Source organism: Anomalospiza imberbis, chromosome 17 (assembly GCF_031753505.1).
Source record: "Anomalospiza imberbis isolate Cuckoo-Finch-1a 21T00152 chromosome 17, ASM3175350v1, whole genome shotgun sequence".
Classification (NCBI taxonomy): Eukaryota; Metazoa; Chordata; class Aves; order Passeriformes; family Viduidae; genus Anomalospiza; species Anomalospiza imberbis.
This window is the reverse complement of record NC_089697.1, coordinates 5,419,400-5,487,104: the sequence shown is the minus strand read 5'-3', so window position 1 is coordinate 5,487,104 and position 67,705 is coordinate 5,419,400. Positions and strand designations below refer to the sequence as shown.

The 67,705-nt window shown below is 55.1% G+C and overlaps 5 protein-coding genes across 8 annotated transcripts in view; 3 read left to right on the top strand and 2 right to left on the bottom strand.

The window, feature by feature from the left end:
* The window catches only part of DBNDD2 (dysbindin domain containing 2), a 7,473-nt gene extending 468 nt beyond the window's left edge, over positions 1–7,005 (top strand). The window contains exons 1-4 of one of the 2 annotated variants that reach the window (XM_068207546.1): positions 31–259; positions 4,896–5,051; positions 5,487–5,630; positions 6,411–7,005. In XM_068207546.1, coding sequence (XP_068063647.1) covers positions 217–259; positions 4,896–5,051; positions 5,487–5,630; positions 6,411–6,619 — 552 coding nt within the window. In that variant the 5' untranslated portion in view covers positions 31–216 and the 3' untranslated portion in view covers positions 6,620–7,005. Of the gene's footprint in view, positions 1–30; positions 260–4,895; positions 5,052–5,486; positions 5,631–6,410 lie in introns of those variants that run through there. The other variant, XM_068207548.1, reaches the window with a different exon arrangement.
* Positions 7,006–8,879: 1,874 nt separating this feature from the next.
* PIGT (phosphatidylinositol glycan anchor biosynthesis class T) lies at positions 8,880–14,339 on the top strand. Its single transcript, XM_068207545.1, has 12 exons — positions 8,880–9,069; positions 9,458–9,635; positions 10,573–10,700; positions 11,174–11,274; positions 11,432–11,518; positions 11,771–11,858; positions 11,933–12,030; positions 12,306–12,471; positions 12,561–12,761; positions 13,300–13,465; positions 13,581–13,664; positions 13,794–14,339. Exons 1-12 carry the CDS (start codon positions 8,880–8,882, stop codon positions 14,044–14,046), a joined length of 1,740 nt encoding a protein of 579 aa, XP_068063646.1. The 3' UTR covers positions 14,047–14,339.
* A 2,752-nt stretch (positions 14,340–17,091) lies between these two features.
* Positions 17,092–24,799, top strand: BLCAP (BLCAP apoptosis inducing factor). 2 transcript variants are annotated; one of them, XM_068207544.1, is made up of 2 exons: positions 17,092–17,217; positions 23,203–24,799. In XM_068207544.1, exon 2 carries the CDS (start codon positions 23,275–23,277, stop codon positions 23,536–23,538), a length of 264 nt encoding a protein of 87 aa, XP_068063645.1. In that variant the 5' UTR covers positions 17,092–17,217; positions 23,203–23,274; the 3' UTR covers positions 23,539–24,799. The 2 variants fall into 2 exon arrangements, with proteins under 2 accessions (XP_068063645.1, XP_068063644.1); XM_068207543.1 differs by lacking the exon at positions 17,092–17,217 and adding an exon at positions 20,103–20,540.
* Positions 24,800–28,924: 4,125 nt separating this feature from the next.
* On the bottom strand, positions 28,925–56,882 carry SRC (SRC proto-oncogene, non-receptor tyrosine kinase). Of its 2 annotated transcripts, XM_068207541.1 has the most exons (13): positions 56,641–56,882; positions 40,547–40,796; positions 40,251–40,350; positions 39,785–39,802; positions 36,382–36,480; positions 35,548–35,651; positions 34,239–34,388; positions 33,812–33,967; positions 33,470–33,649; positions 33,313–33,389; positions 32,785–32,938; positions 32,522–32,653; positions 28,925–32,174 (listed from the first exon to the last, which is right to left on the bottom strand). In XM_068207541.1, the coding sequence occupies exons 2-13, from the start codon at positions 40,785–40,787 to the stop codon at positions 31,966–31,968; spliced, it is 1,620 nt and encodes a 539-aa protein (XP_068063642.1). In that variant the 5' UTR covers positions 40,788–40,796; positions 56,641–56,882; the 3' UTR covers positions 28,925–31,965. The 2 variants fall into 2 exon arrangements, with proteins under 2 accessions (XP_068063642.1, XP_068063643.1); XM_068207542.1 differs by lacking the exon at positions 39,785–39,802 and having other exon boundaries at positions 56,641–56,881.
* Positions 56,883–66,999: 10,117 nt separating this feature from the next.
* The window catches only part of MANBAL (mannosidase beta like), a 5,990-nt gene continuing 5,284 nt past the window's right edge, over positions 67,000–67,705 (bottom strand). The window contains exon 4 of the mRNA XM_068207540.1: positions 67,000–67,196. Coding sequence (XP_068063641.1) covers positions 67,089–67,196 — 108 coding nt within the window. The 3' untranslated portion in view covers positions 67,000–67,088. The remainder of the gene's footprint in view (positions 67,197–67,705) is intronic.

Below are 67,705 nucleotides of genomic sequence, written 5' to 3'. Positions count from 1 at the left end.
ACTCCCGGCGGCCCCGGCAGCGGCGGAGCGGGACCCCGGCGGGGCGGCAGGCGGGAGGCGCGGCCGCGGTGCCGCGGTGATGGGCGCGCCGGTACCGCCCCGTGCCGCGCCGAGCGCCGCCCCGCAGCGCGGCTGGGGAGAGCGGCGGCGGCGGGGGGGCCCGCACTGATCCCCGTCCCCCCGCCCGGCCCGGCCCGGTCCGGTCGCAGCAGCCGCATGTCGGGGCCCGGGGCGCAGAGCCGCAGCCGGCGGCTGCCCGGTAAGTGCCATCCCGCGGGCTCGGCGGGATGGGAGAGGGGCACCGCACCGGGCGGGCGGGCAGGGCTCGGGTGCCACATCCCCTCCGTCCTCCCCGCAGCGCCCACCTGATGCCCCTGGCAAAGCGGCTGTGCCCCACTTGCCGCCCCAAGAGCCTCCAGTCCCGGTCGCCCCCGAGCCCCTCGCTGCACCAACCTGCTGCCGGCCTCGCTGCTTTAGGGCAGGGGCTGCGCGGGGAGCTCCGTGCCTGGGACGGGGATGCTCGGAGAGCGGGGGGATTTGAGGGACACCCGCTTGGGAAGTGGCAGAGCTCGGGAACCTGTTGGGTGACGGGCTTGTTTTGGAGTGGCATCGGCAGCCCTCAGAGCCCCGTGGCTCCCGGAAGGAGCGGATCCCCCCGTACCCGCAGGGCTGAGGATGCTGGGCAGAGCAAACTCCGTGGCGAGCGGCGGGGCGAGCGGCAGCCGGGGGAGCGGGGCTCGTAGAAGGGCAGCCTGCCAGGCACCGTGCCCGGGTCGTGCCTGCCGTGCCTCGGGCACCGCGCTGCTCCGTTCTCATGCTTCTCCTCGCATGAAAGGAAGCAGGGCCCCGCAAATAGCAGGGTCTTATGACACAGCCTCTGCCGGGGAAGAGCTCCGAGCGGGCAGGGAAGGATATTTTTAGTGCTGAGACGCAGGGGATTTGGAGATCGCTCGGAGGAGTGCAGGCGATGAAACCACGGCACACACAGGGGTTAGGAGGTGCCGTGTCCTCTCTCCATTTCTCCCCGCTCCTGCTTTTCCCAGCAAGCAGCCCTGCCAAAACCACTGCCTCCCTCGCACTCGCCCGGTGCATTTCCTCTCATCAGGACTATGGTTATTTTTTGCTGTGCTGCTGCAACACGAGGTCAGTCGTGCCGATGGAGAACTGTGCAGGGCATTAACACTCAGGCAGCCGGCGTCTGAGCATCCCATCTCTGCATGGCCTGACCCTTTTGTGATTGTCTGGGCATTCCCAGCTCTCCTCTCCAGCCGCTTCTCCCAAGGCTGAAGGAGCTGAAAGCCCTTGGGAGTTATCCTTGTTCTGCAGGGGTTGTGCTGGGGCAGGGTGACAGGGAAAGGCTTGCCATCTCTGCACAGCCTCCCAGAAGATGCTGAGGCAGTTGAGCAGCTGCACTGTCCCCCACCTACCTCCTTGCAAACCTGGTGGGGAGAAGGTGCATTCTGGCAAGTTGGGGGCAGTGGGGCATACCGGACTTCTCTGGAGGAGCAGAGTCGGGGGTTTGGTCTCCAGGAAGGCTCAGGGAGAAGGGCAAAAGCCAGCTTACTCCAGCCCTTTCATTCATCACAGAACTGACCCTTGTTTGGAGCAACCTCCCACTTAAACTCTGCTCACTTTGCCAGCACCTGCTGCTCCTTTCCACAGCCCATATTACTTTTCAGGACCTTCTTTAAATCCCTCGAAATCTCTGCAAGATATTGAAGAGCTGTGGCCTCAAGAAAAGGCCATTCCCATCCTCTCTTGGCCTTGTGCCTTCACTAACAATCCTTCTCCCAACCCAAACACACCCCTCCTATTTACCGGCACAGAGGGGGTGTGCCAGGATCCCAATGGCCATGAGGGATGAAAAACACATTCCCTCCCAGAGCAAAGGCAGCTGGGTCTGAGTACACCCTGAGCTGGTACTCCCAGCACCCTCCAGCCCTGTCTGGCCCCTGCCCCATCCAAACTGCATCCCAGGAGCTGCTCCTCTCCCAAGCTTGCTTTGGCGAAGGTGTGGATGGGAGTGCTGACAGAGCTTTACATCCCAAGTCTCCCACGCCTTTCCCCACCACAGCGTGGCCACAAGCCCACACAACGCGAGGGGTGGTGGCTCCTTGATGTGCCCTGGCAGGGCAGAAGGACCACTGGGGCCATCGTACTCGCCCACAGCCACCCTGTGGCCATCTGCCTAGCAGCAGGTGAGGAGGAAATCCCTGCCTGCCCTTCCTGCGGGGAATCCTGCCCTGTCCTGCCCGCCCAAACTCTGCAGGAGTGCTTGGCCCCAGGTCCTGTCCAAGCAGCGCTGGCGAATAAGCCGTGAGAGCCGGAAGGATCTGAAGGCAGCGGGGCGCTCGGAGCCGCCGCAGCCGCGCTGGGCGGTTCAGCCAGCGGGGCAGAGCCTGGCTCTGAATGCTGATCAGCCTCCAGCCCCTTGGCTGAGCGGGCTGTAGTAATAACCATGACAATAGTAATAAAAGCCAGGCCACCAGCAGGTACCGACAGATCCCCCACGGTGCACAGGGGCCGCATTGTGTGTGCTAACGTGTCCCGCGGTGGGAACATGCCAGCGGGATGAGACAATCCCCGCGACTGACAGCCACGGAGTGTGACCGGCCGTCACATGGGAAGGGCCGCGGCAGGGAACGCCGCGCTCCTTTATTTCCCCGGCGAGGCTTGCCGAGGGGCAGCCACACTGGCAGGGCTGTTCGTTCCTCCTGGGCCCGGAAGAGCCGTGCGAGGGGGGAAGGCTCCATCCCCGACTCTCACCGCGGTCACGGGTCAGGCAGGGCCAAGCACAGCCCCAGCTGCTGTCTCCCGCTGCCGGCGTTCCTTACATAATGGGATCTCAGTGCTCGTGCCCAACTCCCCGAGCAGAGCTCGAAAACAAGTTCATAAACAGGTCCTGCTAATTTCTCCCTCAAGAGAAACCCTGGCGCCCACAGGAATGCTGCCACCAGCAGCCGTCATCGCTCTCCCCAAGCACACTTACTCCCAGTATCGGTCACGTGCTGGGCAGAGAGTTAACAGCCCAGATCAGCCATATTCATGGCACTCAGAACAGAAACCAAGAGCATTCTGGTTTACTGTGTATTTGCGCTGCAGAAGGATTTAGACACTGGTCCTTACCTCCACACTGAGGGCCCTTTGGCAGGACATCCCGTGGAGAGCTGGTCTGTCACCCTGAATCCCAGAGCCAGCGCAGCCTCTGCCCTGAGCCCAGCCTCCCTACAGCTGGAGCCCGATGGGCTCTCCTCGGTGAGGTGAATTGCGGCAGTTTGCCATGGATTCAGCACAGCTGGGCTGGGGAGCACAGCCCTGCCTGGGACAGCCAGCTGCTGAAGAAAAACACCTCCATAATCAGTGCCTTGATCACCCCCTCGTTGGCCCTGGCTTCATTCTGTTCTGCAGATAGCACAGGGAGGCCAGAGGTTTTTGCTGTACCCCAGCGGCACCAGGCTGCAGGGCTTTCCCAGGAGGAAAGGTTCACTGGCACCACCATCCTGGGCCCTGCACTGAGCCTCGGCGCAGAGCAGGCACCAGTGCTTTGGTCAGACATACCAAGGCAACGACCCCTTCAGGCAGCCTGGATTGCTGCCCCAGGCATTGCAGGAAGACGCTGAGCAGCCAGAAGAGGACCAGAGAGTGAGTGGTGAGTCGCCCTGAGTCACGGTACATCCCCACGTGGTGCTGCCAGCACAGCCCAGCCCGCAGGGGCAGGCACCTGCAGATGATGGGGTTTCACTGAAGGATGCCCCAGAAACAGAATGCAGAGAAGCCCTGGAAGAGCTCTCAGGAAGATGTGACATTGATCTCCATGACATCTCACCAGGCTCAGCACCTTTCTTCTACATGGTTCCTGTGCTGCTCCATGCTACTGTCCTTGCCCCTGTTCCTGCCAGACAGGGTGGGGATGCTGCTCCCTCTGTTCCCTCCTCCTCAGCCTGGAGGAGCAGAGGGTTTGGGTTTGTGCTCAGGCAGAGCACAGGATGTTTGTTTGGTTTCCTTGGTTATTACACCGCCTGCTCCAATAATCACATTTTCCTCATGCTGGTTGGGCCAAGTGCAGCAGAAAGGAAATGTGGAATGGTTGAGGTCAAACACCAGCCTGGGAACAGCTGGGGCCACCAGCCACAGCCTCTCTGTGCCACTTGGATCCTTGCTATTTTGGGTACCCAGCCCAAAAGGAAGTTACCAAGACCAGGAATGCAGCAACAAGCTCCTTCAACAACAGCCCAAGGGCTCCCATCACTCCCTCCCGTGAGCTGGGGACACAAGCACCGGCAGTGAACTGCTTGAGGAATTACAGGAATGAAAATGTTTGTGCAGGCAGAAGCCAAGCTGGCTGTGAGCGGGGATGTGAGCAGGAGCCTGGAGCGTGGGTGCAGCTGCATTTATAGTGACGGTGGTGGCGGGGGTGTGCACAGGCAGGGCTGTGCACGGGTAGGGGTGACAGGGTGCCAGTTCCTTTCATTCCTTATACATCCTTCAGCCCAGAAAGCCTGGAGCACTAAGGCCAGCTCTTGACCCTGGGAGTTCCCCTGCTCGTTAGCATTCACCAACACCCTCTGTTTGGTAGCAGGGAAACTGAAACTTGAAAGTGTGCAAACCGTGGCTGATCTCACACCAGCTTCCCTTCCCCCTTGATAATTCTCTTCTGTTGTGAGCACAGCTCCCCATTCCTGGCTGCCCTGCACCTCAGGGGAGGGATCTGAGGCTCCAGCACAGCAAGTGCTGGTGACGCTGCTGTTCTGGTGTGTAACATCTATCCACGGTGACTAAATCAATGTGTGCTGGTAAAGCAGAGCAGAAGGGAACCACCAACCATGCAGCACAGCCATGCAGTGTGAGCTGGGACAGTCCTGCCTGCTCCAACTCTCCTCACCTTTTCTCCTCAGCTGACATGGAGCAGGCCCAGAGGAACCTGGATGCAGAGCAAATGCAGCAGCAGCAGCTGAAACTGCGGGACCGGCAGAAGTTCTTTGAGGAGGTTTTCCAGCATGATGTGGATTTCTTCTTCCCAATGTCTCACCTGCAGATAGAGCACCGGAGACGTACGTGCTGTGGGCACCAGCATGGGGCTGGGGGTGTTTCAGGGGACAGTGATACACGGGGTGGAGATTGGTGGGACATCCCCAGTCTAAACAGGACATGCACGTCCTGAGCCAAGACGGGACCACAGTGGCTGTGTGTGGGTGTGCTGTGGATTACTCACAACCCTTGACTGAAGGCACATGGGTACCCAGGCTGGTGCCCTGTAGAGTCTGGCTGCATTTTGGAGCAGGGACAAGGACTGCAGTGTCACAGCAGGGGCTTCAAGGGGATTGTTTTAAGGAAACATGATTTTCCTGGGACCTCTTACCAGCAAGTAGAATTCAGTTCCTTGTGGCAAGATTGGTCTCCCACCTCAGGGTCCTGCCTGCACAGAGCTGATGGTGCCCTTTGCCTGGCTCTATCACTCACCTTTTCACTGGCCTCTGTCTCTGCAGCCCCCTTAGGCAGCATTTCCTCCATGGAGGTGAACGTGGACATGCTGGAGCAGATGGATGTGCTGGACCTGTCAGACCAGGACACTGTGGATGTGTTTCTGGGCTGTGGGACAGAGGAGAGCAGCATTTCTGGGTCTCTGCCAGGTATGTGCAGTCCCAAGCCCTTTGTGGGCCAGGCTGGAAGCCCTTCCTGCCCCCAATGCCCACACTGACTCATTCCTCAGCCCCAGCCACCCTGTGGGCAGATCCATGCCCACCCAAAGGCAGACATTGGTGCCGGGTCTGTGAAGTTGGAGGAACCTCATACTGGGCTGTTCCACATCAGTATGCACCTCCACAGCCCAGACATACAGACCCCTGTAAATTCCTTGTGCTGCAGAAGACAGAAGAGCCCAGGCACTTTCCAAAGTCTGTGAGTCCAATTCCCTTGTCCTGAAGCTTCTCTGGAGCAGCCAGTGCCTTGTCACAACTCCCAAGGTCCCCTCCATGCTGCAGAGCTCATTGTGCTGAGCAGGAAGGCTGCAGAACCTCTCCACCTCCCAGCCAGACCCCAGGGAGCTGGGCCGGGGTCTGCAGGAAAAGCAAGGGGTGCCAGCACATTCCTCCCCACTCACACACTGTAGTGAGGTCAAACCAAGTGTCTCCTCGCCTGCTGCAGCCAACAGCCTCACACAGCATGGCTCTGAGCCGTGTTTCAGGCAAGATGGAAGAGGCTCCACTGCCAAAAACGGGGAAGGAATGTGCAGCAACTGCCCTGAGCCAAGCCGGGGGTGTGAGGTGGGGAATGACTGCAGCAGCCACATGGGGAGCAGTCAGGAGTGCACAGCCCACTGAGGAGTGAGTCTTGGAGGGGCTATCCAGGAAGCTCAGGCAGCAATAAACCTCCAAAAGCCTTTTTCGTTCTCATACTGCTCTCTCCTCCAGGGGCAGATGCTAGCCAGTGCCCAGAGGAGATCACCCTGCAAGTGCCCAAGGCAGCTGAGAGCAAGTCCCGCATTTCCTCCACGTCCTCTGCCTCCACGGATTTGAACAGCCTGGACACCAGCGAGGAGGGGGCCGAGACTCCCGTGGTGCAGTCGGATGAGGAGGACCTGCAGGAGGACAGTCCTAAAGAGCAGGTGGTGAGAAGCTAGCAGGCAGCTCTGCCCTGCTCCCTGCCTCCTCTGTACGGACTCACCAGCCCAGAAAGAAAGCTGCTGGTGCCCAGCAAACCCCATCCTGGACTGCTGCCCTGCCAGAGGGCAGAGATGGTTTTCCCCCCCTCTCCCTCCACGTGTTCTCCTGGCAGCTAAAAGAGAAGGAAAGGGGTGTTGTAAGCTCCCAAAATTAACTCTTCAGGCTTTGCTGCTAACACTCCCTGCTTCAACCCCCCACCCCTCAACATGCTAAGCATTCCACAGCCCCACCACCTCCAGAAAGCCATCCCTTAGAACCCAGTTCCCCCTGCCCTACAGACAAAGGTTCTGTCCAGACAAGCACTTAACGATGGCACAGAGAGAAATAACACTGATCTAACCAAGCAGCAGGTGTGTGTGTCATTGGGGGAAAACAGCCTGGGGGATGAGGGCTCAGAGGGGATTGCAGGATGGAGAGCAGTGCAAAGCCAGTGTGCTCGCTGTGCCTCCTGTTGCACAGCCCAGGGATGGCTCCTGTGCCCAGGGCAGGAACAGACAGCACAGGCCTTGGCAGAGAAGGGCTGTTGGTACATCAGGGCACGATGGGGAGCGACTTGGGCTCTGCAGAGAGAGCCAGCACAGACACAGCTGGCCTGAGCAGGGCTGGGGTGCTCGTGACCTGGAACCGCCAGCCGTGAGCACAGTGGGGACCTCCCACGCAAATGGGCTGAGCAGAGAACAGCAGCAGCTGCTCCCCCAGTGCTGCACTCACCAACATGAGGCCACTTTACAGCCCACAGTGCTTGGTCCCTGCAGGCCAGGCCAAGAGGAGTTGGGCACAAAGCTGGCCACAGGCCCCTTGCCACCACCAGTGGCTACAGGCCAGGAAAGCGCCGTCCCTGCCCCTGCATCTGCACAGCTGTGGTCACCATGGGGAGGGAGCCTGGGAGATAAGCAACAGAAGCCAGGGAATGCTCCTCATCCTGCCTGCTTCCCAGGGGGTGTTGAGACATTACTGCAGTGTTCCTGTGTCAACCAACACTGTGTGGGACCAGCTGGAGTGCCCCGTATCCAAGTGCAGCATGAATGTGTTGCATGCGCTGCCTTAAGCTGGGAAATTGATCAAGAAAAAAGGGCCAGGCTTCATGACTTTTCAGGTTGTAGCACAGGGACTTCCCTACCTAGGTATAGGGTACTTAACAGCTCTGGATGGATGTTTTTACCTTTAATTTGGCTGATCACTTCCAAAATGCATCTAAACCTTTATTACCTACCAGTATCCTGTTGCAAGGAGTTGCCCAGTGTAAAAAAAACCCAACAAAACCAACAATATTATGTAAATATGACCTTTTTTTTTTTTTCTGGGCATGCTGACTTTCTGGTTTTATGTGATGTCACTAATTAGCAAGAGGAGAAAAAAAGAGATATAAAGTAACTTCTTATTCTTCACAAATACTGAATCACATTGTCAGTTCCAAGTTAACGTTGCATGAGGACCTTAGATCTCAGCAAGTGGGTAATCAACAAGGTATAGCAGCTGGTAAGTGGCAACCACACGTTGCTATAATTTCTATGCTTATTTCCTACTGGAGCAAATCATCACCACACTCAAATGGTCACCGGGAGAACAGGAGATGCCGCGAGCTCCATCGGACCGTCACCGCCAGCGCTGCCTTGTGTGGCTGCCGCTCCCTTCCCCCGGGGGCGGCCCGGGCTGGCGGGTGTGGAAGCTCCCGGGTGGCCCTGCAGCCGGAGATAGGCGCTGCCCTCCGGAAGGAGACGAGGAGCGAGGGAGAGGCGCCAGCCGCGGGAAGAGCTGACAAGTGGAAGTCACCTGGGGACAGGCACAGGCCTCGCAGCGTGCTGGGGCACAGCCAGGCTCCGCAGGGAACCACCCAAGCTGAGACGGCGCCAAGGCTTCCCCTGCAGCACCAATTTCAAAGTGGCGGAAGGGAGCCCTCGGAGAGCCGCTTAAGCCCCTCTCAAACCACCAGAGCTGGCCGCGATCATCCCTGCGGCTCCTTTCCCACGCAGGATGTTCTGCGGTTCTGTGAAAGCGCTGGCGCTCGCTCCTGGGCTGGGGGCTGGGGCAGGCGCAGCCAGGCTGGCGCTTCTCCCCGCGGAGGCTCCAGGCTCGCTCCGTTCAGCAGCTCCCGGGGCCGGGCCGGGACAGTCCCGCGGCCCGGGCGCACACGGCGTCTCCATGGCACCCCCGGAAGCGGCGCCATTGGCGGCGCGGGCGGAAGCGGAAGCGGCGCGGGGCGGGGCGGGCGGTGGGATGGCGGCGGCGGCGTTGCTGCTGCTGCTGCTGGCGGCGGCAGGGCCCGGGCCCGGGCGGGCGGACGCGGGGCGGGAGCGGCGGGACGCGCTGCGGGAGGAGCTGCTGCTGAGCCCGCTGCCCACCGGCGACGTGGCCGCCACCTTCCAGTTCCGCACGCGCTGGGACGCGGACCTGCAGCGGGGCGCAGGTAGGGCGGGCCCGGCTTGGGCGGACCGCGCCGCTATTGGCTGGCCCGGGGGCGCACCGCGCTGCTATTGGCTGGGGCGGTGCGCAGGGGCGGGGCTATCGCGGAGGGACCACGCGAGGTGATGGTTTGCCTCGAGCGATGACATCACGGGTGCGAGTGACGTCAGAGGCGGGGTGCGGTGAGCAGGGACAGGGCCGAGCGGGGCTGTGGGGACGGAGCGGTGCGGTGACGTCACACGAGGGGGCTCGGGGCCGTGACGCAAGCGGGCTGTGCGTGATGGCGCAAGCAGAGGCAGTGTCGGGGCGATGTCGTGTTTGGGCAGGCCCTGGTGTGATGTCAGGGGAGGGCATCGGGGGATGAGATGTGCAGGGACTAACGTTGCCCACAGTCTCTCACTACAGGCTCTTCCCGAAGGCGCTGGGGCGGCTGGTGGCAGCGCTGGGCGTGCGGGAGCTCCACCTCGCGCTCACCCAGGGCTTCTGGCGCACCCGGTACTGGGGACAGCCGCCCCTCCAGGCACCCGCTGGCGCTGAGCTCTGGGTCTGGTTCCAGCCCACGATCACCGAGTAGGTACCCCAGCCATGGATCTGTCCCTCTGGGTCCCCTCTGTGGCCACTGCTCCCAGGAGCTGTTGCTCACCTCTCCTGAGGCAGCCACGGTGTGTGAGTGGGCCTCTTGGGTTGAAAAATGTCTGCTGGAAGAAAGAACCCAGAAGTAGCTCTAAAAAACCCACAGAACGTACCCCATCTGTTCACAGGACAGGATGTGGTGCTGAGGGCAAATCCTTGTTCACTAGAGGCCCAAGTAATTCCCCTGTGGGCTCTGTGATGACAAGCACTTAGCGGTGGCAGAGAGAGAAATAACTCTGATCTAACCGAGCAGTGGGTGTGTGTGTCATTGGGAGAAAACAGCATGGGGGAGGAGGGTTCAGAGTGGATTACAGGACCCCTTGCTGCGCTAATACAGTGGGGCTATATCTTGACCTCTCATCCATGACTCACTTCCTTTGACTCCCATCCAATACCTGTCACCATCTCCCTTAGCACACCACCCCTGTTCCAGCTGCAGCAGCCCTGAGGGGACTCACAGAGCTCTCTCCTCCCTGCAAGTGTCCCATTCCTTGTCTGCCGGTCGGGTCAGCCTTTGGAGCTGCACCAAGGCATTGCTTTGGGTCTCACAGCCCCTTCCCCATTCACACATCACCTCCTGCGTGCTCCCTGTTCCCCTGGCCTCTCTCCTCTCATACCAGCTGTGCCCACCACCATGTCCCTTGGCTGTGTGATGCCTGTGAGTCTCTGCTGTGTGTCCCTCAAATCTGATGTGTCAGAATAAAATACCAAGAGAGCTGGGGAGTGCCAGCCCAGCAGTCTCTCTGCACACTCCACGCAGCTTCAGTAACCCAGTGTGGTCACCCCGCTGTATTTTCTGAATGTTACTGACTTAACACTTGTTGTTTCAAGGACTTGAGCTGCTGAGTAATCTCTGGTGTCTGTTCTCACTCAGTGTTGACAAAGCCTGGAAAGAACTGAGTAACATCCTTTCGGGAATATTCTGTGCTTCTCTCAACTTCATTGACTCGACCAACACAGTGATTCCAACAGCATCCTTCAAACCCCTGGGTTTAGCCAATGGTGAGCCTGGCTCTGCCCTCTCACTTCAGTTCTGCCCTGTGCCACTGCCAGCATTCCAGGTGCAGGTCCTGCAACAACTCTGGGTCTGGGTGTGTACAACAGCATCTGTTAGCCTCTTCCTGGAAGGACTTCCTCTCCCTACAAGCAAGGCTTGGATTTAAACAGAAGAAACCCACAAGTAGTACATGGCAGATGCTCCCAGGCCCTTATCCGTCTCTATGAAAAGTGCTTTATGAAACAGTGAGGACTACAGGATTTAAGGCACTCATGAAAAAAGATCTGCTAGGATATATCCTTACCCATTCTTTCCAGTCGCTCCAAACAGAGTGGGATCTACTTCTGGTGGAGCTCACGGCATTTCAGGCATACTGAGAGGGTGGTGGGATGTGGGGTACACTGGGGGTGGAACAGATCTGCTGCTGTGCTCATGCCTGTAGCAGTCCCAGCCTGCTGACCTCCCTCTCCCTGCCCAGGGACGGATCACCATCTCCTCCGTTACGCTGTCCTGCCCCGGGAAGTCGTCTGCACAGAGAACCTCACCCCTTGGAAGAAGCTGCTGCCATGTGGCTCAAAGGTAAAGACAAGTCCTGCTGCCTAATTGGGCCACTCCTGATGGACCTGGGCTCCCAGCAGCAATCTGGGAGTACGTACTGGGAAGTTCCCTCAGGGCCTTTCTCTCGGTGGGAGCAGAGGACAGGGCAGGGGCTGAGTTTCTCCTTTGTTCCCTGCAGGCTGGGCTCGCTGTGCTGCTGAAGGCCGAGCGCTTGTTCCACAGCAGCTACCACTCCCAGGCAGTGCACATCCGCCCCATCTGCAGGGTAAGTGCTGGGCTCAGCTCCCTCCCTGAACACCCCAAGAGAAAATCCAACCCCCCCGTGTCACATTGCAAGAATGTCACGCTGGTTTGCCCAGCTACACTGTGACGGGTTCACTGTGTCTAACACAGCTGTCATCCTTCTTCTCTGGTAACCCCAAGGGAAATCTTGCAATCCTGGTGGACTTCCAGCTCCATCCTGGTGTCCTCCCCCTCCAGAAGGTGTATCAGAGCTGCTTGTCTCTTTCTTGTCCAGGATGCCTCCTGCCTGGCTGTGTCCTGGGAGCTCAGACAGACCCTCACTGTGGTCTTTGATTTCTTTTCCAGTGGCCAAGGAAAGAAAGGTAAGCTTGGTGGCTGTGCTCGAGTGCTCCCAGCCTGCAGCACTTGACCTGCCACCTGACCTTGCTTCCCACAGACTGGTCCCTCTTTAAGATGTTCTCTCGCACACTGACTGACACGTGTCCTCTGGCATCGCAGAGCAAAGTCTACGTTGACATTTCCCCTAAGAACAAGGTAAGCTCATGGGCCAGAAAGCATGCCCTGCTCCCTCAGGTCAGCCACTTCATGTGGCTCTGAAACATCCTCACCTCCAACCTCTGCATGGCCTGGCCTCTCAGGGCTAACAAGGGAGGTGATTTCCTCCCTTGAGGAGGGCTGAGGGGATGAGTCTGGTGGTGTTAGCAAGAGCACGGAGCTGGCTGTTGGGTGGCAAAGCTCAGGGCGACCTGGAGGGACTTTGCCCAGTGCTGCCAGCTTCTTCAAGGTGACGGTCCATTTGCTTTCCTCAGGAAAAGGAGCTACTGGAAGTGTCCCCTCCTCCAACATCAGTACACGAAGCTATTGTCCAGGGAGACAAGAAAACCTATGCTGTCTATGACCTGCTGAGCCCCTCGCTCTTCAATACATCTCGCAGCCTGAATGTGCAGCTGAAGTGGAAGCGGCCCCAAGACAGCTGTGAGTGAGCAGAACTTCACTTCATCTGCACCACTGGCCAGGGCTCCAGGGCTGAAAATCACCCCACTCCTGTCCTTCCTCTTCCACAGCGGAAATGCCCATTCCCACACTCCATGCTCAGCGTTACGTGGGGGGGTACGGGCTGCAGACCGGGGAGATCTGCACCCTCATCTACAACACTCACCCCTACCGAGCCTTCCCCGTGATCCTGCTGGAGACTGTGCCCTGGTACCTGCGGCTCTACGTGCACACCCTGACTATCATCACCAAAGGGAAGGAAAACAAGCCGAGTAAGTGAACTCTCCAAGCAGCACGTGCCACCCAATTCCCTTGGCATGAGCAGCTCATTCCAAAGACGGTTTAGTCCCTCCCTCAGGCCCCAGTGATCACTGGGAAATTGGATTGTGAAACAAAACATTTTAAGGTGTTTTCCTAGCCACAAGTTCAGTGCTCACAGCAGATGAGACCATTAAGTCTGTTTTATTTATGAGAGGCACATGGATGGTGTTTCATAATCCAACAAGGCTTTAAACCAACATGAATTAATTTTTGTAGCACAGGAAGCTAAATTTAAAACTGATGATTGGATTTTATTTTGCTTTTATACCTTTCCTTATGAATACCTGACTGTCATGGGTCAGTAGCTTTAAAGACCAGCTAAATTTAGCTTTAACACATGCTTTTTGCTATGGGTACATCTTCACCTGCCCAGAAAACCTCTCTCAGGACAGTGGAAGCAGGAGCACCCACGTCATGGGAGATGTCCAGGCAATGTGAGATTGGAAAAAGGTTCCCCTGGTGCCATTGCTGAAATCTCTTTGGGGTTAGGTTACATCCACTACCAGCCAGCCCAGGACCGGAGACGGCCTCACCTCTTGGAAATGCTGATCCAGCTGCCAGCCAACTCCGTCACCAAGATCACAATCCAGTTTGAGAGGGCCTTATTGAAGTGGACAGAGTACCCACCTGACCCCAATCATGGCTTTTATGTCAGGTAATCACATTCCTCAGCTCCTCATCTCTTTCTGGGCTGCATAAGACTTACTGCCCAGGTCTCTGGAGATGTCTTTGCTGTCAGGACTGACACTGGCATGTTTTTGTGCCCTTAGTTCATCTGTGCTCAGTGCCCTGGTGCCCAGTGTCACTGCAATGAAGGACATGGATGTGGAGCAGAGCCCTCTCTTCACCTCGCTGTGAGTGTGCTGGTGCTGGGAAGTGGGGCTGTGCCACAACCTGTGGGCTGTGGCTGCTCTCATCCTCTCAGGTGAGCACAAAGCACTGGTCCTGTGCAGGCTGACCCTGCCTTTCCTTCCACTCTTCAGGTTTCCTTCCTCCGATGGCTCCAGCTATTTTGTACGCCTGTACACGGAGCCACTGCTGGTGAACCTGCCAACACCAGACTTCAGCATGCCCTACAATGTCATCTGCCTCACCTGCACCGTGGTGGCCGTGTGCTATGGCTCTTTCTACAACCTGCTGACCAGAACGTTCCATGTGGAGGAGCCCAGCCGGGGCAGGCTGGCCAAGCGGCTGGCCAACGTCATCCGAAAATTCAGGGGGGTACCCCCACTGTGAGAGGAGCCAGGGCAGCCAGCACTGCCTGCTGGGCTCTGCGGGGAGACAGACAGCAGAGCACTGCTGCCTCTTGTCTTGCTGGAAGCAGCTTGTTCTGTTTTGCTGCCAGGAACTCTCTTTGGGATCCAATAAGCTGAGAGATCACTTCCATTGCTAAGATGGGAAATGGCTCTAAGCCCATTGACTACTGAACTGCACTGCTGTGGGACTGGGAAAAGTAAAAGACTTCTGTTTGGGAGAGGTGTAACTTACATGCTGGGAATGGTGCTGGAAGTAAACTGGAGTGTTTTGTATGTTTGTGGTGCTCCTGGTTGGTTTTGCTTTCTCAGCTCATGGGCAGACTTGACCCTCTAAGACTGTGAGCTGCCAAGTCTGTAGCACACTGCCTGGATCAGCTGAGATTTGATGCAGGCAGGACCAGGCAAGGGGGTTTGATCTGCAGAAAAGAGAGGGATTCATCTGCTCTAACATCTCACCTTTCACAGTTGCCTTGTTTCACATATATGTGTCCTGTCACACTTGGCGACATTGGAGCCAGTTTGCAAATTAATTGTTGGGCACAATGTATGTCTGCCCCCTCACCAACAGCAAGGGTTTATTTTCTTTCACAGGAAAAACCTTCTCTTGCTCACAGCTTCTATTTGGAGGATTTTGAAACCCTCTACCTGCTCACCCCTCTGCCACAGCACAAGATTCTCCTGTGCACCCACAGTGTCCCTGGAGCTTTGGGGAGCCTTGGCTCAGCAGACCCCAAGTGCTGAGCTGCAGCCAGCCATGGGCTGGGAATGCAGGAACACTGGCACACTGTGCTCCTCAGTTATTTTCTCAAAATACAAATTACCACCTTGTGGTTCACACAGAGCAGCGGGAGGTCAGTGGTGGTGCTGCTTGGCCTCTGACAGTGCTGCTTTCAGGGGTTCGCCCTTTCCATCTCAGATGTGGCTTTTGTGATTGCAACAGACACTGCTTACAACCAGCTAAACAAAGGACAGGGAAATCACTGGAAGAAATACTCTCCAGAACCAAAGCAGAGCACAGCCAGAGGTCCTTTAAAAGCTTCTGCTTGAACAGAAAGGCCATAAAAACCCCATGGCCTCCTGTCCTGCACAGAAGAAGCTGTTCCCACTAGCCTGGGATTACCTTTCCCTTCCATGCCAGAGATGCTTTTTACTCTGCAGCTCCTTACAGATGCACTCCACTGGATGGCTCCATGCAGCCTGCAGAGCCTGCTGAAATACCAGTTTTGGATGATCCCTCTCTGTTCCTGCCTGCTGAAAAAGGTGCCACGGGGCTGGGAGCTCACAGCCCTGCCAGCCAGGCTTCAAGTGCAAAATGGAATTTCTTTATAGAAAGCCGGAACTACAACCAAAACTCAAGTGAGCAGACAGCTCCCACAGCAGTTCTAGGCACGAGGGTTCACATTGCAGTTTGCAAAAGGATTTGGAGACCTCAAGTTGTGTCAGGTTGGATCCAGTATCAATCCTGCAGACTGAACCAGCAGCATGTGCTCGAGCAGCTCAGAGCAGCCCAGTTCCCCGGGTGAAGCCTGCTTGCTGCTGGTGTTGGGTGGGATCCTGAAAGTCCCCTGAGTACCATGGGAATCATCAGCTGGCATCTAGTAGTTATTTTTACTATGAACCATCAGAGCTGGCATCAGCCAAAGGCTTTAGGGCCATTCCTATGCAGTGCCATAAACCAGGAATTTTAAACACCCCATAAAGAGGTCAGCCCAGAATAATGACAGAGCAGAGGGAAACTATCCTGGGCTGGATACATGCTTGTTGGGCCATTGGGAGAGCAGGTCTTATCATAACTATCAAAAATGCAAAGGCCAGCCAAGTGGAAAACTGTGGGAAATGTGGGTGGCCCTGCAACTGTGGCTGGGTGGGTTTTAAATGGTTGTGAGAATGCCAGATCCTGGTCTTTGGGGTTTTTGTTTTTCCTGGTCTATTTTTCTTCTTTCCCTTGGGCTCCCTTGGGTTACTTAGTGCAGGAGAGACATGGAGCTCCCCGAGGCGACTCCAGGGGAGGGCTGTGAAGATGACATCTCTCTTACAAGGAGAAGCTGAGGGAGCTGGGGCTGTTTAGGCTGGAGGAGAGACGACTGCGAGGGGAGTTTATCAATGCCTGTGAGCAGCTGCAGGGAGGGTGTTCTGAGCATGGAGCCAGGCTCTCCCCGGTGGTGCTGAACAGTGGGATGAGGTAACAGTCCCACCCGAACATGAAGACCTTTGCTGCATGGGTGACTGGAACAGGCTGCCACTGAGATGTTCCCGTGCCCCTGGACACGATCCAGAGCACTGTGCTCGAGGGGACCCAGCGGAGCAGGGCGGCGGAGGGATGGCCTGCACTGCTCCCCGCCTGCCCAGCCCCGCTGTCCTCCGTGGCTCGGAGGCAGCACAGCACAAGGTACAATGGAGCGTGCAAACACAATTTAATAATAACCACAGAATGTGCTGGGTTGGAAGGGACCCCTCAGGATCCCCGAGTCCAGCTCCCGGCCCTGCCCAGGACACCCCAGCAGTCCCACCCTGAGCCTGAGAGCGGTGTCCAAACGCTTCTGGAGCTCAGACAGGCTCGGGGCCGTGACCACTGCCCTGGGGAGCCTGTTCCAGTGCCCCACCACCCTCTGGGTGAAAATCCTTTTCTAACATCCAGCCTAACCCTCCCCTGACAGCTTCAGGCCATTCCCTCGGGTCCTGTCACTGGTCATGAGAGCCTGCGATCGGAGCTGCCCCCCGTGAGGAAGCTGTAAGCAGCGCGCTGAGGTCTCCCCCTTAGTCTCCTCTTCTCCAGGCTGAACGGCCCAAGCGTGGCTCATTACAAGAACCCAGAAACACAAAAATCTTTCCACAGAACCAGACCGCGGCCGAGGCCGGCTCCCCGCGCCGCCCTCCCGCGCGCAGGCGCAGGCGCAGCGCCGTCCGCGCAGGCGCAGCGGCCGCCGCGCTCCGCTCCCGCCGCGCGGGGCTGCCCGGACCCCGCTGAGGAGCGGCCGCTCCCCGCGCCCCCGCCCCGCCGGCCGAGCAGCGGCGCACCGGGGCCGGCAGCGCTCCCGGGGACAGCCGGCCGGCCGCCTGGGCAGCGGGGCGTCCCCCGGCTCCCGGGAGGCCTCTCCCTCCTTCCTCAGGGCGGCCCCGGGATGGCGGCGTGAGGCGGCGGCACCGCGCGGTGAGTACGGGCCGGAGAGCGGCCGGGGCCCAGCCGGCGGAGCGGGGGAACGCTGCGAGCTTCGGAGGTCGGGGGGGAAAAGGGGGAAGGTTTCCCTGCCGCCGGAGAGCCCCGCGCTCGTAGCCCTGCGTGCGCCGGGGTGGAAAAGGCTTCAACCGACGCTGAGCTCGGTGCCAGCATGGAAATAACAGCGCTGTGCGTGCCCTCCCCTCCCTTCCTTCTGCTCTCGGCCGCGAACCTCTCGTAGCTCTCGTTAACGCCTTCTGAAAGGAAACTCGGGCCCGTTTCTCCCCAGGGCAGCACAATGCTCTGGCAGGCTTTTGTCCAGGCGGCTGGACGGGGATGGGCCTTGTGGGTCCCTTCCAGCCCGGGATATTGTGGGATAGTTTATGAATGCAGCGCTGTGCAGCGCTGTTGTGCCCGGCCAGGCACCCTCCCCGAGCACCCGTACATGCTTTGAGCCAGCTACAAAGTGAGTTTAAAAGCTGTTCTGTCATACAAACGTTGCTCATGATATCCCAAACACGCAAGTGCAAGAGAAGAGGAAAAACAAGCTCTTAAACGCAGTCCACAACATGCTCATGCTGAACTCTCCCATGCTTCCCTGCTACTGAAACATTTCAATGGACCTTGCAAGTACTGTCATACTGTAGTAACCTTTGTCTTTCCAAACTGTAGGTCATAACTCCTCACAGCTGCTCAAACAGCATTTTTGCCTTTCCTGATCTGAGATGCAGAAAACTCACCCTTATCAGGCTGTATTTGGACCTCTGAAGCCTGCTGAAGGCACAAAAGATAGAGAAGATGTCCAAATTAAAACTACGTTTGTCAGGGAACTTGGAATGGGATCTGGAAGTTGTGATCTTTGGCAGTTAAAGGTAGAAGGTGGGAATGAGGACCTCTGAAAATTAATGAATTAGTACAAATGAAAGTAGCAATACTTCAGATGGCAACTGTGACTGCTGACATCTCTTCCCATTACAGAGCTGGCTGACTTCTGATTCCTGATGATTTCCAGGCCCATTCCAAGCACTCTGAGAAAAACAATTAGTTTTAGTTTGGATCTCTCCTCTGCCCTCCTGTTCATGGGTGGAGAAGGATTCACTCTGGTGCTGTGAGGGCATTGCAGTCCAAATGGAGTGGACATGCCTCTGGACAAATGCTCATCCATCCCTCATCAGGGATGAAGCTCAGAGGGCAGCTTTGGAAGTGGTGAAAAGAGTGGCTCAACAGAGAGCCTCCACTTTTCACCAAGTGAATTGCTTTGGCTTGTGTGTAGCTTGAGAAATCAGAGCACTAACCCCAAGTCTTGGTTAGGAAAGGATTTGTTGCTCTTTTTGGAAACTGTTGTGATTACATTGCACCATTTCTGAGTTTACATCAAGTGTCCAAGGCATGATCCAAGACTAGGGTAAGGCCTTTGCCAAAAAGTATAGACTCACTCTTTCCAGCTGAGTCATACCAGCAGATAAAGCTCTTAAAAAATTGAAATAATAATGGCAAGGCTAAAAAAAAAAACCGCTAGAGAAGTTAATCCCTGCTGCAAATAGGTCTTAAAGTTTGAGCAGTTATGGTTCTTGGGTTTACGACAGAGGGTTGGCATCTGGAAAGCTGGTCTGCTGTTGCTTTTCTTAGCTGAACTCTTCAAACTTGTCACTTGATAGTTCTTCACCTCTCTTTTTGTCCCAGTGCTTTAGATGTGTATCTTTCAGCAGCTGTTTTGGGTGCTGTGTGATATTTGAGTTGGTTTTGAACACACGCTGGCAGTGTGAAGCACTGCCCAAACGCATCAGTTAGTATTTGTGGCAGGGTTTTTGATTAAAACAATTTTAAGCAGACAGGTGAGCACTGTAGGTAAGAAACACATCCCTGAGGCTTCCTCTTCAGTGTATGTACACTGGATAACTTGAGAGACTTTTATCTCACCAGTGTGGCTTTTCATCACAAGCGGAGACCTCAGCTTTTGGGAAAGGGGGAGGATGATACCAGCACGCCCCAATAAAAAGGTTACTCAGTGTTTTATTGCAGACCTTTCAGCTCTCAGCCTGGGAAAGTCTTTCTGTAGCATCTGCTGGGGCAGTTCTTTGTGGACAGCACTGGCTTAAAGGCTGCCTTTGTAAGGTCTGAACAAGCTTACCCTTGAAGTGCTTGGGGAAAGCTGGCTGATTATTCTTCCCTTCCAGGGTAAATGGACTGTTAAAGAATTCAAATGTTCTTGAGAAAGATACAGAGTTACTATTGACATACTGATGTGCCAAACCTATGGTGTAGGAACACCTCTCAGTGTGTTAATTACTGAGTTAGTTTGTAGAATATGAAGGAACAGCTTGCTAGCTCCTCTCAGATGGATTTATTCCAAAACGTGACTGATCTTTGCAAAGCAGTACACTGTGCTACTCACTCTAGACCTGTCATAACTGAAATTTTGTTTCTGCTTGGGAAAGGTCTGCTGCTGCCTTTGCACTGGAATTCCAAAATCCTTGGCACAAACATACACCAGTAGGACCTGGATGTTTTTGGGAGGGAAGATGACAGCAGGGAGGGCTGGGAATGCAGTGGAAGCCAGCTAATAAGCATGTGGAAAAGTATTGGTGCTTGCTTATTAAGGAGGTGTGCAGGGAACCTCCCCTGGCTCCTCCTCTGCCTGCAGGAACTGGCAGGAGGAGTCTCTGGCAGCACGTGGTGATCAGACTGGGCCACAGTGGGAGCATCACCAGCTCTGCTGCTGAGGGGTCTGAAGTGAGTTCAAGTGGCTCCAAGAGCTGTGGAGAGCTGAAAGGAGGAAGTGGGAAGGAGCTGTCAGGTAAACATGAGTGGCCACCAAATCAGGTGACATGAGGAGCCGCACAGGAGCAGGTTTGGGGATAGCAGGACACTGGGCTGTCTGAGGCAAGAGGTGAGTCAGGCAGGGGAGAACACGAGCAACTGGTTGAGGTAAAACAGGATGCATTGTGAAACCAGTCCTGTTGGGTGACAGGTTATGATTTGCTCTGGAACATGGTAATCTTTGGCTTGGATTGTGAGGAGGGGACAAAGACAGCAAGGTAGGAATCTTTAATTTGTAGATTTCACCTTGCTTGAGAAATCAGGCAAAACCAAATATTGTTGTGGCTTTCAGAAAGATCTGCCTGTCCTGGGCATGAAGGAGAATGTTCCCTGCTCAGTAAAGAGCTGTTAGCAGGAGGTGCTGTTTCTCTTGGATCAATAGAGTGTAAAGAGAACTCAGTCTCAATGCCAGCTGTACAGAGAGTCTCTAGGGAAGAGCACGTATCCTACTGGAGGAAAGTCCCTTGAGGGAGACAGAGCTGTAGCAGCCTCCAGTAGTAAGTACTTGGTCTAGGATCAGCTGTGGGATACAGCAAAGGGTCCTCAGCCTTTAACTGGTTGGTACTGAAGGGAGACGTGAGAATAAAATAAGCTGACTACAGATATACAAAGAGCAGCTGTTTGAATGGCTGCATTTGGCAGAAATCCAAGAGGTTTGCAGGTTGAAGGGCACTGGCATTGAAACTTCATAGTAAAAATAACTACTATTAAATGGTTCTTTATTCTGCAGTGGTTGTATTGATTGCTACAAACAACTGGTTCTTGCAGGAAATACTAATATTTAAAAATGAGTAACTTGTGAGATGGCTTTGTGTTTGTAGGAACTGCACAAGTAAAGCTTAGACACTTAAAATCAACTCAGTATTTAGTGTTATTCTTAAGAGCATTGTAGGAGCGAGGAGGCCAGACTATGAAATACAAAGTGTAGCTAAAACACAAATTAAAATTATTTTCTAACTCTAGTCAGTTGTAAAGTTTGGGGTTAAAGGCTCAACAGTGACATATGACCCTATTAAAGCTGAGAGATTTGTGACATTAGTTCTGAAAAATTCTAGTTCTTTGTTTCAGCCTTGTGCTACTTAACAAACACATTCTTTACCCATTTCTTTACTCTAGAGACAGAAAACACAAAGCAAAGTAGGCACTTTAAACTAACGTTTCGAGAACAGGTGACACAAATTGCCACAGAAGTGAAGCTGATGCAACTTAGGGCTGGATCTAGCAAAAACAGAACATGGCATTTAGGGAGTGATTTTTAATGCTCGGTGTTTGGAGCACTTGTGAGAAAAAAAATTGCAGGAAACTTCAAGAAGGGAACATTTCAGGAGGATTAAGGCAGCTGCAGATCATTGATTTAGTAAAACTTTGCTGCATTCAGTGCAATCTGAACTGAAAATTTGGGTGATGGGGTTTAATTACCTCCCTATTCAAATATTTGTTGTTAGATCTTTTTCTCTCCATTCTTCCCCTTGGAAAAAAAGTTCTCTAGTACTTCTGTGGTATTGTTTACTCCAGAGACATCTGAGCAATTCACAAAGGCAAGCAGACAGCATGTTTTGTTATGAAATGAGTAATAGCTAATTCCAGTTTACAGATGGGAGGAAAAGGCTTGGGACTAGACTTGCCCTTAAAGATGCAAGTGAGTGACCTACCTAAAACAGGACTAACACTGGGGGCTTTATTCCTGTGACTTGGCTTTATCTGTATTGCAGCATAAAATAACTTTTTCCTTACTCTTTGGCTACTGAGCTGTAGCTTGGTTTTACTAATTGAACTCCAGCTGCTCTCTCTGCTGGAGAACACTCCCTTGCAGGAGCACCAGCACAATGTACTTTCCCCACATAATGTTTGTGCTGGTGGGGATGTTTGCCTGCATTTTCCTACTAACATTAAAGTAAAATAGATTGTGCTGCTCAGGATGGCAGCATTTCCTGCTGCTGACAGCAGAGCCCATTGCTACCTGCGAGACAAGTCTGACCTCAGTGTTCTTTTGCAAGAGAACCTCGTGTGGTTTTCTCTTGGCTTTTCTCTGCAATCCCTCATTCTCCCTCCCTTTGCCAGGAAATCCCTTCTGCCAACAGGAGCCAGTGGAATGTGCTGTTTGTTTACATTCTCACTCCTTCATCCTACTAACCTTCCCACCCCCCCAGCTATAATCCTAACAGGCTCGGCTGAGCCCTTCATCCTTCTGAGGGAGCACTGCTCCATTGAGTAATTGCAGATACAAGGCTTTCTGCAAGGAGCTGTCCCCACCAGACTCTTCTTGGGGGTGAGGCATGTATTGTTTTTAAAGCCATTTGAAATTCTTGAAGGGGTTTGTAGTGCTTCAAAGGAAAAAAATGAAGCACACACTTTATGCCATTGCTAAAGGTAGGAGCAAGTTTTCTGGACTTATAGTGAGCTGCCATCTCTGCCTAGGAAAGCCCTTAAAGCTCAGTTTCCACAGGGTTTTATAATAATCCAAGTGAGGAAATCCTGTGTTTACAGCACTTATGGAAATTGCCATTTTGAGCCTGTCCCCCCGTTTGATCTATTCACATACTTTATCATCTGACTTTAGCTGTTTGGCAGGATTATAAATCTTTAAGCTGGGACTGTCCTCCCCTTTGTTTTACAGCCTGGACGCTGCTAGGGCTTTCCTGGGTAGCTTGATGTGTAGCTGCTCTGGTGCTGTCCTGCTGGAAGCCTTTTTGTTTGTGTGCAGAACAATTCCTTACACTAATGCTTCCTTAGCACTCCTCTGTAGCACCAAATAATGATTACCCTTCAATTGCATTTCTTTGTATCATCTCTCAAGGCTTTGGACTGTCTTGGATTGATGTGTGTAGGGAAGGCTGTGGCAGCTTGTTTCCCATTTCCACCTCTCCCTTTCTGTTCCTGCACTGTGCTAAAAGGGTCTCACTTGTTAGCGTGGATGAAGGCCTGAGGAACAGAGGACACAGGATACACTTCTCTAACAGCATTAGCTGATCCTGTCCCCAGCTGGGTGGTTCAGAAAGCAGGGAGCTTTCCACCAGCTCCAAGACACACTAGAATTTAGTACTGGGAGTTCAACCATCAGCATATGATGCTTGGGAATAAATGAGGCTTTAGAAGAATGTCAGTTGATTTTTTTTCCCTGCATTTCTCTGAGAGTCTGACATTTCCTCCTCCCTACAGAGCAGCCTGCCCTCCGGAGGAGTTGCTGGAGCACATCTGACTGCCACTGCAACGAGGCCTCAGCCAGCCACGATGTACTGCCTTCAGTGGTTGCTACCTGTCCTGCTCATACCCAAGCCCCTCAACCCAGCATTGTGGTTCAGTCACTCAATGTTTATGGGATTCTACCTGCTCAGTTTTCTCCTGGAACGGAAACCTTGCACAATTTGTGCCTTGGTCTTCCTGGCAGCTCTGTTCCTCATCTGCTACAGCTGCTGGGGGAACTGCTTCTTGTATCACTGCACAGGATCCCAGTTGCCAGAATCAGCTCATGATCCCAACATAGTGGGCACCTAGAAAATCATAATCTTCCAGTCTGCTGAGGGCTCTTATTTTGCTTTTTAAAAAAAGGGGTGGGGCTGGGGCCAGAGGGGGGTGTTGGGTGTGGGACTGGAGTAAGGACAACCTATTTCCTGTAACTGTGCGTGGACTGGAGTGGCAAATTCTTCCCACTCTGCCTGTGAAATTCAACTCGTTTACTGTGTGAACTCTGGCAGCACCACCTGCTTTTTTAGAAGCAGAAGTCTTTTTTTTCTTTCCCGTATCACCGGGAACAGACACCAGCCCTCTCAACTGAAAACTGCTGGAAGCCTGAGCTGCTGGCCCCTGCCCAGCTGGGAGTGCTGGAGTTGTGTGTCACTTGTCTGCATTGGGCCATGCTGGTCCAACTCTTGGCCCACTGATCCTGCTTGAATAGCTACAAGATTCTCTCAGTTTCTCTTTGTGGGGAGCCAGCCTTCCCACCTTGCTGATCAAGGGCAAGTGCAACAGCTCACAAATGGACTTGGCCAAAAACTGCTGGAGCCAGAGGCAATTGAGTCATCTCCTCGTGCTCAGCCTGCCAAAGAGATGTGTGCACTGCCGAAGTGCTTTCTGAACTCTTTGCTCCAAGATCCCAGCCTGAAAGCCTCAGTTATGCTGCTGCTTTTATAAAGCCTGACAGGCAGTAGAGACTCTCTCTTTCCCTCCTCCTACATGTCCCAGGTTTACCAAGGTATTGACTGTTGGGAGAAAGAACCAGCATGCTGCAAGACACAGGGTTTTGGAAGCCACTGTGAACTTTACCCTACAAAACTCATGCTAGCCTGAAAGGCTGGGTTGTGGGCAGGAGAGGATCCATGAGGTGGAGGTATGGCTTGAAGCAGTAAATGCTTCAGCCATTTTCAGAGATAATGGTTTTGGGCCAGAGGTGACAGAAGGTGCTGGTGCTACTGACTAGAGAAGGGCAGAGGCTGAAAAATGCCCGGTGTCTCCAGCTTCCCTGGCAGAAGGATGTCAAGGATCCAAGGTGCTGGTGGGTCAGGCCTACAGCCTGGGGCAGAGGTTGGTTTGTGAGAAGCCTTAGAGGTTGACACAAAACACTTACCTCTGAACTTTGAAGGTTTCCCTCCCCTTTGCCATCTGTTTGTCTTTCCTTCAGTCTTCTGGTGGAGAGCAGCAGAAGTGGCTGTTGCTGTCCTGAGGCAGTTCAAGCTATGAGGTTGTGAAACTTCCAGAGTATTGTTTGTTCATTGCACAGCTGTTCAAAATGTTTAATAAAGCTTTATAAACTTTGGTCTATGGCCTCCTGCCCAGCATGATGCATTGCTGCTTATTGTGGATGACTTAGCCCAGCAATCACGTGTCCCTGCATTGTTCTGTTCCCAGCACAGCAGCCCCCAGCAGTGTCCAGCAAGAGGCACAGCCTGTTTGCCCTGTAGCTCCCAGTACTGACTCCTCTTGACTGTTTAGGCTCACCATGGGCTGACTGGGAGCCAGACTGGCAATTCCTAAACGGCCTCATCACAACCAGAAGCACCTCCTGTGTTGTGTGTGTCTGCACTTACGTGACAGATTCCCCATTTTCTTGCTGCTTAGGAAATTAAATCCCCGAGCTGTGTCCTGGAAGCCGCTAATCCCCAGTGCCGACAGTAAAAGTGTCTGCTGAGTGCCCACGTGGTGTAAGCCCATCCCATGGCACCACATCACCCCAGCCTGTCGCTCTGCTCAGGGCAGCCCAGCTGCCACCAGCCATCCAGGAGGGCACACATGCTGGTGTGAGCCCTTCCTCAGCCTTGGCCATGCCCCTGTGTAGAATGGGAAGAGACAGACTGGGATCCAACAGTGCCCAGAAGCACCTGAGAGTGTTCAGGGGTGTGGGAGCTATGTTGCTGGAGCTGAAACTGGCTTTATCCCTTGCTCTGAAGACCAAGTCCAAGCTGGAAAGAGTTCAGGGCATATTATTGTTTACATGATTAAAGAAAAGCATGTGCCACATCAAAAATAGATGTGACAGCTCTGTCACCTGTCAGGCTGAGGGAAGTCCCAGTAGCTGTCACATCAACTGAGGCATAAATAACAAATGGAAAGGAGAGGGGAGGGCACCCATGGCCAGCTGTGCTCTGAGCAACTTCTAAGTTTTAATTTATGTAAGCTAATGCACTCTGTTCTGTCAAGAGAACACTTCTGTTGCTCACTAGCCAAGTTGCACTTCACAGCAATTTAAATAAATGCTAGCCACGAAGCCAGACTGTGCTTTGGATGAGAGCAAGCCCTGGCTTTGTATATGGGGTTCAAGACAAGGTACAGCTGCAGGCTCTTGCCTTGTATGAAACCCAGCTCAAAAAAAAGCACTTCAAAAGAGGGAGGCTGCAGGACGGCTTTCAGTGGGTAAGAAGCCTCCCACCCGTACTGCAGAGAAGGAGCACTCTTTGATGTGCACACAGCACTCTCCAGCACACTCTCTTACCCTCCTTAGGGCCCTGAGATACCATCTTCATTGTAAAGATAGAAAAGTAAAGCAACTTCGTCATGGTCAGACAGAAAGCCTCAGGCAGAAGGAGGAACCCAACCAAGTCTCACATCCCATGCTAATGCCTGGTTCATCCTTCTCCATAAAGAGACTGTGAAAAACCAGCCTGTGACTGCAGAACAGGTCAAACCCGATGGCTTCTGAAAAGCAGCATCACAGCTTCCCTGCCTGTGCACCACAGATGGGGCTGAGCCTGGACAGACACAGCCGGAGTGCTCAGCCAGGCATTTGCCAGCCACATGGAAAAATGCTCACTCGAGATGTTCTGCCCTTCTCTGCTAGAGGAACAGTGGGGTGGCTCTGTCCCTGGGTATCCTGGGAGCACCATGGAGTCTCTGTGTGGGGACCACACAGGTGGGCAGCTGCACCAGTGGCTTGAAGCAGTGGGATTTAGAGCACAACCACTGCTGTGCACGGCCCCACTGAGCCTGGACACTGCCCGCAAGTGTCACTTGACACTTTGGCACTGAGTGAGTGTCATCACCTTGCTGAACTACAGTGTCCATCTGCCTGATGCTCCCTGGATACAGGGAGCTGGAGCCTTAAGCTGTTCCTTTGTCTTTATGTATGAGGGAGAGATAATTTTCTTTTCTAGGTCACAGAACAGTGACACAGCAGAGTCAATAAAGGAAAAAAAACAAAACAAAACAAAACAAAACAAAACAAAAGCCAGCCCGGGTTCCAATCCTTAGAAACAGAGATGCAGCTTGGCTCAGGCAGTCCTTGGACTCCTCAGTACAGCTTTAGGGTCCAGGGGCTTTTCATACTCCTCCTCAACCCTTCTTAGAGAGAGTGAGCATCCCCAGGATGAGCAGCTGGAATATCACAAGGCTTGCCTTTTTTTTTTGAAGCTTTAGATCTGGCTGATATCCATGACAGTCCATCATCTTAGGATCTGATACTTGGCAGTTGAGCTGCCCAGCACTTGCTCGGGGTGCAGGTAGCAATCAGTCTGCTCTCCCAGCATCTGCCTCTCATCCAGGGATCTTGCTGGGTGATTAGTGCCTCCTGCCTGGATTCTCTTCCTGCTCACCCTGAGACAAGCCCACATTGTGGCCTTACAACAGCAGCAGCCCTGCAGCTTTTCTCTGACACCAGGTGGTTTCCCAGCCGTGGGAGGTAAGCTACAGTCAGGTAAGGACTTTAGCCCTCCCTCCAGAGCCTGAAGATTACCCCTTGGCAACAGGGTTTTGCTACTCTTCCAGCAAAGGCAAATCCTCTGGTGGTAGGGCAAGGGAGGACAGATGGCTCAGGTGCCACCCAGACCTGCTGCTGGAGGGGATGAGATCCAAGTGACAACAGGCTGTGTCCTCTGAGTGAGCACATGCTGGCAGCCTCCTGTCCACCCCTTGTTACCGATGAGTAACAGGCACTGTGGGAGCTCTGATGGCAGTGCCAGCAAAACCTGAGATCCTGACACAGGGGGACAGTCCTGCTGTGAGCCAACCCTTTAACATACAGCACCCTGCTCCTGCCCCAGGAGATCTTCTGCTGCATTTAGGCTGTGGGAGAGACCCCAGACCCTCAGCACAACTCGGGATTTGCAGTTCAGGGCTGACCCTGTATACTCAAAAGCATTTATCCTGTGGGAGCCAGGAGTCCACGTTCTTGGGGAGTGCTACCACTGAGCTTTGGGTAAATGAAGGGGATGCTCAAGTCAAACAACAACTCCTCCTCACCATTTTAGAGCCCATTGCCAACACAAACTGCACAGCACAGGACCCCTGCCTCCTCACTAGAGCTGCTCAGGGGCAGCCACAGCCCCACCCCAATACCCTCTTAAGATGCTTCAGCTGCCACTGAGGCTGAGGACAAGACAGAGCGAGGAGGAAGCAAACAGTGCCATAGGCAGGGCTTGGAAGTCCTGAATCCACTCCACTCATCCCCTGCACACAAACCACCTCAGTTCCCCTGCACCTCCCAAGGGTCAGGCTGGACAGCAGCACCCTGGCCACCCCCAGCACCCATCTCCTCATCCATTTCACCCCCATGGCCATCCCATTCTCAAACAGCAACACCAAAGGTGCAGATCTGAGGGCTGGAGGAGCCACAGCCACATTGCACAGAGACCAAGGGACCTGCACACACGAGATAATCCCTCATTCACTTAATTGTTTTAAAGACAAACAAAACATAAAGCATTAAACTTTTAAGGAGATAAGACTGAGTCACTTACCAGTCTGAGGAAGAGGGAGCAGCCAGACGGGGGGGGGGGGCTTGGGGCACTAAAGCCACGCCAGGCTGTGGTGATGATGGTAGTGGTGAAGGAGCAGCAGCAGCAGCATCCACTCTGAATTTAGAAAACCCTCTATGCCCTGCACTGTGCTGTATGTCAATTACTTAATCACCGAGTGAGGGATCCCATTCAGTACCCACTAATTACCTTAACACAGCAGGCTTGTTTCTTAGAGTTGCTGATAAAGCAGATTCTGCTGAAGGGAGGCTGCCCCTGTTCTGTCCTGGCCCCCCCCAGCCCAGCCTGGGTGGCTTCACTCAGGGACACTGTGCCCCATGCCCTGCGTTCTGGCAGCACAAGCACCACCCCTGCCCTGCCCTGTGCTTGCTTTGGACCACACAATGGCAGAGTGTCCCAGGCTGGGGGCACACAGAACACTCCTCAGGCCTGACTGCAATGATTGCGTCACTTGCTTTTCCTCCAGGACTGCTGGAGATGCCAGACATGGCCCTGATCCTGTGCTGAACCATGAACCTCTCTGGGGAATGGCTCCAGCGACACAGAAGCCCCACCAGATCCTAGAAGCATCTTCCAAAAAAACTGTCTGAAGAACCAGGAGCTTCACATGGGTGCTGCACATGCTCCAGGCAGCATCAGCTCCTCTAACAGGGATGCTAAGAGCTAACAAATCCTCTCATACACAAGCTACACGTCTGTTTTGTGAGGTCTGTTTGTATTTAATTATCAAATAGCAAAGTATTTACATCAACGTTAGAGTTTCAAAGCATCTCCACCCCACCACCACCCAAAAAGCTGGACCTTTTCAGGTTGTTTTCCAAAGTTGTATTATTATCCAAAAAAAAAAAAAAAAAGCTAAATATTTTACTTAGACACCGAAAAAGGCATGAAGAAGTGAGGGGAGCTGGGGAGAGAGACACAGATCCACACGTTCTCTGCATAGTCAGTTGGAGATCTTACAAAAGACTGTGTAAAAAATGGTAACAGCAGAGGAGAATGACTTGTAGGGTTTTATGGACCCCATGAAGCCAAAGAGCATCCTTAGTGGGGGATCCCCTCTGGAGTTCATTGGCTTAAAAAGTAAATTGGCAGACAGTGATGGAGGGGAAGCTCTGCATTCCCAGGGCCTCCAGGCCATGCTGGCTGTGGTGGCCACTCCATAGACGCTGGGTCCCACCACAAGCGCTGCACAGAAACACGGGTGGACACATGGACATGTGGACACACAGCTCCCTGGAGGAGAGCTTCTCTGGGATTGCCTTACTGCCCTCTGCCCTGAAGTGTCCCCAGCACATCTCCTTCACCAGATCTTGCTGAAAGCCTTAGGGAATCCAACCATCCCGGGGTGCTCCTTGCACCTGGCTCTGGAAAGAGCCAGAGGCTGCACTCGCCTTCCTGTCCTGCTGCACCCAAGGCCCTGCACGTGCCAGACAACCAAAGGCCAACGTGTGCTTGCCTTCTCTCTTCCCACCTTCCAGACCAAATCTGGCTTCCACACGTTACAGCTGTAAAAGGTTTCTCCCAGGGATAGGGATATGTGTAATTCAGGCAGAGCTATGGCACAAGCCACCCCTTGGAACAGCTACCATGGGACAGGGTATCTGTGGCAGCTGCCCATCCCAAGAGGCTGCAAACATGGGAAGACCCAGAACACTGAGGTTTGGGGAGTCCCTGCCCAAATGCAGAAATGCCAACACAGCAAACCTGCTAGGAAAGGAAGGGGGGGAGAAAAGGCTCCAACTCCCAAAATAATTTTTTTAAAAAAATCCATTAAACCAGCTGCTTCTCTTCAAGCTAGCATGTTCTCTCCATACTGCTGAAGAGCCTGTTCAAACTGATTTTAAAAGTTTTACTATTAAAAAAAGGAGCCACCAAACAACCAACCATGTACTTGGTTTATAAATAAGTGGCTGGGTCAGACCACACCAGGGCACTGTGGGAGTGAGTGAGTGAGAGGCAGTGGCTTGCCTGGGTCCTGCTCTGGTGGAGATCTGGGGCAGGGGTTTTGGCCACCTCCTGCCCATGCCTGGCTCCCACCCAGCTTTTGTAGGACACTGGTACCATGGCAGGGGATGGTGAGGGGTGGGTTGGGTCTGCTGCCTGCAAGGAGGCTGTGCCAGAGGCAAGCAACATCCTAAAGGAGATGGGGAGGCACAGAAAGCCTGAGGACCGAGAGGAGGACACAGCCACTGGCTCCCATCTCCAAGTCCTTCCCTCCAGCACCCCCTGCCCCACAGCATCCCCAAAGCCCCCAACCCTTTGTGCTCCAGGAGAGCATCCAAAGACCCACCAGGTCTCTCTGAGCAAGGGTCTCTGGGACCCGGGAGGTGAAGAAGTGAAGCTTTGTGAACCACCGTGGTGAAAGGTTTCCAGCAGGGTACAGCCACAGGAGAGGGAAAACCGACACATGCAATGAGTCAAGGTCTGGGACTGTGCAGGGACCACTCAAGGGTTATGTACAAGAAGATGCTGGGTGGGAGAGGGCAGGGGATGAGTGTTACCTTGCCAACAGCAGGGATCAGCCCCACGGATGTGTGTGGGACAAAGCTGGGCAGGAATAGCCACCCACAGCTGAGACATGGCTGAGGCCTTTGGGAGTGAGCAGAGGGGAGATGAGGATGCAAATGTGGCACAGCACTTCCAGATGGGGGATGTGGCTGGGGATGCTGCATGGGGACTGCTGCCTGGAAGCTGAGACACAATGGGTAGAGGGAAGGCAGCTAAAAACACACCAGGTGGACAAAACCATCTGTAAAAGTCGAGTACTTCCTCCAAAACGTTCCCACACCCAGAACACTACAAGGGCCGTGCACCCAAGCACCACAGTGGACCTGGATTTGGTGGCAGGGCCAGCCCAGGGGACTCTGCTGGGAAAGCTGGTGGCAGAGCTGGGGAGGGCGGCTGGGGGGTACTTCCCAAGGGTCTGGCTGGAAGACCTGGGAGCATGCGGTGGGACAAAGCACAGCAGTGTGAGGGCTCTGCTGGTATCCCCAGTCCTGATCCCCAGAGAGGCGAGATGTGTCCCTTGGGGGAACAGACATAGCTGGAAGATTTGATCGTGTGCTTGGCTGCTCTGATGGGACAGTGTTGGTCACCAGAGCCTGGAGCTGTCACATTTCAGAGTCCCAGAACCCACCAGCCGTTAAGGTCATGGTGAGGCCAGAGGGACCACCAGAGTTCTGCTGTTATCCCATGCCCCCACCACCACCCTAGCACATCACCCCATTCAAGCCAGCTTGGAATTGTGACATCCCTGTGGCAAAACATCTCTGCCAGCATCCTCAAGAGAGCTGGAGCCAAGAGGGAGATGGTGGGGAGGGTGAAAGGGGAGGGAAATTTGTGCTGATTTAGAAAGGGGTTGCAGGAGACTGGGACCGTGTGTCTGAGGTGGGGTGATGCTGTCCCTCAAATCCTCCTGGCTCACCCCAGAGCTGTGGAGGGAAAAGTCTCCCAAAACCCAAGTCTCTTGGCAGGAGATGCTCTGCTTGCCCTCCTGAGCTGGCTCTGTTGGTGCCCACAGGCTCCTCTCGCCAGCAGAACAGTGCCGCTTCGTTAAACACGGGCCAGAAGTCTTAATGAGCGACGGGAGAACCCAGGGGCTCCCCTGGCTGCATCTGGAGATAGTGCCCTGTCCTGCTCCAGGGCTGCTCCACAAACACAGCCCCTCGGTGGGGAGGCCAAGCCTCGGCGCCCCGCGGTGAGGACAGCAGTGTCCCTGGTGCCAGGAGGAGCCCTGCGTCTATAGGTTCTCTCCAGGCTGGTACTGGGGCTCTGTCGAGGTGAAGTAGTCCTCCAGGAAAGCCTGCAGGTACTCGAAGGTGGGTCTCTCCTCCGGGTCCTTCCGCCAGCACTGGCACATGAGGTCGTGCAGGGACTCAGGGCACTCGGGCGGGCAGGGCATGCGGTATCCCCGCTCCACCTGGTCCAGCACCTCCCGGTTCACCATCCCTGCATGCAGCCAGAGGAGACATGGCACTGATCAGAGCCAGTCCTGCACCGTGCCTGTCCCGGAGGGACACCAAGGGTGTTGTGCCAGGACCCGCCTTGGGGGCAAGCCCAGTGACCCAGGGAGAGAGGGACCCCTGGCCTAGCAGCACTTGTCCCTATCACCTTGCTCAGGGACTAGAGAGGGACAGGCTGGCTGGGTTGCCGCATCCTGGTCAATATCTGCTCACCCCAGTGGGGCAGGATCCAACCTGGGAAGCGGCAGCTCAGGGGCAAGCACTGGGCATGGACAGCTGGTGCTGGGCACCACAATGGGGACAGGGCCTCTGCCAGCAAGTGCCAGCCCTCACCTGGGTACGGCACTCTGCCCTTGGTGGTCAGCTCAGTCAAGAGGATGCCAAAGGACCAGACGTCTGACTTGATGGTAAACCTGCCGTACAGAGCTGCTTCGGGGGCCGTCCACTTGATGGGGAACTTTGCACCTGGATGGAGAGTCAGGGTGAGGGGGTGCCTCCAGGGCCCCCGTGCAACCAGAGCCACGTGCTGGCTCCAGGCACAACACGCCGTGGGACCAGTGGCCATTGTTCCCATGCCAGCAGCCCTGGGCACGCACCTTGCCGAGCCGTGTACTCGTTGTCCTCGATGAGTCGTGCCAAGCCAAAATCAGCCACTTTGCACACCAGGTTCTCCCCCACCAGGATGTTGGCTGCCCGTAGGTCCCGGTGGACATAATTCATCCTCTCCACATAGGCCATGCCGGATGCGATCTGTGGGGACCAGCACGTGGGGCACTGTGGCTGACAGGATGACACGAGGGTCCCCAGGGAGAGCCTGACACCACTGAGGGGAACAGGCCTGCAGTGGGACCCAGCTGAGGTGTGGGAAACACCAGCTGCCCAAGAAATGCCATGCAGACTTGGGTTTGCTGGCCAGGGAGAGCTGGCAGTAACAGGAATGGGCGAAATGATGGTCCCAGAGTGCAACCCCGCTCTGGGCTGAGACCCAAAAGTGACACCCACCCAAGTGAGGTGGCAGAGCATCCCACTGCCTGACCAGTGACAGCCACCACAGCCCAACGAGGGGCTCAGGCAGCCAGTGCCCCCACAAGGAATGAGGGAGGCGCAGGGATGTGCAAACCCACCTGAGCAGCCATGTCCACGAGCTGGGGCAGCCGCAGGTACTTGCCCATCTCACCCTTCAGGAAGTCCAGGAGGCTCCCTGTGAGGAAGACCATGGTGAGAGCAATCCGGAGGAGCAGGGCCCCTCGGCTGCCCCCTCGGTGTCCCTCCCGTGCTCACCCTTGCTCATGTACTCGGTGACGATGTAAATGGGCTCCTCTGACACCACAGCGTAGAGCTGAACCAGCTTCTCGTGTCGGAGCTTCTTCATGACCTGGGCTTCCTGCAGGAAGGCCTCTGGGGACATGGTGCCAGGCTTCAGTGTCTTGATGGCCACCCGGGTGGTGCCATTCCAGGTCCCTGTGGCACAGGACACGCTGCTCAGGACACATGTATGGGGCAGAGGGCTGTGTCCCTTCCCTGCTCCCCCACCCCACCACTGGCTCCAGGCATCTGCCAATGGCGGGGGACAGGATGCAGGTGGTGACACAGAGGGGACAGCAGGGTGGGAATGGTCCTTACCCATCCACACCTCTCCAAAGCAGCCCTGTCCCAGCTTGACCTCCAGCCGCAGCGATTCCCGGGGGATTTCCCAGGCATCCTTGGCAAGGCCTTGGGTCTGGGGCTTGGACGTGGGGCAGATGTTGGTGAGACGGTGGCACAGGCCGTCAGCATGTTCTGGCACGGGTAGGGACAACAGCAGGGTGACACATGGGTACTTAGGCATGCGATATCTTTACCCCACATCTTTCCTATAAACACCCTGGGTACCCATACCCAAACCCTCACCCTCTGCCCTGAACCCCAGCTTTTCACCACAGTCCCACACAGCTGCTTTCATGTCCCCCAGTGCAGCGGTGACTTCCCAGCAGCACCCGCCCTGCAGCGAGGGCAGGGACAGCACCCAGGGTGCCACCCAGACCCCAAGGGGACCCACATGGCTACCCACTGGAGTAGTAGGCCACCAGCTGCTGCAGGCTGTTGAACTGGGTGCGGGAGGTGATGTAGAAGCCGCCACTGTCCAGCTTGCGGATCTTGTAGTGCTTCACGTTGAGCCCCTTGGCGTTGTCGAAGTCGGACACAGACAGGCAGTAGGCACCTGTGGGCAGGACAGAGGGGCTGCAGATGGGCCATGGATGGGTGCTCCCCATGGGGTCCCACTGCGCGTGGGCATGGGGGAGGCAGGACTGGGCACGGAGGTGCTGCCTTCACCCAAAAGCACGGGATGGGGAGCAGCAGCTCGTGGCTGCACCAGCTGGCACCAGGTGCCAGGTACACACACCTCAGCTACAGCCATGCCACACCATCACAACCTCCAGCTGCCCTCTGCTTGCACAGCAGCTCTGCCAGCAGCCATCCTATGGGAGATGCTAACAAGGGGAGAGGAGCAGGCAGAGCCAGGCTGGGGGGAGCTGCTGACCAACAACTCCTCAGTGTCTCAGAGAGGAGCTAAGGGGCTGGTGGGCCCAGTTCCCTCCTACACAAGTCCCACCACAGGCATCGCTTCAGGAGCCTGGCTCTGCTCTGCCCACATGAGAACAATGTGGTGTTGCTGGGGTCACAGATAGCAGAGGGCAGGATTTATGCTGCTGCTTGAAGAAGCTGCTTCCATCAGAATAAAACAAATAGTGATAAGTTCAAGGCATAAAACCAGAAAGGAACATAAAGGAGCTTTTCCCAAAGGTACATTTGGAGCCAAACTAAACCAGGTAAGAAACATCCTCAGGCAGTCACACCTCAAAGATCACAACTCTCACTTTCAGAAGAGTCAGACTTGAAAGGACTAAAGTTCATCATTCCCTTGGCCTGGCTGCCCAGGAAGCACGTGCTCAAGATTTTGTCACTAAACAGGGACCAGGGGAAAACCAAAAAAACATCTAGTTGGGGATGTACAAAACCCCAGCCACATAAACCAACAACAACAAAAAAAAACAGGAAAAGAGACCATCCTGCCTGGTGGTCTTGCCAGAGTTGGTGAGACCCCTGGCTTCCACCCTGCCATGAGCTGAACCACCTCTGAGAAGGGTGCTCACTGGGTAGGCAGTGGTGGGAGAGAAGTGGCCACATCCCTCCAGCCCACGGGCTCAGTGGTGTAACAGTGCCTTTGGCACAGGCACATCACTGGTGATGTGATGGCCACATCAGCATTGGCTCCCTGGAGACCAGCACCAGCAGGAGACATTGAGGGGACTCAGGGTACCCCCACACCCCCCAGAGAGGGTCTCCTCCAGGCCAGCAACCCCCCCAGCCCTGCTCACCTTTCGTGGTCTCGCTCTCCCGGACCAGGAAGGTCCCTCGGGGGTTTTCAGGGTTGAGCAGCAGCCGCTCAGACTCCCGGCGAGTGATCTTCCCAAAATACCACCTGCAGGACAAGGGCAGTGGCTCAGCCCCTGGCACTACCCCCCTCCACTGCCTGCCCAAGCAGGGGGCTCAGGCCTGGCCCACCCACTGCAGGTTTGGGAGACCAGGGGCTGTGTCTGGGCTCGGGCACCTCACTGTGTGCCAGGTCCCCATACAGCCTGGGCTGGGCATGGCCTCCCTGCTAGAGGGGTTGGAACTTTCCTGCCACACCTTCAACTAGACCAGGTTACTCAAAGCCCCCTCCAAAGTGGCCTTGAACACTGCCAGGGATGAGGCAGCCACACTGGGCATCCACTGGGTAAAGAATTTTTCCCTAACATCGAATCTAAATCTCTCCTCTTTTATTTTAAAAACATTCCCCATTGTCCTTTCTCAGGCCTCTCTGCCCATGTAAAACATCTCTCTTTTAGAATCCCATTTAAGTTCTGGAAGGCTGCAATGAGATCTCCCTGGACCCTTCTCTTCTCCAGGCTCTCCATAAAAACCAGAGCAAAAGCATCCACAGCCCTGCTATGCCACCACTCACCCCTCCACCATGCAAGCACGCTGGAGCACTGCACTTATGGCCTTAAAGAAAGACTGGTTTGCACATTCACAGGGGAAAGCTAACAAAAAGGAAAAACCCAGAGGGCTTGGAGGCTTCTCCCAGGAGTGGGGCAGGGGTAGAGGGGGAGTGCTCGGGGTGTGTTTGCTATCACTTGTCCATAAACTGTCTAAAAGATGGCAATTACTCTTCAGCCTGGATGGAGTCTGAGGGCGCGACATAGTTACTGGGGATGTAGCCCGTCTGTCCTGTAGTGAGGGAATGAGCCAGCCACCAGTCACCTTCCCTGCAAGAGAACCAAAACACACTCAGTGTGAAGCCAGGAGCCCCCTGGCCAGCCCCTCACCCGCCCACAGGCACAGGGGGAGGATGAGCCAGCACAGAGCCCCACTGGGAAAAGGTGCAGCCCCATAGCCCCCAGCCCCACAGCCAGACCCCAGCCAGGAGAGCTCCTGCTGCCAGCCCCTGTCCATGGCTCTGTTTGGGTGAGCTCTCGCTCCTGGGGCCATCCATCCACATATGGAATGCTTTAAACCTGAATTAGGCAGGGCAGCCAGCAAGCCAAAATACCTTTAGAGCCACCTGAATGGGAAGGGTATCTGTCTGGAGGCTGGGAGGCACTGGGGGTCCTGGCAGCAGGGAGCAGCAGGCAAGGGGAGGGGCAGGAAACGTGGAGAAGCGACAGAATGACGGCAGCAATTGAAAAAGGAACCAGGAAAACCCAAGGGAGTCAGTTAAACACAGGCTGCAGAAAAGCAGCGGGACAGGGCTGAGGTTTGGGCAGGGGCTGAGCCCTGCCCATCTGTGGTGTCCAGCCTGGATGCAGCAGGATCTGTGCAGCTGTCCAGCCCGGGTGTCCCATTCACAGCCCCTGCAAGGCTGCAGCCTGACCCTGAGCCTCCTGCTGCCCCAGCGAGGGCTGTGCCTGCACAGCCACCAGTGAGGCTCCTTGTCCCTAATAACCTGTGGCTGAGCCAGCACCCAGCCCTCCTGCCACAGCGGCCCCAGGCATGTCCCCAGGAGCTGGAGGCTGCTCTGCCCTCCTTCCCACCGGCTCCTGCTCCGGATGGGGCTGGAAAGGACAACAAATAGAGAAGAACAAGAGGACGGCAGGAGGTGGCTTCCCCTTCCTGTGGACAGCAGGGCTTTTCCTCCCACCACCTGCATCTTCTTGCCCATCAAAGACAGCCACTGAATTCATCCTGACCACAAGGGAGACGAGGCTACGGGAAAAGTGCAGATTCGTGGGAACAGCCCCGTAAGGATACAAGAACTTGGCAGGACAACCTCCACAAACAAGCTACAGAAAAACACCAATAACCTCAGTCACCACTACAAGAATCACCAGACCACATCCAGACCCATCCCTGACCCTGCAGACGTGGAAACCTCCATCCTTGCTTCAGACTCACCAGCTGCTTGTGACTCGTGCTTTTCCCAGCTAAACCAGTGATGCTTCAAAGCACTGGGATAACCCAGAAATGGCCCCCAGCTCCCCGTGATGGTGTCACTTGGTGGAGATGGAGGGGACCTTCCAGGCATCTCTTCCTACTCATAGAGCTGGGCTCTGCCCCTGGAGCAGCCTCACAGCAGCCCTGGATGACATTTTAGCTTCTTCCAGACCCAGCACATCTCGTGGCAGGCAGCTTGTGCTCCTCAGGCAGGGCTGTTACCCCAGTCACCTTTACTGAGGTGGCTCTGAAGGGGACAGGAGGCTGGTTGGGCTCCTTTCCCACAGGACCATAGTAAACATGTGCTTGAAAAATGCCCAGCTTTTGACTTGTGGCTTTATTCCAGCTTGGGCTGCAAGGCTATAAGCTGGGAATTCAGCAAAACAAACTATTCCAAAAATGTCTCAGTGGGGAAAAAAATAATAATAATCATCAGCAGCAAAACAAAGCATTTCAACAATTCCCTGCACAATCTTACCCAAAATATCCCACCACATCCCAGCTGGCTGCCTGCTGGCTGGGAGGAGACTTCTCACTGGAAATGGTACCACAAGAGCCTTTCTGCACTGGGTGGATTGGTAGGATGACCCAGAGCAGGGAGATGAGTGATGTGGAGGCTTCTCATCTCACCCTGAGCAACCCCAGCCCTGTCAGAGCAGCCAAAACCTGCTGCCACCCTGCAAAGCCAGCCTGGCCATGGGCTCCTGCTGGGCCCAGCACCTGCCAGCCCTTCCTGGACTGAACCCAAGTCCCCTCCCTGCAGCTCCAGGACACTGGCTGTCCTGCCAGGGAGACCAGAGGAAGGGGACATCACAATCTGTCTGTTGCTGTCCCCAAAGTGCAGCAGCCCGAGCTGTTCCCAGACTGTGTGAGCATCTCCGGGAGGTCACTGAGAAGAGTAATTCACCCCTGAGCACTGCACAGACTGCCCAACTTCCTCCACCACCTCTCTCCCTGTGGACATCTCACCCACACAGGCACTGGGAAAGCTGGCAGCTACATCCTGCACCCTCCACCAAAGGACTGCATCACCAAAAAAAAGCCCTTTTGCTCCCTAGGATGCTGCAGAGCCCATCACATACAGAGCCTTTCCTCTGACTGAGCCTTTGACAAATATCAGTAGAGGGGAAAAAAAGTGTGTGGAAACCCCAGAATTGATAAAAGGTGAAAAGAAAAACCCCTCATATATGAGCCTGATCTGGACCCCCACGGGCAGAGCTCACTTTGCAACAGCCAGAAAGCAGAACTCAAGCATGGAGCTCACACACTGCTGAGACTGAAAGTAAGAAGCACCAAAACTCCCAAATCAGGCTTTTCCTGCAACGTTGAAACGCTGCACATGCCAGACTTCATAGATGAAACAAACCACCATTAATAAACAGCGCTGGAACAATGAGAACAAGGATCAGGCTGAAAACATGTTTGTGCCACACTGCCCAAGCACTGCAGGAGAAATCTCACTCCTGGGATGTTCCCTTGTCTTTCCAGCCTTTGACTTTGCTGTTTTGGGCGCCCAGGTTGGAAGGCAGCAGTGGAGGGGGAGCAGGAGCTGCAGACCCTCAGAACCCTGTGGCAGCTCCATAGCTGGGGACATTGGGGACATTGGCTCTGCCAGCCAGGCTCTGGACTGTGTGTGCCTCCTGTCAGGACAGACCACACATGGGGTTAATACAGGAGCATCTTCCAGCTGGCGTGCTGCCCTGCACGCGATGGATGTGCTGTGGTGACCAGGATGGGGAGCAAACCAAGGGGTCAGAGCCCTGAGGAAATACTTGAATCACCAGAGCCACTCATGAAATATAAAAGTAAAATTTAAAAATGCAGAAGAAAAAGGCAGGGGGGAGTGAAGAGCCAACTGGAAAGAGAGTGCAGAGGGGAGCCACACACGGACAAGGAAAGGGGATGGGTTCAGAGCTCCCAGGTGCAGACACAGCTCTGGATGGAATATTTCCCCAGCATGGGAAGGGACTCCCTGCTCTGTTCTGGTCATTTAAAGAGGACAAATGCAACCAACCACAAAACCATCTAGAAAACATCTCCTCCCAGCCCTGCTCCATCCATCCTGCCCTCAAGTGGGCAGCAGACAGGCTTTGATCATGTAGGTCATTTATAATAACAGTAAGAATGTGCAATACACACCTGACATCCACTTTTCTCCTAAACGACAGCATGGAAGAAGAGAAAGAAAAGTCAAGAGAGAAGCTGAGACCACAGACAGTGTACAAGCACAGGGAAAGGCACCCATGAAGCTGAGGGATGTGTCCAGGCTAACAAGAAGGAGCTGAGCATGGATGGGGATGGGACTGGTAGGGATGTGGCTCTGTGCTGGAGGGCACAGAATGGCCAGCAAAGAGAAGACATGGCTTGGTGACAAGGCTATGAGGCCACAGTGACCAGCAGCAGGGTCAGGAGGATGAGGAAGCAGGAAAATGACTGCTTTCAGTGTCAGTGTCCTTGGACAAGTCACTGTGTCCGTGTGCATTTTGGCACATCCCTCTGAGCACCCATCCCTGGGACAGCTGGTCCTGCCAGGCTAGGCTGGGCGCTCCACAGGAGGGACAGAGGTGACAGCTCACCACGTGGGCTTGGCTGCAGGGACACTCACGTGTTGTTGACGATTTGCAGGCGCTCTCCTTTCTTGAAGGACAAGTCCGTTTCGGTGCGGGACTCGTAGTCGTAGAGGGCTACGAAGGTGGTGACTCCCCCTGTGACAAAGAGCACTCAGGGACAGCCACAGGGCCACTCCCCTCCCACCATCCTCCCACTGGCTGATAACACAGATCTACTTCTCCCCCAAGCCCAGAGTCCCTCAAAAACCCGAGACCCCAAGAAGCCAGACACAAACCCACCACGACCAGCCTGAGACCCTCCCCGCGCTGCCGAGCCCCAGCCCACACGGACCAGCCAGTGCCCCGGCACGCTGCGGCGAGGTGACCGTGTCTGAGGTGTTGAAGCCCCCAAAGAGCTTGGATTCAGCAGCCATGGTCCCAAAGGAGCGGCTGGGGGTGCGGTGGGCGTCGGGAGCAGCCGCCTTGCTGGGTGTCTGCGAGGCTGGGTAACCCCCATGGTGGGTGTTTTCAGCGGGCTCCAGGCTGCGCCGGCGCTGGCTGGGGTCTTTGGGCTTGCTCTTGCTGCTCCCCATGGTCCCGGGCTGGAGGACACACAGAGGGCTTCTATTACTATTATTACTATTATTACTATTATTGTTGTTGTTGTAATTGTTATTGTTAATAAGAAGAAGTTGTTTCCCAGGGCTCGAGTGACAGATGCCTGCCCACCAGGAAACGAAACAACCTCTGGAGTCTGTTCAAGCAGCAGCTGCTGGGCAGTCTGGCCATCCTGCCCTTGCCCTGGGATACCATTGCCCCTCATTAACATGGAGACACCTCCTGTGCAGCCACAGCAGCCAGTGAAACTGCCAGGACATGCTCTGGGAGCAGAGGGAAGCACTCTGAGCCGTGGGAGTGCAGAGCAAAGATGCTGAGCATGGAACCTGGACCTGTGCTGAGACTGTGGCAGCTCTGGGACCAGGCACCTGCCACAGCTCAGTCCCCACGTGTTTCCTCTTACACGAGTTTCTACCAGGATGGGGATTTAAGTACTGAAGACAGACCTTTGAAGTCCAAAACATGCAGCCAACAGGATAAAAGTTTAAATCAGGAGCAGTTTCAGGCACTTTGCAGCTAAGGACCAAGGGATCTTGCCTTTATATACAGTCAAATAGTTTATATATAGCCTTCCTTTCCACTCAAGAACACGCTCTATAAATACCTTCAAGGTAATGACATAAATGAAGGCAGGGAATTATTTGCAGTCTCCAAAGATGGCAGGATACCCAGCAGTGTCCTGAAGCTATGGAAGGAAATATTTAGGCTAGATCACACATGGCAGGAGGGAAAAGGGAGGTGGAGACAAGCAGGGAGGAGAGCAACTCTGATAAGAAAACAAGCAGGGAAGCAGCAGAGGAGGCAGCTGCTGCCCACAGGGTGCAGACCTGGATGCAGCCATCTGTGAGGCTTTGGGAGGGCTCAGCCTCATCCAGCAGAGGATTTTTCTGGCCCAGCTTTGGAGAGAAGCTCGGGCCGAGCCCCCCAGAGCCATGGGCAGCCCCAGCAGCCTGCACAGCCCCAGTGTCACTGGGGCAAAGCCCTTGGCTCTTGCTGTGGGGAAGCTTAGGGGTGCCAGGCACAAGTTGCTCCCTGTCCCCCTCAGCTTCCCTCCCACAGCAAGGGCTTTGACTGATGATCAGGGCTTATTTCCCAAAAGACACAATTTCCATCTACTGCTTTCCAGCTCCCACACTGCACAGAGGACCAGCAGTGTCCTTGTGTGACCCACGCCGGCAGCCTCAGATCCTGCCATGGTTTGGGAAACGTAATAAACTGATTTTTTTTTTTTTTTTTTTTTTGTGCTGAGTATGACTCCAGCAGCCACTCCAGTGGGCAGCAGAGCTGTCCTTCCTCCTGTGGATGCAGGTGATGAGGAGGGACCATGCCTCTATGTGCCACAGAACTCTGTCCACCCATATCTGTGCTAGGCTTTGGGGGGTCTCAGAGGAAATAAGGATCAAATAAAAGCTTTGGACTTGCAAATGGTCACTTCTGGCAATCCAGAGGCAGATCCTGCAGTCAAGGGGAAGGAGTCTGTCCTGTAAATAAATGCACTTTAAAAGTTTGTTGCAGCAGGGGAGAGCAAGGAGTGATGACAAGGAGCCCCCACCTCCCTGTCCCCAGCCAGCCCCTTGCTCACCTCTGCCCGGGGCTCTGGCACTCACTGGGGCTCCCGGGATGCCAGTGGCAGTGCAGGGAGAAAAGTGGGAGCATGGCAGGGCTGTGACCATGTGGCTTGTGACTCCCCATGGGACCATGAGCAAGATTAGAGCTGCTCAGAGTTTCCCCTGGAAGCAGCACTTCCCCAGGCAGGAAAACACCCCAGCCAGGGTGGTGGATTTAGCAGCACTCTGGGGACACAAGTGTCCCCCAAGCACATTTTCTGAGCTTGGGTCAGAAAATGGTTTATCAGTGTGCTGAGGAAATCAAGGTATAAAATAGTCAGTATGCCAGAAATTAGCCAGAAGCAGAGCACAGAGAGGGGACAGGAGATCCCCCAGGCACTTCCCTAAAACAGGGAGGTCCTCACCTTCACACCTGAGAGCCTGTGGGCACAGGATGTGCAACTTCCAGGCATGTCCTGGCCAGGAACACCATGAACTGTGAGTTCATCCCTCCTCATGCAGCAGTTTGGGCAGGGAGAGCTCCCACCCTGCACTGCGGCTCTGGCCCTCCCAGGCAAGGGCTTTACTGGATGTGCTGGTCACCGGGACACGATGCTCTGACAGGGCCCAATCCAGCTGTCAGGGCTTTGGCTGCAGGAGCCAAAGATGGAGGAGGAGGCAGGAGCCCACAGCTCTCTGGGGAAGGGGCTGCAGAGCTCCACTCCAAGCTCTCCTGTTGCTTTGTATCTGAATACCTACACACTCTGCCTGCAATCTGGCCAGTGCAAAATGCAGGCTGGCAACCCCAAACTGTGCCCAGGGCCACTGGCAGCCTCGCACCATCCCCACTCAGAGTCCCAGGTAACTGAGCCAACACGACCTTGTGGCTTTAGCCCTGTGGCTCTCCACTTGTCCCCAGGGAGGAGAGGGGCCTGAGAAAACCCTCGCAGCTCCCACATCCCCTTGGCAGCTGGAAAGAAAAGGGTGCAGATTCTCCTGGGAGAACACAGGGTTGTGCAAGAGCCTGGCAAAGGAGTGAATAATGACAGCGGGAATGTGCTGTGCACTCAGGTCCTCGGGAGGCACCAGGGAGAGACCCCCCTGCTTCTGGCACAGTTGCCAATGAACCCTTCCCCCTGCAGCCAAAGGGCAGAGGAGGAAGTGTGGTGGCTCCCAGCACACCCCAGCAGCATCACTGGGAGCTGTGGGACAGCAGCCAGACTGCAAAAAATACCCATTGCCAGGAGCTACGCTGAGTATATGTCTAATAAATTTATGTCTAATAAATACAGCATTTCCACACGCAGCAGGCTGCAGGGATGCTCAGCACCACCAGGGCAGCCTGGCTGATGCCCCGTGGGATTTTGCCCTGCTGCCGTGCTTTTCACAGCTGACAGTGCTGGGATGGGAGGCTCAGCATGCCTTGCCTTTCAGCAGGGCTGCCCCTCTCCCCCTCCCAGGGCTTGTGCAGAGGGCTGGAGCACGGCCAGCGCTCCCTGTGCTCGGCTCGCAGCGATGCGAGGCGGCGGGCAGGCAGCTTTCCTGCGGCGGGGATTAGCACCCCGGGCACGTCGCAGCCTGCAGGAGCTCCCAGCCTTCCGCTCCGGGGGCAGCGGCACGGCACGGCACGGCACGGCACGATCCACCACCGGCACGAGGTGCGAGGCCTCGGCTCTGCCGCCCGGCCGGCCACGCCGGGGAGCTCCCGCGGAGAGCTGCGCCTTCCGCCCCGGCAGCCAGCCCCCAGCGCCCCGGGGAGCTCCAGGGCCGATCCGGCTGTGGCAGGGCACCCAGTGCCGCGGCTGCGAGCCGCCCCAGAAGGTAAAGCAGCCCGGTCCCCGCTGCCCGGGCCATGGCGATGTCTTACCGGTGCTTTCGGCTACAGCCTCGCCGCGGGGTGGGGAGGTGCTGCCGGAGAACTCAGCTCAGCTCCCGCTGCAGCCTGCGAGGAGAGGGAGCGTCAGCACCGCGGCAGCCCCTGCACCCTGACACCCTCTCCCCTCACGCCACGGTTCGGTGCCCAGGGCTGCCTTCATCCTCCTCCTCGCCATCCCTCCAGCTCACACCCGCTCGCTCTGATCTCTGCGGTGTGAAGAGGGGATGATTCTCTGCTCCACTTCATCAACCCCGCTGGGGATGGGAGAGCAGGCGGCTGGAGCCGCCTCAAGCCACGTCCCGGAGTGGAAGGGGAGCACAGGCACCCCCAGCCCAGCAAGGGATTTTTCAGGGGAAAAGCAAAGCCGGTTCCTCCTGACACACCAGCATTTCCAGCCCTGTTGCTCCATCTCCGGACAGCCAGGACCTGCGGCAGGCATGGTCGGCCACCAAGCAGAGACCTCGTCCCCCGGGATGAGTCATCTGCTCCAGGAGCAGAGACAAATGCTACGGCACAAACTGAGCACAAGGCATGGGCGCAACCTGTGCTGCTCAAGCCCTGACTCATCCAGAAAAGCGTATTTTAGCTACATTTTTCAAAAAGGACGGTTTTCTGTCACTAGTGTGCGTGATGGGGGGACCCTAGTGAGCAGCTCGAGGCAGAGGAGGACATGGCCCCGCAGAGCCAGGGCAGCCCCTCACCTGGCTTTGCCACTCTTTCCCAGCCCCAGCTCCTACAGGAACTGCTCCCTCCTCTCCCACAGAAATGAAATTATCCCTCCAACCAGCCCTGCTCACCCAGCGCTGGAGAGAGGCTTCAGCCACCCCCGAGGGGCACCTGCTCCTGCACAGACGGGATTCAGACCCTACTTCAAGGCCCCAGGCAGTATCCCACCATACTCCTGTCCCAGCTGGAGCCCAGGTTTCACACCTCATCCAAGGGCAACATCCCGGATTTCATACCTCATGTAAGGGGGATAACCCAGTGTCTGCATGCAGGGGCCGTGCCCCCACCGCAGGTTTGTTTTCATAGCCTCCCCTTCCCCCTACTAATAAGTTTTGTCACTATTTTTAGTGCATTTGATTAGGATAATGAGTGGGAGCTGACTGACAGCCCTTTAAGACGTTGAATGGTTTGTAATTTGTACTTGACAAATACTGGCTGGTAATGATTGCACAGCGGGATGCAGGGGGGAAGCTGCAGCCCCAACTCCAGGCTGCAGCACATACAAATAAAGCTGTGCCTCGTACACACGTGGTGCCCGTGTCCCTGCCACCCGGGCACACTGTGACACGGGCCACAAAATGATTAGACCAAAAAGAGCCAAAAATGCCACGAGGAAAATCCAAATATGCCTCAGCCTGGGGTCAGCCATGTGCCTGAGCAGCGGGGTGCCAGGTCCGCTGATGGGGAAGGGCAGGACCCTGGGTGGATGGACACACCAGCAACCTCACGCTGACAGATTTGACTGTTTGGTGGCTGAAGGTGGCTACTGTGGCAGCAGCCTGGCACTCCCTGGCACATCTGGCACAACCTGGCACACTCCTGCTGCTTGCTTGGCAGTGGGGCTGCCATCCTCAGCAGCACATCACTGGCATGGCCATAGCCAGGCTCAGACAACCGCCAGCATTGCCATCCCCACCGATCTCCATGAGCTGCTGGCTCTGCTTTTGGGGTCTTCCCGGCCTCCATTCCTCCCTAGACACAGGGGAGGGTGCCAGGGCTGAGCTCAGCCACGCAACTTGCCCGGGGCAGAGGCCGCAGCAAGGCGAGGCCAACCCAGTCCTACCCTCTCCAAAAGCAATTAAAAATGAAGCACACTCGGCTGCACACCTCAGCTCGGATCAGATCACGGTACGCCAGACAGCGGCATCCCCGTCCTCCACTGCCGGCGCTGGAAATGCCACCTGGACTGCCCAGCACCCCCACGCCTCCAACACCCACGCTCCAGGCTGTCTCCCCCCAAAAATTAACTGGTAAGTTGGGTGGCAGAAAAAGGCTCCATCCTCTGCCCTACCTCCCCGAGGAGAGATGCCCTCGCAAAGGCAACAGCGAGGGGAAGCGGCAGCTCCCCGGCGGTCCCGCTCCGGCTGCTTTCCGCCGCGCCTGGATCGCTCAAGGATACAATGGCGTGGTACGGGCAGGCCGACAGCGGAGGGGAAGCGATCTTATCGTCTTTGCAAAGACACTAACAAAAGACACTGATTGGGAGCAGACAAAACACAGCAGAGGCAGAAACCTTGGGAAATGCCGCGACAAGCCGGGGCCCAACACCGACACCGAGCTTTGGGGAGGGAAACATCTCTGGCAATAAAGGCACTGTCCTTGGAGCTGCTCCAGAGCCGGGGGTGCTGAGCAGCACCGCCGGCAGCAGGACGGGGGTGCTGGGGGAGAGGGAGCGAGGGGCTGGGAGCACCAGCACCCACCCACTGATGGAAGGAGACGAGCTGAGCCGTGCCCTCAGCTCGCAGAGCCCCGGTGAGATTAATCACGGCAACTGTCTCACACCAGACTGAAAAATGAAGCGTGCGGGACGGCGAGCGAGACAAAGCAGCCTGGCGGCACCCAGCCCATGGCAGCCGGCACCGGGGACAGGGAGAGGCACAGAGCAGCGGTCCCGAACACACCCAGCCCCTCCATCCCCTTGGCACACAACCAGCCCCCTCCCAGCGGGGCCAGGGCCAGCCGGGGCAGATCCCTGCAGGATCAGTGGAAGCTGCCCGCAAGGGGGGCCATTAAACCAGAGTCTCAGGCTGGAGGCAGCCGAAGGGCACTCTGCCATCCCCCGCGTCCCCCTGCTGGGGTGACACGACGTGGCAGCAGTGCTGCCCCTGCCAGCGCGGCCCCCAGAGAGCGGGGTCAGTGCTGTGGGTGAAGTCCCAGCTTGGTCATAACCACAGCGAGGTGGTCTTTTAATCATCTTAAGGTGGCACCCTGTCCCCTTCCCTGCTTTGCCCTCTGCTCCCTCCCCACATTTCAGTAGGACACACAGCCCCGGATATACTCACAGAACAGCTTCCCCCTCTGTCCCAGAGGATGCTCCCGGTTTTGCCCTTTCCCACGGCAAGCATCTCAGCTGGGGGCCAGCGAGCAGCAGCACAGCCCCCGTGCTGTGGGGACAGCCTCACTGCCCTGGCTCAGCCCACCATCCCCTCTGCCACCCGAATACACAGTCACCGCCAGTGACAATTCCTGTCCCCTGCCCATGCCATCAGGCTTTGCTCAGGACAGGACCGGGAACGCAGGCTCGTCTCTGCCAGGCTGGGACCAGCCTCACTGCGATGAGTCCCAGGAGCTGTGAAAAGGGGGAGCTGCTGCCCCAGCCCCACAGGTGGGGTGTGATGCTGCAGACCCTGTCCCTGCCCGGCTGACGCAGTGAGGACACGTCTGGCTTGTGCCTGCAGCCCTTCTCCTCCACAAGGACACTCATTTCTCACCTGCACTGATTCCTAAAACAGGACGAACAATGCAGGGATGCTCACTTCATCTCTCAGCTCCAACCAGGAGCAGCCACAGGCAGGTGTCCCCAGTCCTGACCTCTGCTTCACCCAGTAACAGCATGTTGAAGGCATCTGAGCCAAGCAGTCCAGCCTTCCCCTGGCTCCCCCAGCTGATGGAGAGCTCTTCCACATGAAAGAATAGCTGGAGTAGGGAAGGCAGTGCAGCTGCTGTGTGGGGGCCCAGCTACACACTCCCCACAGATATAAGTCCCATCTCCTCCTCTCTGACCCTGTCAACTCCCTTTAAAATTAAGACCATCTTAATTAAAGCTCCACAGCCCAAGACAGCAGAGGCCAGTGTGTCACAAAAGGGGAAAGGATAATTAGAACAAGCATCCAAATTCACTCCCCCTAAGCACGGGGGAGAGTCACAGTCAGGAGTGATGCAGAACGCCTCCGAAAAGACATGTCAAAACAGGGAGTTTAAAAGACCAAAACAAACCCTGAGAAGCACACAAGCACATTCTGGATGTTCATGTGGCCAAGAAACTGGGAAACTCCAAGCAAGCACACTGGGAGCATGTAGAGAGCTTGAGCTCTCCCAGCCGTCACAGGGTCAGCCCCTCCACAGGCAGATTTTGGCTTGCTGGGGTGATGGGCAGCAGCTCTGCCAACATCAGTGACCACAAAGAGCTTCAGGCTGTGCCCCCCCTACCCCCACAGCACCCAAAACCAGGCAAGGGCAGGGGCATCCTGACACTGGGCACCCCCAAGCACCATCCTGCATAATGCTGGCAGGAGAAAGCCACAAGCCTTATCTCCCTGAAACAATGCAAGCAGCTGGATGCAGGAAGTGGAATGTGCTGCAAGTTGTGCTTGCTGGTGCTGAGCTGAGCACTCAGTTTTAAGCCTTTTCTCCACTCAGAGATGTGAGAAGGGGAGGTGGCCATTGCCACACCTTGTCACATCCCTGTCACTGCACTGCAGCAGGCCTGGGGACCGACAGGACCACGTCTTTGGATCTGTCAGCGTGTGGGGGCATCCTTTCTGCACTGTAAGGGCGTCCAACAATTACAGAAGGGAAAACAAAGCTTTCTCACCCTGAGGGTGGTCCAGCATAGGAACAGGGACCAGAGGGGTGGTGGGATCCTCAGCAGGAGATGCTCAAAGCTGGGTGCTGTGCAGCCTGACGATGCTCCGGGTCAGAGCAGGGATGCCTCCCAGTACCTCCCAGCCTGACTCAAGCCTGCACTTCCAGCATTCCCATCAGGACACCAGCCAAAGCCAGGAATTGCCCAACCAGCTCCAGCAAATGCTTTCCAAGGCACACAAAGCCCTTGGCCTCCGCAAACCTGAGCTGACTTCTCCCAGGCAGGTGATGAGGACACCGCTCTCCTTTTGCCAAGTCCAGAAGGAAACTGAAAGGAAATGCTTCCAAGGGCAGGAGTGCCCGTGGGGCTGGGAAGAGACAATGCCGGGCAGGGAAACTCTGATGTCGAGCTGGAATGGCACTAGGAGCTGGAGCGCTTGGCCACCAGGACTGCCTGGAGCCATGGGACAATGCTTCCCCAAAACACCCCTGTGGCTCAGCACTCCTCAAAATGTGCCCTTTTAACATTGGCCCCTGGGCATGCTGGCACCTCTGAGCTCCCACTGCCAGCCACTTAATTCTCCAGTTTCCCGTGACCCATCACAGCCCCGGTGTTCCCATCCTCCTCCAGGCAAAGAACCAGGACAAGGGACTGGCCCCACTGGAGGGGGGGTGATGGAGACCTGGTGACCCAAGCTGGCCCTTGGAGGAGAAGGGGTGATTTCTGTTCCCCATTTCTGCAGCGCCTCTCCCAGCACAGGCAGGCTCAGGCTCCAGGAAATGTGGTTTCCTTCTGCTTTCTGGAAGTGAACATCAAGCCCGGGTGCACTCGGGGGGCGGCTGTGGCAGCACCCAGCCCACTCCGTGCCCTGCCCGGCTCCTGGGGAAGGGGCAGGTGGCAGCAGGAGGCTGCTGTGACTCACAGGTGTCTCAGATCCGGACAAAACAGTGGTGCCACCTGCGTCTGCCGTGGCTGCAGGGCTGACACACCCATTCTGACCCGGACGAGACAGCAGCGCAGGCAAGCGGCAAATCTCCAGGGCAGGGGGAGGAAGGGGGCAAGGAACGCAGGAGGCAGAAAAGCTCCACATCTGAGCAAGTTACAACCACCCCTGGCCACGCTGGCGTCACTGCTAAAACATTTCCACTTTCAGAGAAACCAGCCCATCCAGTCCAGCCAGGCGAGGAGCTCCAAGGGCTCCATTGGCCCTCCAGGACCAGAGCCACAGCCCCATCAGCCCTGCTGAGGGGTCCTGTAGGACCCCTGTGGCAGAAAACCTCCCACAGCCCTCCTGAGATGGAACAGGAACTGAAACACTCATGGGGAAAAAACGGGAAAATGAGGGGAGGGTATGTGGGTATGGGCACCCTTGACACAAACCCATGGAGCTGGGAATTGCCCCTCTCCCAGCTGGAGCCACAGGGACTTGGCAGGACACATGCTAGGGTTCACTGCAACGGGAGGGGATGAAGGAAAAGCCAAGCAGAGGCCAAGGCTCTTCTGTCACAGATTTCAAACACTTCTCACCTTGCAGACCCCTGAACATTTTCAAACAAAAAAGCAGGATCCCACAGGGCAAATTTTTCAAATTTATGCTGATCATTTTCCTGGGTTATTTTGGGACTTTGGGGCATATGCCCAACACAAGCCTTGTGCTCTGGGGAACCATGGGGCCACCAGCCCTAATATCCACATGCTAGATGTGGCTGGATGATCAGGGTCAGCCTCGAGCAGTGCACACTCAGCTCCTTCTTTCACCTCTGTGGGCATGGATGGGACTGGGAGCAGGTCCACAGCATGGACTGTGGCTCTGGCCTTGGAACACCGAGGACATCACTGGCAACAGAGCCCTCAGAGATGCTGGTCCCCACAGCCACTCCCATCTGCACCACCAAAACAAAGCATCGCTCAGGATGCGTCAGAGGAAGCAACCAGGGAGGGTCCTGAGGGGCAGACGGAGATCAGCCAGCCCCAAGAAGCTTTTCCAAGCCCAAAACGCTGTGTTGGATTGCCAGCTGCTCCCAGGGTGAGTGGGATGCTCACACCAGAGAGGATCCAGCTGGGAGGTGCAGCCCCTGATGGTGCTCACTATCAACAACCTGAGCAGATGAAAAACAAAGAAAAATGCTGAGCTGGTGTCTTTTATCCCTGTCGCTCCCGGAGAAGAGCTGGGCTCTGCACACCTCTGGCACTGCTCACTGCAGTTGTGGTGGGGAGCAGAGATGGACTATGGGCAAGGTGGATGTGACCAGTGATGTGCACCTTGCACCCTCCCACGGCATCTCTCCAGCCCTCGCTCATCCTACGGGGACAGGATGAAGGGATGCAGGGACAAAGGGATGCAGGGCGTCTCCTCTGCTTCCCATCACCTGTGGCTCACAGTGCCTTCAGCGCAGCCCTCCTGGACCACAGCATGGGAGCACGAGAGCTGTGGCCATCCCCAAATCACCCAGAGGGCTCAGGTGAGTGCGCACACACACGTGCACACCCCCATGCACACCTGCACCTGTGCAGGCAGCCAGGTGGGCAGGCAGCTGCCCTCCTTGCCAGCCCCCTTGCCCAGACCTTGTACTGGTCCCAGCAGCCTGAGCCTTCCCACCCCACACACTCCCCAGCTCAACTGCTCATGGCCTTGGAGCATGGAACTCATCCTGGTCACAGTGACTTTTGCAGCTACATCTGCACCCTTCCTGATCCCATGTCACCCTCCCTGCCTGATGCAGCAGGCTGCTCACTGGAAGCTCCCTCCCGCTGTTCCAAGGATTCCCAACCCCTTTCCCAGCACTGCAGGGCCCCACCAGCACTTGCCCCATGGGCAGGGGAAGGAAAGGGCCCGTCTGAGCAGGGAGTGTCCCCAAGAGCCTTTTTGTGTAGTTTTTTTTTGCATAAGTCAGCAAGCACATGCTTCAGCCTGGGAACATCAGAAGCCCAGGGAGAGCACTGCCTGACCCCGCTGCTGCTGGCACTGGCTGCAGCTGCAGCTGAGGATGAGGAAGGTGCTCGTGCTCCATGGAGACCAGATTCTATTTGCCCTGCCTAAGGGGAGGCTTTACCTGTGGTGTGTGCATGGGGTAGGGCAGTGCAGCTGAGGCTGGGAGAAGGGGAAACTGAGGCATACACTCTGTGTAAAACCTCACCAACTCCAACGACAGTTTCTCCTCAGGTGCTCCTGGGGGAAACTGAGGAATGGAGTGGGAAAGCAAAGTGGAGAAGTGAAACCCAAACACAGCGCTGTGCCTCCAACCCCAAATTACTGCAAAAGGGTGCCCTGAGGTGAGATATTTTTAGGATCAATTTATCACTGACCTGACCCTCTCATGCTGCCCCCAAAGTGGTGCATGGCATGGGAGGACGACACATTGCTCAGGACAGGCTGGACTTGTTAACCTCTCCCATGGTGGAGGGGGCAATGCAGCAATGGGCTTTTACCCTCATTGCCCAGGTTTTTGGTGGCCAAGGTTGCCAAGCTCAGCCAGGAAGGATGGGAGCAGCTGCACTGGGTGGAAGCTATTTGCACAGCATGCAGTCAAGTTTCCATCCATCCATCCATCCATCCATCCATCCATTCTCAGCACAGGGGACTCAGGACCAGCTGAAACCTCATGGTCACAGGAGTGAGACCACAACAGGTCAAGCATGGCTGGGAATCTCAGGGCCAGCCTCTGAGTCTTGCAGCACAGGGAAAGACTCACAGCACAGCCCAAGTCACACACATCCCTGCATCACATGGCCCCCTGGGCTGCAGACCCCAAAGCCATCCCAGTGCCCTCCTGCATGGGGCCCATGGCTGTGAGGTGAGGGAAGGCTTGCTACGCATGGGCCCCATTTCTTATTTTTTTTACTTTAAACACCCAGGCAGTTCTGTTCTCCACATTTCTCCAGACAAGCCCACCAATCCCACATGCCAGCCCATGGATATTTCAAATGCTGCTTCTCCACTGAGACTACGTGGAGTCGGGCAGATTTGTTTAAGGGCTGAGTTAAAATCAATGACCAATCCTGCCCTGCCCAGCGGCCGATGCCCCCGGCAGCCTGGCCAGCCCCCAGCCCTAGAAAACCCCTCCCTGCTCCCCGGTGAGAGCAGCCAGCAGATCCATAGCCTGAAGCGCAACACACAGATTTGCAGGTCCTGGTTCCTGGCCCGGGTTCAAACCACATTTGTTCCTGAAATCTGTTTCAGGGTTTTCTTTGCAAAGCGCATGTGCAGAGCCGTGCGCACAGCACCGGTTCCCAACACAGCCAGTGCCAAGGTCACTGTGCCAACCTGGGACTGAGCTGGGGACCTCCTAAGCACACTCTGGACAAGTCTGGAACCAGATGATCAGGGGAACTGGAACTAGATGAGCTTTAAGGTGCCTTACAACCCAAACCATCCCATGATTCTGTGATGTACTGGACTATCTCCCAGTTTGCTGCCCATTTAAGCGAAGAGGAACCAAAGGCTTTAAAACAGCCCCGTGACACACGGCGTGTTTTTTGCTGATGGGTGGAAACTTCAGCAAGACATGAGCCCTGGGGAGCTGGACTGCACCACCCACAGCTACAGGCAGTTGGGAAGAGGAGCTTGGACTGGAAACAGTGACAAACCACTGTGCTCCTGTCCCAGGAACAGCTATGCATGGATGGTTATTTCCATCCAGAGGTCCGAGCTGCTCTCCAGGCACAGGATTCAAGGGCTCCCCTCTGCAGGGAGGTGCAGGGGTGTGCTGCTGTCTGACAAGGCCGTTTCCGATGGGATGCATGCTGGACACATCTCCAGGCGGGCTTCGGGGCGAGATGCGGAGCACTGCGGAAGTGAGCTCAGATGGGAAATTGTTCCAAGAGATAAAGAAACAAGTTGGAAACTGAGCTGCAAAATAGACAGCACAGGAAACAATAGCACTTCAGATAGGCCTTCCAATTTCCCACAGCCGTGCCAGGAGTCCAGTGCTTTGTCCCAGGGATGTCCTGCTTAGACATGCTGGGAGGAGGTGCAGGCTGCTTGCTTGCACCTCTTCTCTTTCAAGATCTTACAGGCATTTGCTGGTTGTTTAAATGAGAGGCTGGGGACCAAGTCCTTCAGGTCTCATTAGATAAGAGTTTAGCTCTGTGATGACTTCAAAGGCCAGGCAGGATCCCACACCAGTAACAGGGAGTGGCAGATGGGATTTCGAAGGTGTGGGAGCCCCATGGTCCATCCCCTGCTTGCCTCAGTGAGTCCAGTGAAATGATGCTGCTTTGCAGGAGCTGCCCGTGCTGCTAAAGGCCATCCCTGTCTCAGGATCGCTGATGTCCCCTCCATGCCACCAAGGCAGAAAAGGACTCTTGTCTTTGCAGCAGAGCCTCCACACTGGTTGGTCACTGCAGCGCTCTCCTCGTCTCATCCCCCTGCTCCCCAGCCAGGGGCTGGGATGGCCCTTTCTGCCTCCCCACGGGACCTCCCTGATTTTCCATCACTCTGGCACAAAGTCATTAAAGGGCAGAACTATCATTAGGGCATCTCCATCACACAGGGAGCACTGCAAGGCCACTAACGATCGAGACAGGGAACATTGGACTTCCCTTTGCTGCTGCTGCGTAGCCCATAAATAACCCTGTCTTGGGCTGTTTTGGCGAAGCCAGGAGGTGTTTAGAGGAGCCCCTGCCCTGCTGCTCCCAGGTCAAAGCTTGGAAGTGAGAATTGACCCTCGATCTCCTAAGCAAAGGTGTTCCTTCCTGATATATAAGCATTAACTGGCTAATGATTACAGAGACACAGCACAAAAGCCTCCTCTCAGATACTGAGTGCCACAGTTTTGCTCTGGGTGGATCTGGAGCCAGCCAAAGCTGATGGCTTAGCAGGGGTTAAGCCAGGATCAAACTCTATGGCCAAGATGACAGGAGCAGCCCAACAGTAAAAATGACACAAAGAATATTTTTTTAAAGTGCAAGATTGCTGATGTCATCCTCCATATCCCCTTCCTCACACCTTCCTGGGCAGCCCTGTGACTGTCTGACCAACACCTGCTGCACAGGGGGCCTGGGCTCATGTTGAGCCACTGCGTTCTGAGGGGCGTCTCCAAGGCTGGCAGGGACAAAAGGATTCCCATCACTAATGGCTGGATCTTGGGAAGGTTTGTCATGACTCGGCTCTTGCACTGGTCATGCTGGCAGTGGGTATCTATCTCCTTGGCTGAGAGGACAGCAACAAAGACCCCCAGCACCTCCTCCTCTGGGAGCACCAGCTGGGCAGGAGAAAGGAAAATCAAGTCTTTTGTTACTGCCTTCATGCAGTTTCATAGAGCACTGCTGGATATGTTCTGTCCTGTCCCTGCCACTGCTGCACAGGCAGGAGCTCACCTCAGTGAACCCTGTGCTCTGCACCCTCCACTGTCCCCAGCTCCTAATGCCCCTGTCTTGAGGGATGTCTGGCTGCATGTCACATCATGTCCCTTCCATTGCATCACTTCTGGGGAGCCCGAGGACAGGCTACGGCACACGCAGGGCAGCACAACCTGCTCCCTGCCACCGACAACCTTTACTGCTGCTCAACATCTCTGGGACCAGGACCTGGAACACAGTCACCTCCTGGCACCAAGTCCAGGGCTGAGCCCTGGCACACCAGAGCAGCCACTGGGGTGAGGAAATGCCAGAGGAGAGTGCACTGTGCAGGGCCAGGAAAACACAGGGAGATGGAGCAGATCCCCACTCAGTCCAGCTGGTCTCACACGAGGCTGCACTGCTCCCTGACATGATGCCCAACACCAGAGAGGACCATGCCAGGATCAGTGCCACAAGATGCCAGCCCCCTACCACACCTGTCCCCATGCACACAGCCCCGTGCAGCAGCTTCATCCCTGCAGGTTGCCTTCTGTGTCCATCCCAAGTGGCCCCAGGATGCAGCACAGCCTGTTTGGGCAGTGAGCAGGATAAAACCTCACCCTGACCCTCAGGGCAAAACCCACGATGCTCTTCCATGGCACTGGGGGCTGTGACAGTGGGAACGTGCCACTGCCACCACTTGCAGCCACACATGGGTGTTGGATCACCCAGGCTGCAACAGGGAACTTCCCGACTGGATGAAGTCTTAAATCGGAGAAGCCGGGGCTCTGCAGCCCCCCAGCAACTGAGCCAGGCGGGCACAGCGAGGGGCACAGCGAGGGGCACGGCGAGGGGCACGACTTGCCAGGTCCACCCGGGCTGGACACTGGCCCCAGAATCACCGGTGAACAAACACAACAAGGGAAGCGGATCACGAGACATCAAAGCAGGGGGGCGATGAATATTTCATGTCCTGGCCTACATACAGCCCGGCTGTCCCCGCCCTGCGCTCCCGGGGGTCCCCAACAGCCCCTGAGCACAACAAAGGGGAGTTGCAGGCAGGCGGGGCCGCCCCCCCGGACCCCCCGCGTCCCCAGCTCTGCCCCGCCAGGCAGTGACACCCCGAGCCGGACCCACGGCTGACCCACCAGACCATGTGCATCCCGCTGGACCCACAGCCGCCCCACTGACACCCGGCGCCAGACCGCCAGCATCTTTGTGGGGATCCGCAGCCAGGGTATCCCACGCTGCCGGACCCACAGCTGCCCCACGGCAGCCTGGGCATGCTCGGCTGGACCCATCGCCTCCTTGCCGAACTGCCAGCATCCCCCATCCCACAAGCGGCTCGCGCCACCGCGGGCATTTCCCCGCCGACCCGCCGGACTCCTCTGCGGGCATCCCATTGCGGGCATCCCCCCGCCGCCCCGCTGGTCCCCACTGCGGACATCCCCCGCCGGACCCCACGGCCGGACCCCGGACATGCCCCTGCCGGATCCACTGCCGGACCCCGGGCACCCTCCGCCGGGCCCCGCTGCCGGACCGTGGGACCCCCGGCTGCCCCACAGCGGGGCACCCCCGCCGCCGCCGCCACTCACCTCCCGCCTGTCCGCGGAGCGGGGCCGCCCCCGCCGCTCGCCTCCAGCGCTCGGCCCCGGCTTTGTCTCCGCGCCGGGGGCGCGGCCGCCGCCCCCCGCCGCCGCCGCCGCCGCCGCCGCCGCGCTCGGTGCCCGCACCGCCCCGCACCGGGCCGGGCTCAGGGCTGCGCCGCCGGCAGCAGCATCGCGCAGCGCCGCGGCCCCGGCGCGCTGGTGCCTCGCCCGCCCCCGCTCACCCCTTCTGCGGGGCGGGGGGGAGCACCACGGGGAGGGGAAAATAAAAAAATGAAAAAAAAAAAAAAAAGAGTAATATGGCAGCAAACCGGAAACGGAGGATGGGGGAAAAGGCAGCAGCAGCCCCTCCCCTCCCTCCGTGGCTTTTTTTTTTTTTCCAGGGAGAAGGCTCCGGGCAGCCGGGCTCCGCGGGGCGCGCACGGGCCAGGGGCCGCCCCCGCCGCCGGCGCGTCCCGGCCCGCGGCGGGGGAACCGCCTGGTTGTGCCGGGGACACGCGTGGGAGCGGCGGCCGCGGTCCTCAGGGCGCGTCGCCCCGCGGGTGAGGGGCTGGGGGTGCTCCCACCCGAGCCCAGCACTGCTCGTCCCGGCGGGCTGGCTCGGTGTGTTACCTGGAAGCCGGAGCTGGTAACACAAAAGTGATTTTCAGGAGGCTGAAATCTCCTGGCTGGGTTGCGGTTCTCTTTATTCAACACCTCTAACACACGGCGAATTGCAGGGGAAATGTTGTTTTGTCAGGTTCTGTTCCTTCCCATCCCCAGGAGGGACACCTCGCCTTCCCAGAGGGCTGCAACCCACGTTCCCCCTCCTCTGAAGTCGGAAGGAGGCAAAACTTCAGATGGGAAAGCAGGCAAAGATAAACCACGTCCTGAGCCTCCCTGGGAACCCGGGGAACTTTGTGGGGCCCTTTGGAGGCAGCACAGGCACGCAGCGGTGTCTGTGCTCCGCTGGGGCATCCCTGTAGGGGTTAACACCTCCCACTCCCGGTCGCCCCTGAAGCCGGCGCCGGATCCAAAACAAGGCAGAGTGGAGCTGCGGGTGCTCCTGGGGGGGCAGTCCTCAGCTGGCAGCATCACCCCCTCAGGTGTGTGTGTCCCTGAGTTCCACTCAGGCAGGTGGGCACACGGCTACAGTTCCACCCGTCGCTCCCCTTGCTCCTCAGCAGCCTCCCCTTTCAGCAGCAGCAGGAGGTGGGAAATGCCCAGCTCTGCCCTGGCACCGGGGCGCACACACGGGCTCAGGGCTCAGCCGGGTGTCCCGATGCCTGCACCCAGCCCGTCGGGGCTGCCCGACCAGCTCAGCGGCGCTGGCAGCCCTCCCACCTCCCCCACTGGCGATCCACTGAAGTGTTCCCTGTCACGTTATCCTCCCGGAAGAAAGGGGGTGAAGCAGTCCACTCCTTAAACCCACATTTAGGTCCTTGATGCGGCACGCTCGGCTGCTGGCCAGCTGCAGTGCCCCTTGTATTTCCACAGCCAGCACCACCTCTGCCATCCTTGCCCACCCCTCCGACCAACCCTGCAGCCACTCCGCGGGGGTTTTCTGAAAACCCTCCTTCCTCTGAGCAAGATCTGACATTTCAGAAACAATTTGGGAAGTTAAAAACTTTTAAAGAACTATGTGGTGGAGTTTTTTTTTTTTTTTTTTTTTTTTTTTTTCTGCTTCCCACTCCCCCTCCGCCTTTTGAGTTATTAAAAAAATATTTCCCATGACACTGGCGAAGGCCAGCGAATCCATGAGTCACCAGGAACAAGGAGTCATGCACGCGCCGATCCATCACCCGTGGCCAGCACATTGTGAGGGGCCCTTCCCTGGGAGGAGCTGACGCTGATAAGGTCCCTCCAGCCGGCCAGGAGTCGCTTTCCCTCTCGGCTCCCTCCCAGGGCTGGGCGAGGCCGGCCTGGCTCCCCGGACACCCGTGGCGTGTGTGGTCCGGGGGAGCCAGCCCTGCCTGCTCCGTGCCGGAGCATCCAAGCGCAGCCTGGTTTGTTCCGAGGCTTGGGGGGTGTTAATTCTTAGCCCGCTCCCTCTGCTATTCAGCAGCGGAGGGAAGGGTTCTTCATCCGCTATGGGATGAAGGGATTAACCCGGTGGTGTGGGGCAGTCCCGGGTACTGCTCTGCTCACCCACGCGGATGTAACGTAGGGGAAAGAGGGGGTCACACCAATGCCTGGCAGCCCCACACCTTCTCCCTGCTGCGCTGCACAGGGACACAGGGACACAGGGACACTCCCCTGTCCCTCCCCATCCCAGGAGCACCCACTCCAGCCCGGAGCTCTGCCGGAGGGGAGAACACCCCGGGGGAGTGGGGACCTGGCTCCAGCCCCGGGTGAGCTGGTGAGGATGACTCAGCCTCTACTGGATCCAGACCCAAATCTAGGATGCAATTATGACTTATAAATATTTGTGTTTTGTTTTTCTCTTTTGCAATCAACTTCTTTTCTCCAGGCTGTCCTCCCAGTCGGAGTTCCCATCTCTGGCGGTGCCGGCCCATGGCTGGAGGGCAAACACCCACAGCACTGTGCCTTTCAACAGCCAGACCAAGTCCACGACACAACCTCTTCTTCCTCCTCTAAGATGATGCCAATGTGCAAATCTAAAATTACAAACAGACACTGTCTAAACCCAGACTCTTATCTTTTGGTCTCAAATGCTGGAATGTGCCCTCACAGGGCTGACATTAAACACGAATTGCTGGTGATAGTGTGATTTAAGACCATTTAAGCAACACAGCTCACCTCAGGACACTCCTGGCTCAGACATGAGGTCTGGAGCCTGACAGCCCCTGGCCACCCACTTCCCTTTGCCTCCCGCCTCTCTCCAAATATTTAACTTTAAGCAGTCTAATGCAAATTGCTGCTTTTTTCACCCAACCAGGGATTTCAGTCTCTTGTCGGAAACTTATTTTCTTGATATGATTCTTCACTTTTAAATAGCGCTGATAAAACCCACCCCAGAGAGAGGAAGAGGGTTATAGAAAGTGAAAACCAGGTACTTTCAATTTGAACAAAAAGTAGCACCGAGTATTTCCAGTGGCTCGGTTATTACAAGACATCTTGAAATGATACTTTAAAAAGAAATGAAGACATGCTCAGGTATTTCTGTGTTTTCTTGCTGACCTTTACACGAGTTTCATCAGCAACAAGAAGAATGAGAGTTACTGTGGGCAGATGCTGTCATGCTCATGAGTAAGTGAGTAAGTACGTGGCTCCTTCCCCTCCAGGTGTGCAGATCAAACTGCTCCACAGGGCTCCTGAAATCCTCCTGTGAGGTAAGAGGTGCTTGTTGGGTCCAGTATTTGATCTGAGCCCTGACCTCCCCAAAGTAACTGGATTTACAACAAAACATCTATTCATCTCCAGCCAGCTTTATTTTTAAGCATCCCCTTGGCACGCGTGAATAAGTTTTGTCTATTGGATTCTGTTCCTGAGGCTGCACTTTGCTCACTGCAAATTGCAAATACAGTTGCAGGAATTATTACTATTAGTAACATAATGGCTGTGTTTGAGATGCTGGCCTGAGAGAGAGGCAGCCATGACTCTTGCCCTGAGATTTTATGATCATTGAGCTTTACAGCCCTGCAAATAGTGAGCGTGAGATGGGAAATGATCAGCACCATCAGCCCTGTTAGGGAAGCTGCAGTTTCAAGCTCAGGAGCTGATTTAGTAAGGGGGATTGACCAGAATAACCCTGCAGCACGAGCCATTTGGCAATATTTCATGCTAGAAATGCTCATTCTGGCCATTCTCTCCCACACTGAGCATCAGGGCTGCAGGAGCCCAGCAGTGATTGCCAGCATCCTGCAGGTTATAGGATAAAAGGGGCACCTGAGAAGAAATTACCAGGAGGGCTCAGGACCTGTTGTGTCCCTCAGTGTGGTGACAATCTGCTATGCAAAAGGGGCCCTTAGCCCCTGCCAGGAAGTGTCATTGCAAAATTCCCTGGGGGAAAGCGCTGCGGGGAAACCACTGACTTGGTGACATGCAAATATTTAATAAGGAGGCACTGAGTTGAACAGCTGTGGGCTGAAATTATCTGCATGGTCAATAAAGGCACAACATTTCCTGTCAGGTTTATGACTGATAAAATATACTTTGATACAATCTTAATTAAGTATCTTGGAAAAGCTCGTTTGGGCAAAAATCTGACACGTTTTGCTTCTTGCCTCAGCTCAGCATGAAAGCCACACACAAGATATTGGCATCTCCCAGCATGGAAATTCTGCTTTTTGGCCAGTCTTAGTATCCATAGACAAGAGCAATTCAGAAAAACTCAGGGAAGCTCATGCAGATGAGATTTATAGCCCTGCTTCTGGCTTGATTTGGTAGCAGAGCAGTAGAGGATGGGTGGTTGGTGCAGAGCTCTGGTAGCCACATCCAGGAGACCCTGCCCCAGGGCTGGGATGTTCCCTCCCTGCCAGCACCCAGCTGCTTGCTGGCCCGCCTGCAGCCTGAGCAAGCAGAGCCGGAGCAGACACGAGGGTGTTTCCCCTTAATCATCCAGTCTTGGTCCTTGGAGCGAGGGATGGGCGAAGGAGGCCACAGCCTGAATCTGAAACACTTAAACCATGTGATGTTTGGATCCCAGCTCAGTTTAAAACAAGTTAAGTGAGGGGGGAGGTAGGGATGAAAACTGCTCGCAGCTTTTCTCAAAATCTGCTCCTCCTGCCCAGGCCTGACACTGGGGGATATCTGCTTCACCAAAGGAGCCACCACAGCATCACAAGCAGCTGCTCCGTGGAACCACAGCCATGGGGACCCTCTCCTGCACACACCCCTGCAGCTGCAGTCCGGCCCTTCGGCTAGAGCGTTGGGCAAGAGCTGCCCTCAGGGAGCCAGAGGGATGTCACCCCACCAGCAGCACAGCCCCAGCATGGATTCTGCCTGTCAGCCAGAGCTGAGGCACAAATAACAGCAGGAAACGTCTGGAGCTGATTCCTGGAGCCACGGCAGCGGCTTTGCCTGCAGAGCTTGACAGTGTCTGTTGTACTCTGGACTTTGGCTCATGGCAAGGTGAATTTATAAGCTTGGGATGGCTTTTGCACAAGCAGCAGCCAATGGGAAGGCAGTAGGAACAAGCCTTGGAGCCAAGGACACCTGGGCTGTAGCTTGGGCAAGATATGAAATGTCTCAGGCCATTGCTGATGCCTTCCATGCCCCCAGTCCATGCACTGGAATTGGCTGAACTTGACACAGGGGTGGCAGCTCAGAGGCTGGGACAGCCTCTGGCAAGAAGCATGGAGCTGTCCTGAGCGCAGGTTTTGCACAAAAGGAATGCTGTGCAAATAGGACTTCCAGCAGAGCATGATGCTGAAGACACAGCTCCTTGCCTGGAGCTGGAGACAGGGAGAAGTGAGAGCCCTTCAACCCTTCCAGCCACAGCTCCCCCATTTGGGAGCTGAGCTCCTTTCACACAACGAGAGACATTAACCAGATGTTTTAAAAAAGCAGAGCAGATGTGACCCAAAGCAGGTTTACCTTGTACCCACCAGCCAGAAAGGCTGGACTGAAACCATGGAGGAGCCTCTGTGCTCGAAGCCCCTGCTCTGCAGCGCTGAGTCCTCACCTGGACTGTGTTTTCCCAGGGATGGCAAGCAGAGTGCAAGGGGCATCAAAGCCACACTGGGGCCTCCAGGCAGTAAATTAAACTGGGGAAGCTGTGAGGAGGGAAGTGGACACTGCAAGAGGTTTGGGATTGCACAAGACAAATCTTGCATGTGCTGGTGAGGAGCAGGATCTGAGGGGTGGTGTGGGGCACAGGCAGCACCACAGCGCTCACTCATCACGAGCTCAGAAGTGTGGTGTGTGATGGGTTTGGCTCCTCATGGCTTCGAGGGATGATGAGCTTGGCACAGCTGTCCAGGGTACCTGGGGCTGCTAAGGCATGGAAAATTCCTTCCCTGGCTGTTACACCTGCTGGTTGAAAAAATCATTGCCAAAATTTACAAAGGGACACGATTCTCCATCCTGGATGCTCCTGCACCTGTTCCTTCTTTGTATCAGTCCTTGATAACAGCAAGGTCTTGACCACTGTCACTGGCAGGTAAAATGTGTCTGCAAGGACAGAACTGAACTACTGCAGTGGACATGAGTCTACAGGCTGCAAGCAACAAGAGGAGTGATTTATGGTGACAGAAAAGCCACAGATTGGTAAGAAGCATCATGAAATGGGAAAATCAGCTGAATTTCAAGGGATAGGCAGGAAGCTGATTTCATTGCCCTGAAATTGCCAGCTCCAAGCAAGAGACACTTGGAGCAGCTACTGCACAGTGGCCTGGGTACCAAAAGCCAGAAAACACCCTCACAAACCACCACTCAAAAGCCACAAACTGCCAGAGAAGAGCTGGACCTTGGACCTGCAGTGACTGTCAGCTGGAGGAGGAATGCAAACACTGATTACAGCTCACATGTGTAGCCAGGGAGAAAGGGAATGCTTCCCAAACAAATCAGCCCTCATGGCTGCATGAGGAAGAGGAGGGTCAGATCCCTTCTCAGTGCCAAGGCCAGCAATCAAGCTAATCATCAAACACACAGCAAAGCTCTGTGCTCCAGCACTCTCCATTCATCATCCCATTTTCTCACTGCAGTCAGTCTCTGATGCCTCATGAGATAAATAAACAAACAACTAAATCAATACAGTCATCTCAATCCCTGCAGGCCACAGGCTGTGAACAACACAACTTCTGCCTGAAAGAAGTATCAGTGTGGAAGAGATGCTCCCAGGAGAGAAGTCCAGCACCCCAGCTCCCAGCTGTCCAAAAATTAACACACACACAGGGGAATGGTTGGGCAAACAGATACTGAGCAGGTCCTCCCTTCCCACAGCTTCCTTATCATCTCCTCAAGCATTGCCAGATAGCCTGACCCTCCCTAAACCCAGGCACTGGGGGAGTGTTTTCATTCTTCATGACGGGCTGGGAAATAATCTGAGCTTATTGACTCGACAAGGGGGCTGCTCTGCAAACATCAGTGTCTGATGGGCCTCAGGCTCTGCAGTCCTGTCAGCAGGGAACCTCAGCAGAAACCCTCTGCTGAGAGAGGCCTGGGTATGAGAATGAAAGTAAATTAGGTCTGAACAAGATTAACAGGGATTTAATTGAACTATGTGAACTGGAACTCCAGTCACGAGCTACTGATTAGCCTGTCTCAAGGGATTGTGCTGCTGGCACTGGGGAGCACAAGGATGCATTGTGAGTGTGGGACAGCTCCAGGGACAGCCATGGCCACAGCTCTGGAGATGAGCATGGCCAGAGAGGCAGAGTTGCTTGAATGTGATCAGAAACAGGGGAAAGAACTCCCAACTCCCAGCCATGTTTCTTCAGAGCTGAGGCATGTCCTGCTGAGGGACAGGAACTCTGTGAAACACACCAGCAGAGGAAATCCAGCCCTCAGCCAGCTCCTGGCTTTGGGTGGCAGAGCAAGGTGTGGCTGCAGAGGTGCTGCCTACTGGCAGATACCTGGAGACAATCTTTGAAAACCTCCCCTTCAATAAAATTGACTTAATGAGGTCTTCAGCTCCCTTTGGGATGTTAATTACAAAACAGCCTGGAGAAAAGTGCTTGGGAATGAAAGGAGTCGCCACACTAGTCCTTCTCTGTTTTGGTTTTCTGGTGAGAGAACCAGCAGACACTTGCCACAGCTTGGCTACCAAGATCCAACACACACTTGCCAGAGCTTGGCTACCACTCTGGTCTCACTGCAGCCAAGAAGAGTCACCAGACAGCCCCATGCTCCAGCCATGCAAACCTGGGCTCCTGAAAATCCCTTTTACCAGCCTGAATCCCCATCTAATCCCCTGCTTGCATTGTTAGCAAATGATGCCTTTATTGGGGCTACCTTCGTGGGGGCTCTCAGAGCCCATCATGGGGAGCAAATTGATTTAGTCACTGGCTGGTTTTTTCCTTCCTCCAGGAGGGTGAAGCAGTGTTAGGAGATAGTTTGCGACTCCCAAGTCAAACACAGATACAGATGCACACATGCCTGACAGTATTAACTAACCAATTTCTCACAGATTAAAGGATCTGAAAGGATTTCCCTTAATGGATCATTTTAATGAATAGGTTATTTATGTCCCTATGTTCCTATAGTCTGGGAGTTTTGGCAGCTTTCACAGTGAATGTGAGGGAACAGGCAGCACAACTTTAAACACAGATTTCTTTTATAACAAAGATTGTGATGGCATTTATTACACATTTCAGGATAGACTAAAATACATGGGTTATTGGTAATCTCTACATACTCTAAATTCAACAAACAAGAGCATTCCAATAGGTATAAAGCTGTCAGGAACAGACTGGGGAATTTATCTTCATCCCTCTTCCCCCCAATAAAACCAAACGCCAACATCCATGATTTCTACTGAGCAATGAGTGAGCCAGCCTGCAAATAGCTGGATGTGGACATTGATGTAGTAGCTGCTATTTCAGGTAACAGCCACACAGTGCCCACTGCTAACTGGTTCTGAGCTGCAGAAGTGACTGTATTTTGGATAACACGTAAAGCATTAACCCCCTGCTTTAGGTAACCTGCAGAAAGCTGGAATTTACATAAAACCATTCTCATGTATTAAAATGGAAAGAGTGATCTGAAGTATGTACTCAGGGCTTTTTTTTTGCCCTGCAGATCAGAGGCAGAGCACAGGTCCATCATGGAAACTCATGGCACAACACTGTTCTTTGTAATTTGTGTGGGAACTTTTTGTAATATTTCTTTATTAAAGCAACTTTAGAGTGCTTGTGTCTCCTATGCTTTGTTCTGTACTCCTGGTACTGCCTTCATGTAGCTCAAAAAAAAAAATTAAAAAGCAGAATTCAAAGCAGAACTCCAAGCTGGATTTTAAGAAATGCAACTTGGTGCCAGCATTCTGGCTAAGAGCATCAGAGAGCGTGGAGCAGGGAAGTCAGAGTCACACTGGTACTGGCATCCCTCTGTCACCCCCACAACAGCAAGAGTGAGCAGAGGACGTGGCTGTTCTCAGCACTGATGGTTTCTGTAAATGCGCTGTTCACCTGCTGTTAAAGAACACACACCTGGGCTCACCAGGCATGTGTGACTCGAGGTTGGAGTCTGTGTATGCAAAGAGGATCACAGACTTGCAGCCCTGCCAGGGAGAACCCTTCCTTCAAAGCTGCTCTGAACCCTGGGTGCGCCTCAGAGAGCAGGTTCTCCTCCCATTGACTCACTCCTGATCAAACAAACCAAGATGTGAGCTGGCATCAGGAAGCTCGAGCTGCTCGACAGAGACTCCGTGGCTACGTCACCACCTCTCTCCTCCAGTCCTGTCTAGCCATATTTCAATCCAGTCCTGGATTGTCCCTGGGCCTGGAGAGCCAGAGCCTGAAGGAACAGTGTGTCTCCTGCCATACAGTCAGGGTACACAGCTGGCCTGCCACCCCTTGGATCTTAAAATACCACATCTCCTCAGGCTGACAACGTATTCGCCCTCAGGAGGAACTCAGCCAGAGGAGATGGAGCAGACTGGCAGGGAGGGATTTGCAAGAGAAATGATCCCCAGCTGTGTTGAAAGAGGGCCCATGGTCAGGGCTCAGCCAGCTGCCAGGAGGGTTTATCCATGGCACAGTGAGGCAGTGCAGGCTGATACACCACCAGTGCACCATCCCCAGACTCCCAGCTCAGCAGCTCTTCCCCAGCACGCAGTGCCTGGTCTTCCCAAGTTTCCAAGAACAACTCCCCTAGCACAGGCATTAAATTCTGCACCTTCCAGAGTCAAATTGTTTCCTGATTCTTGTAGTCATTGCAATCCCCACCACAGCCTCAGTTCCCTGAAATGTACCTGCTTTCAAAGGTGGGAACAGAAAGGAAGAGTGCATGGGTGGGGAACAAGAGGCAGCGACGCTGGGGAAATGAAAGCTTTCATCTCCAGTAGTCTGGAATCTGGTGAGTTATTACCTAAAGAATTAAAGAATATGACAAAGGCATTATGATTAAGCCATAAAATGCAGCTATGTATTTCAGACTAGATGACAACAGAGATGAATACAAAGCTGTGTAGTGTGGCATTCTTGATCCATTTGATCCCTCTGCCTTCAAAAAACACAACACAAACTGGTATCCAAAGTAGCAAACTCATGCTCCACTTTCCACAGGGACTTCACTAGAAATCTCAGCCAGCACGGAGGAGCCAAGCCAACAGCCCTCTCCACCCACCAGAACTGGAAGAAGTCACTTTAATGGTGACTGACACATTAATTAAGTCAAATGAAGTCCTGGATATGTGAAGTTCTCTTTGCTAGTAAGAAATCTGTGGCAGAACCCCAACCCTTCCACTCTTCTAAGTTTCTTCTCCCTTGCCCCTGAAAAGTAAAAGATGCCAGTGCCAGAAAACCATTAACAGAGTTAGTTGCCTTTGATGTTGTCTCTGAGGAAGCACGATTACAGGTGGTTATTTGGTCTTTGGGGGCTCATCAGCCACACCTCTATCGTTTCTTTTTGGTTTCCTTCTTAGGTTTCTTGCTTATCTGTGGAGCAGCTGCCTTTGGCTTCTTCACCGTCTCTGAATTCTTAGGCTCAAAACTGTCCGAGTCCTACAAGAATCAATTAAGAAACAGTCAGTAACTATTTTTTTACCATTTGCTAACAGGTTGCTTTGGGGATTCAAGTATAAACCAGAGGAAACAAGAGCTGGGTATCTCTGTTGGAACACATTGATGTCAAACTTAGGCCACGTGTAAATGAGACTTGAGCACCATCTCTGTTCCTTCTGCATGTGCTTTTTGATGAGTGTGAGTTTCTGCACAGAAACAGCTTGTTACCAGAGATGCATTAAAAGCTTAAATATCTAAAACAGGCTTTGGAGAAGAAAAACTTTGAAGGCAAGAAGAAAATCAACACAAAGTGAAAACTATTTGAATTAGGAAAAGATAACATATAATCATCAGGATGCATGGAAATAGTCAGCAGGCATTTCTGCCAAACACTAATCACTATCATGTGCAACACAAAAAAAAATTCCCAAAATAGTAGTAAGAATATAAAGTTCAGAGCCTCTAAAATCAGAGGACGGAATTGCAGACAAAGCTTTCTTCATCTGGAT

Bases quoted from the DNA above. Each gene is read 5' to 3' on its own strand.
- PIGT (XM_068207545.1), top strand. From the start codon at position 8,880: ATGGCGGCGGCGGCGTTGCTGCTGCTGCTGCTGGCGGCGGCAGGGCCC. The intron at 11,519-11,770 runs GTAAGTGCTGGG...TTTCTTGTCCAG, and splicing joins ACATCCGCCCCATCTGCAGG to GATGCCTCCTGCCTGGCTGT. The intron at 13,665-13,793 runs GTGAGTGTGCTG...TCCACTCTTCAG, and splicing joins AGCCCTCTCTTCACCTCGCT to GTTTCCTTCCTCCGATGGCT.
- SRC (XM_068207541.1), bottom strand. From the start codon at position 40,787: ATGGGGAGCAGCAAGAGCAAGCCCAAAGACCCCAGCCAGCGCCGGCGC. The intron at 35,652-36,381 runs GTAATTGCCATC...CTTGTCCTGCAG, and splicing joins GACTCCATCCAGGCTGAAGA to GTGGTATTTTGGGAAGATCA. The intron at 34,389-35,547 runs GTGAGCAGGGCT...TCCTGCCCACAG, and splicing joins GGAGAGCGAGACCACGAAAG to GTGCCTACTGCCTGTCTGTG.
- BLCAP (XM_068207544.1), top strand. From the start codon at position 23,275: ATGTACTGCCTTCAGTGGTTGCTACCTGTCCTGCTCATACCCAAGCCC.